This window comes from Chiloscyllium punctatum, chromosome 9 (assembly GCF_047496795.1).
Source record: "Chiloscyllium punctatum isolate Juve2018m chromosome 9, sChiPun1.3, whole genome shotgun sequence".
Lineage (NCBI taxonomy): Eukaryota > Metazoa > Chordata > Chondrichthyes > Orectolobiformes > Hemiscylliidae > Chiloscyllium > Chiloscyllium punctatum.
The window spans coordinates 3,464,241-3,534,923 of NC_092747.1; the positions used below are offsets into that span (position 1 = coordinate 3,464,241).

Genomic DNA, 70,683 nt, shown 5'->3' on the forward strand with positions numbered 1-70,683 from the left:
CTGTCGATGGTGTCCATTCCTGTCGATGGTCTCCGTTCCTGTCGATGGTCTCCATTCCTGTCGATGGTGTCCATTCCTGTCGATGGTGTCCATTCCTGTCGATGGTCTCCGTTCCTGTCGATAGTCTCCGTTCCTGTCGATGGTGTCCATTCCTGTCGATGGTCTCCATTCCTGTCGATGGTCTCCATTCCTGTCGATAGTCTCCATTCCTGTCGATAGTCTCCGTTCCTGTCGATAGTCTCCATTCCTGTCGATGTTCTCCGTTCCTGTCGATGGTGTCAGTTCCTGTCGATGGTGTCAGTTCCTGTCGATGGTCTCCGTTCCTGTCGATGGTGTCCATTCCTGTTGATGGTCTCCGTTCCTGTCGATGGTCTCCGTTCCTGTCGATAGTCTCCATTCCTGTCGATTGTGTCCGTTCCTGTCGATGGTCTCCGTTCCTGTCGATGGTCTCCGTTCCTGTCGATGGTCTCCGTTCGTGTCGATAGTCTCCATTCCTGTCGATGGTCTCCGTTCCTGTCGATGGTCTCCGTTCCTGTCGATAGTCTCCGTTCCTGTCGATAGTCTCCGTTCCTGTCGATGGTCTCCGTTCCTGTCGATGGTGTCCGTTCCTGTCGATGGTGTCCATTCCTGTCGATGGTGTCCATTCCTGTCGATGGTCTCCGTTCCTGTCGATGGTCTCCGTTCCTGTCGATAGTCTCCGTTCCTGTCGATGGTGTCCATTCCTGTCGATGGTGTCCGTTCCTGTCGATGGTCTCCGTTCCTGTCGATGGTCTCCATTCCTATCGATGGTCTCCGTTCCTGTCGATGGTCTCCGTTCCTGTCGATGGTCTCCGTTCCTGTCGATTGCGTCCGTTCCTGTCGATGGTCTCCGTTCCTGTCGATGGTGTCCGTTCCTGTCGATGGTGTCCATTCCTGTCGATGGTCTCCATTCCTGTCGATGGTCTCCGTTCCTGTCGATGGTGTCCATTCCTGTCGATGGTCTCCGTTCCTGTCGATGGTCTCCGTTCCTGTCGATGGTCTCCGTTCCTGGCGATGGTCTCCGTTCCTGTCGATGGTCTCCGTTCCTGTCGATGGTGTCCGTTCCTGTCGATGGTGTTCGTTCCTGTCGATGTTCTCCGTTCCTGTCGATGGTCTCCGTTCCTGTCGATGGTCTCCATTCCTGTCGATTGTCTCCATTCCTGTCGATGGTCTCCGTTCCTGTCGATGATGTCCATTCCTATCGATGGTGTCCGTTCCTGTCGATGGTGTCCATTCCTGTCGATGGGGTCCATTCCTGTCGATGGTCTCCGTTCCTGTCGATGGTCTCCATTCCTGTCGATGTTGTCCATTCCTGTCGATGGTGTCCATTCCTGTCGATAGTCTCCGTTCCTGTGGATGGTCTCCGTTCCTGTCGATGGTGTCCGTTCCTGTCGATGGTGTCCATTCCTGTCGATGGTCTCCGTTCCTGTCGATGGTCTCCGTTCCTGTCGATGGTGTCCATTCCTGTCGATGGTGTCCATTCCTCTCGATAGTCTCCGTTCCTGTGGATGGTCTCCGTTCCTGTCGATGGTGTCCATTCCTGTCGATGGTCTCCATTCCTGTCGATGGTCTCCATTCCTGTCGATAGTCTCCATTCCTGTCGATAGTCTCCGTTCCTGTCGATAGTCTCCATTCCTGTCGATGTTCTCCGTTCCTGTCGATGGTGTCAGTTCCTGTCGATGGTGTCAGTTCCTGTCGATGGTCTCCGTTCCTGTCGATGGTGTCCGTTCCTGTCGATGGTGTCCATTCCTGTCGATGGTGTCCATTCCTGTCGATGGTCTCCGTTCCTGTCGATGGTCTCCGTTCCTGTCGATGGTCTCCGTTCCTGTCGATGGTGTCCATTCCTGTCGATGGTGTCCGTTCCTGTCGATGGTCTCCGTTCCTGTCGATGGTCTCCATTCCTGTCGATGGTCTCCATTCCTATCGATGGTCTCCGTTCCTGTCGATGGTCTCCGTTCCTGTCGATGGTCTCCGTTCCTGTCGATGGTCTCCGTTCCTGTCGATTGCGTCCGTTCCTGTCGATGGTCTCCGTTCCTGTCGATGGTGTCCGTTCCTGTCGATGGTGTCCATTCCTGTCGATGGTCTCCATTCCTGTCGATGGTCTCCGTTCCTGTCGATGGTGTCCATTCCTGTCGATGGTCTCCGTTCCTGTCGATGGTCTCCGTTCCTGGCGATGGTCTCCGTTCCTGTCGATGGTCTCCGTTCCTGTCGATGGTGTCCGTTCCTGTCGATGGTGTTCATTCCTGTCGATGTTCTCCGTTCCTGTCGATGGTCTCCGTTCCTGTCGATGGTCTCCGTTCCTGTCGATGGTCTCCATTCCTGTCGATTGTCTCCATTCCTGTCGATGGTCTCCGTTCCTGTCGATGGTCTCCGTTCCTGTCGATGGTCTCCATTCCTGTCGATTGTGCCCATTCCTATCGATGGTCTCCGTTCCTGTCGATGGTGTCCATTCCTGTCGATGTTCTCCGTTCCTGTCGATGGTCTCCGTTCCTGTCGATGGTCTCCGTTCCTGTCGATGGTCTCCGTTCCTGTCGATGTTCTCCGTTCCTGTCGATGGTCTCCATTCCTGTCGATGTTCTCCGTTCCTGTCGATGGTCTCCATTCCTGTCGATGTTCTCCGTTCCTGTCGATGGTCTCCGTTCCTGGCGATGGTCTCCGTTCCTGTCGATTGTCTCCGTTCCTGTCGATGGTCTCCATTCCTGTCGATGGTCTCCGTTCCTGTCGATCGTCTCCATTCCTGTCGATGGTGTCCGTTCCTGTCGATGGTCTCCGTTCCTGTGGATGGTGTCCGTTCCTGTCGATGGTCTCCGTTCCTGTCGATGGTGTTCGTTCCTGGCGATGGTCTCCGTTCCTGTCGATGGTCTCCATTCCTGTCGATGATGTCCATTCCTGTCGATGTTCTCCGTTCCTGGCGATGGTCTCCGTTCCTGTCGATTGTCTCCGTTCCTGTCGATGTTCTCCGTTCCTGTCGATGGTCTCCATTCCTGTCGATGGTCTCCGTTCCTGTCGATGGTCTCCGTTCCTGTCGATGGTCTCCATTCCTGTCGATGGTGTCCATTCCTGTCGATGGTCTCCGTTCCTGTCGATGGTGTCCGTTCCTGTCGATGGTGTCTGTTCCTGTCGATGATGTCCATTCCTATCGATGGTCTCCGTTCCTGTCGATTGTGTCCGTTCCTGTCGATGGTGTCCATTCCTGTCGATGGTCTCCGTTCCTGTCGATTGTGTCCGTTCCTGTCGATGGTCTCCATTCCTGTCAATGGTGTCCGTTCCTGTCGATTGTCTCCGTTCCTGTCGATGGTCTCCGTTCCTGTCGATGGTCACCGTTCCTGTCGATGGTCTCCATTCCTGTCGATGGTCTCCATTCCTGTCGATTGTGTTCGTTCCTGTCGATGGTCTCCGTTCCTGTCGATGGTCTCCGTTCCTGTCGATGGTCTCCGTTCCTGTCGATGGTGTCCGTTCCTGTCGATGGTCTCCGTTACTGTCGATTGTCTCCGTTCCTGTCGATGGTCTCCATTCCTGTCGATGGTCTCCGTTACTGTCGATTGTCTCCGTTCCTGTCGATGGTCTCCGTTCCTATCGATGGTCTCCGTTACTGTCGATTGTCTCCATTCCTGTCGATGGTGTCCATTCCTGTCGATGGTCTCCGTTCCTGTCGATGGTCTCCGTTCCTGTCGATGCTCTCCATTCCTGTCGATGGTCTCCGTTCCTGTGGATGGTCTCCGTTCCTGTGGATGGTCTCCATTCCTGTCGATGTTCTCCGTTCCTGTCGATTGTCTCCGTTCCTGTCGATGGTCTCCGTTCCTGTCGATGGTCTCCGTTCCTGTCGATGGTCTCCGTTCCTGTCGATGGTGTCCAGTCCTGTCGATGGTCTCCGTTCATGTCGATGATGTCCGTTCCTGTCGATGGTGTCCATTCCTGTCGATGGTCTCCGTTCCTGTCGATGGTCTCCGTTCCTGTCGATGGTGTCCATTCCTGTCGATGGTCTCCGTTCCTGTCGATGGTCTCCGTTCCTGTCGATGGTCTCCATTCCTGTCGATGGTCTCCGTTCCTGTCGATGATGTCTGTTCCTGTCGATGATGTCCATTCCTATCGATGGTCTCCGTTCCTGTCGATTGTGTCCGTTCCTGTCGATGGTGTCCATTCCTGTCGATGGTCTCCGTTCCTGTCGATTGTGTCCGTTCCTGTCGATGGTCTCCATTCCTGTCAATGGTGTCCGTTCCTGTCGATTGTCTCCGTTCCTGTCGATGGTCTCCGTTCCTGTCGATGGTCACCGTTCCTGTCGATGGTCTCCATTCCTGTCGATGGTCTCCATTCCTGTCGATTGTGTTCGTTCCTGTCGATGGTCTCCGTTCCTGTCGATGGTCTCCGTTCCTGTCGATGGTCTCCGTTCCTGTCGATGGTGTCCGTTCCTGTCGATGGTCTCCGTTACTGTCGATTGTCTCCGTTCCTGTCGATGGTCTCCATTCCTGTCGATGGTCTCCGTTACTGTCGATTGTCTCCGTTCCTGTCGATGGTCTCCGTTCCTATCGATGGTCTCCGTTACTGTCGATTGTCTCCATTCCTGTCGATGGTGTCCATTCCTGTCGATGGTCTCCGTTCCTGTCGATGGTCTCCGTTCCTGTCGATGGTCTCCATTCCTGTCGATGGTCTCCGTTCCTGTGGATGGTCTCCGTTCCTGTCGATGGTCTCCATTCCTGTCGATGGTCTCCGTTCCTGTCGATTGTCTCCGTTCCTGTCGATGGTCTCCGTTCCTGTCGATGGTCTCCGTTCCTGTCGATGGTCTCCGTTCCTGTCGATGGTGTCCATTCCTGTCGATGGTCTCCGTTCATGTCGATGATGTCCGTACCTGTCGATGGTGTCCATTCCTGTCGATGGTCTCCGTTCCTGTCGATGGTCTCCGTTCCTGTCGATGGTGTCCATTCCTGTCGATGGTCTCCGTTCCTGTCGATGGTCTCCGTTCCTGTCGATGGTCTCCATTCCTGTCGATGGTCTCCGTTCCTGTCGATGATGTCCGTTCCTGTCGATGGTGTCCGTTCCTGTCGATGGTGTCCATTCCTGTCGATGGTCTCCGTTCCTGTCGATGGTCTCCGTTCCTGTCGATGGTCTCAGTTCCTGTCGATGGTCTCCGTTCCTGTCGATGGTCTCCGTTCCTGTCGATGGTGTCCATTCCTGTCGATGGTCTCCGTTCCTGTCGATGGTCTCCGTTCCTGTCGATAGTCTCCGTTCCTGTCGATGGTCTCCGTTCCTGTCGATGGTGTCCGTTCCTGTCGATGGTGTCCATTCCTGTCGATGGTGTCCATTCCTGTCGATGGTCTCCGTTCCTGTCGATGGTCTCCGTTCCTGTCGATAGTCTCCGTTCCTGTCGATGGTGTCCATTCCTGTCGATGGTGTCCGTTCCTGTCGATGGTCTCCGTTCCTGTCGATGGTCTCCATTCCTATCGATGGTCTCCGTTCCTGTCGATGGTCTCCGTTCCTGTCGATGGTCTCCGTTCCTGTCGATTGCGTCCGTTCCTGTCGATGGTCTCCGTTCCTGTCGATGGTGTCCGTTCCTGTCGATGGTGTCCATTCCTGTCGATGGTCTCCATTCCTGTCGATGGTCTCCGTTCCTGTCGATGGTGTCCATTCCTGTCGATGGTCTCCGTTCCTGTCGATGGTCTCCGTTCCTGGCGATGGTCTCCGTTCCTGTCGATGGTCTCCGTTCCTGTCGATGGTGTCCGTTCCTGTCGATGGTGTTCGTTCCTGTCGATGTTCTCCGTTCCTGTCGATGGTCTCCGTTCCTGTCGATGGTCTCCATTCCTGTCGATTGTCTCCATTCCTGTCGATGGTCTCCGTTCCTGTCGATGATGTCCATTCCTATCGATGGTGTCCGTTCCTGTCGATGGTGTCCATTCCTGTCGATGGGGTCCATTCCTGTTGATGGTCTCCGTTCCTGTCGATGGTCTCCATTCCTGTCGATGTTGTCCATTCCTGTCGATGGTGTCCATTCCTGTCGATAGTCTCCGTTCCTGTGGATGGTCTCCGTTCCTGTCGATGGTGTCCGTTCCTGTCGATGGTGTCCATTCCTGTCGATGGTCTCCGTTCCTGTCGATGGTCTCCGTTCCTGTCGATGGTCTCCGTTCCTGTCGATGGTCTCCGTTCCTGTCGATAGTCTCCATTCCTGTCGATGGTCTCCGTTCCTGTCGATGGTCTCCGTTCCTGTCGATAGTCTCCGTTCCTGTCGATAGTCTCCGTTCCTGTCGATGGTCTCCGTTCCTGTCGATGGTGTCCGTTCCTGTCGATGGTGTCCATTCCTGTCGATGGTGTCCATTCCTGTCGATGGTCTCCGTTCCTGTCGATGGTCTCCGTTCCTGTCGATAGTCTCCGTTCCTGTCGATGGTGTCCATTCCTGTCGATGGTGTCCGTTCCTGTCGATGGTCTCCGTTCCTGTCGATGGTGTCCATTCCTGTCGATGGTGTCCATTCCTCTCGATAGTCTCCGTTCCTGTGGATGGTCTCCGTTCCTGTCGATGGTGTCCATTCCTGTCGATGGTCTCCATTCCTGTCGATGGTCTCCATTCCTGTCGATAGTCTCCATTCCTGTCGATAGTCTCCGTTCCTGTCGATAGTCTCCATTCCTGTCGATTTTCTCCGTTCCTGTCGATGGTGTCAGTTCCTGTCGATGGTGTCAGTTCCTGTCGATGGTCTCCGTTCCTGTCGATGGTGTCCGTTCCTGTCGATGGTGTCCGTTCCTGTCGATGGTGTCCATTCCTGTCGATGTTCTCCGTTCCTGTCGATGGTCTCCGTTCCTGTCGATGGTCTCCGTTCCTGTCGATGGTCTCCATTCCTGTCGATGGTCTCCGTTCCTGTCGATGGTCTCCATTCCTGTCGATTGTGCCCATTCCTATCGATGGTCTCCGTTCCTGTCGATGGTGTCCATTCCTGTCGATGTTCTCCGTTCCTGTCGATGGTCTCCGTTCCTGTCGATGGTCTCCGTTCCTGTCGATGGTCTCCGTTCCTGTCGATGTTCTCCGTTCCTGTCGATGGTCTCCATTCCTGTCGATGTTCTCCGTTCCTGTCGATGGTCTCCATTCCTGTCGATGTTCTCCGTTCCTGTCGATGGTCTCCGTTCCTGGCGATGGTCTCCATTCCTGTCGATTGTCTCCGTTCCTGTCGATGGTCTCCATTCCTGTCGATGGTCTCCGTTCCTGTCGATCGTCTCCATTCCTGTCGATGGTGTCCGTTCCTGTCGATGGTCTCCGTTCCTGTGGATGGTGTCCGTTCCTGTCGATGGTCTCCGTTCCTGTCGATGGTGTTCGTTCCTGGCGATGGTCTCCGTTCCTGTCGATGGTCTCCATTCCTGTCGATGATGTCCATTCCTGTCGATGTTCTCCGTTCCTGGCGATGGTCTCCGTTCCTGTCGATTGTCTCCGTTCCTGTCGATGTTCTCCGTTCCTGTCGATGGTCTCCATTCCTGTCGATGGTCTCCGTTCCTGTCGATGGTCTCCGTTCCTGTCGATGGTCTCCATTCCTGTCGATGGTGTCCATTCCTGTCGATGGTCTCCGTTCCTGTCGATGGTGTCCGTTCCTGTCGATGGTGTCTGTTCCTGTCGATGATGTCCATTCCTATCGATGGTCTCCGTTCCTGTCGATTGTGTCCGTTCCTGTCGATGGTGTCCATTCCTGTCGATGGTCTCCGTTCCTGTCGATTGTGTCCGTTCCTGTCGATGGTCTCCATTCCTGTCAATGGTGTCCGTTCCTGTCGATTGTCTCCGTTCCTGTCGATGGTCTCCGTTCCTGTCGATGGTCACCGTTCCTGTCGATGGTCTCCATTCCTTTCGATGGTCTCCATTCCTGTCGATTGTGTTCGTTCCTGTCGATGGTCTCCGTTCCTGTCGATGGTCTCCGTTCCTGTCGATGGTCTCCGTTCCTGTCGATGGTGTCCGTTCCTGTCGATGGTCTCCGTTACTGTCGATTGTCTCCGTTCCTGTCGATGGTCTCCATTCCTGTCGATGGTCTCCGTTACTGTCGATTGTCTCCGTTCCTGTCGATGGTCTCCGTTCCTATCGATGGTCTCCGTTACTGTCGATTGTCTCCATTCCTGTCGATGGTGTCCATTCCTGTCGATGGTCTCCGTTCCTGTCGATGGTCTCCGTTCCTGTCGATGGTCTCCATTCCTGTCGATGGTCTCCGTTCCTGTGGATGGTCTCCGTTCCTGTCGATGGTCTCCATTCCTGTCGATGGTCTCCGTTCCTGTCGATTGTCTCCGTTCCTGTCGATGGTCTCCGTTCCTGTCGATGGTCTCCGTTCCTGTCGATGGTCTCCGTTCCTGTCGATGGTGTCCATTCCTGTCGATGGTCTCCGTTCATGTCGATGATGTCCGTTCCTGTCGATGGTGTCCATTCCTGTCGATGGTCTCCGTTCCTGTCGATGGTCTCCGTTCCTGTCGATGGTGTCCATTCCTGTCGATGGTCTCCGTTCCTGTCGATGGTCTCCGTTCCTGTCGATGGTCTCCATTCCTGTCGATGGTCTCCGTTCCTGTCGATGATGTCCGTTCCTGTCGATGGTGTCCGTTCCTGTCGATGGTGTCCATTCCTGTCGATGGTCTCCGTTCCTGTCGATGGTCTCCGTTCCTGTCGATGGTCTCCATTCCTGTCGATGGTCTCCGTTCCTGTCGATGGTGTCCATTCCTGTCGATGGTGTCCATTCCTGTCGATTGTGTCCATTCCTGTCGATGGTCTCCGTTTCTGTCGATGGTCTCCATTCCTGTCGATTGTGTCCGTTTCTGTCGATGGTCTCCATTCCTGTCGATGGTCTCCATTCCTGTTGATGGTGTCCATTCCTGTTGATGGTCTCCGTTCCTGTCGATGATGTCAGTTCCTGTCGATGGTCTCCGTTCCTGTCGATGGTGTCCATTTCTGTCAATGGTCTCCGTTCCTGTCGATGGTCTCCGTTCCTGTCGATGATGTCAGTTCCTGTCGATGGTGTCTGTTCCTGTCGATGGTCTCAGTTCCTGTCGATGGTCTCAGTTCCTGTCGATGGTCTCCGTTCCTGTCGATGGTCTCCGTTCCTGTCGATGGTCTCAGTTCCTGTCGATGGTCTCCGTTCCTGTCGATGGTCTCCGTTCCTGTCGATGGTCTCCGTTCCTGTCGATGGTGTCCATTCCTGTCGATAGTCTCCGTTCCTGTCGATGGTGTCCGTTCCTGTCGATGGTCTCCGTTCCTGTCGATGGTCTCAGTTCCTGTCGATGGTCTCCGTTCCTGTCGATGGTCTCCGTTCCTGTCGATGGTCTCCGTTCCTGTCGATGGTGTCCATTCCTGTCGATAGTCTCCATTCCTGTCGATGGTCACCGTTCCTGTCGATGGTCACCGTTCCTGTCGATGTTCTCCGTTCCTGTCGATGGTCTCCGTTCCTGTCGATGGTGTCCATTCCTGTCGATGGTGTCCATTCCTGTCGATAGTCTCCGTTCCTGTCGATGGTCTCCGTTCCTGTCGATGGTCTCCGTTCCTGTCGATGGTGTCCATTCCTGTCGATGGTCTCCGTTCCTGTCGATGGTCTCCGTTCCTGTCGATGGTCTCCATTCCTGTCGATGGTCTCCGTTCCTGTCGATGATGTCTGTTCCTGTCGATGATGTCCATTCCTATCGATGGTCTCCGTTCCTGTCGATTGTGTCCGTTCCTGTCGATGGTGTCCATTCCTGTCGATGGTCTCCGTTCCTGTCGATGGTGTCCATTCCTGTCGATGGTCTCCGTTCATGTCGATGATGTCCGTTCCTGTCGATGGTGTCCATTCCTGTCGATGGTCTCCGTTCCTGTCGATGGTCTCCGTTCCTGTCGATGGTGTCCATTCCTGTCGATGGTCTCCGTTCCTGTCGATGGTCTCCGTTCCTGTCGATGGTCTCCATTCCTGTCGATGGTCTCCGTTCCTGTCGATGATGTCCGTTCCTGTCGATGGTGTCCGTTCCTGTCGATGGTGTCCATTCCTGTCGATGGTCTCCGTTCCTGTCGATGGTCTCCGTTCCTGTCGATGGTCTCCATTCCTGTCGATGGTCTCCGTTCCTGTCGATGGTGTCCATTCCTGTCGATGGTGTCCATTCCTGTCGATTGTGTCCATTCCTGTCGATGGTCTCCGTTTCTGTCGATGGTCTCCATTCCTGTCGATTGTGTCCGTTTCTGTCGATGGTCTCCATTCCTGTCGATGGTCTCCATTCCTGTTGATGGTGTCCATTCCTGTTGATGGTCTCCGTTCCTGTCGATGATGTCAGTTCCTGTCGATGGTCTCCGTTCCTGTCGATGGTGTCCATTTCTGTCAATGGTCTCCGTTCCTGTCGATGGTCTCCGTTCCTGTCGATGATGTCAGTTCCTGTCGATGGTGTCTGTTCCTGTCGATGGTCTCAGTTCCTGTCGATGGTCTCAGTTCCTGTCGATGGTCTCCGTTCCTGTCGATGGTCTCCGTTCCTGTCGATGGTCTCAGTTCCTGTCGATGGTCTCCGTTCCTGTCGATGGTCTCCGTTCCTGTCGATGGTCTCCGTTCCTGTCGATGGTGTCCATTCCTGTCGATAGTCTCCGTTCCTGTCGATGGTGTCCGTTCCTGTCGATGGTCTCCGTTCCTGTCGATGGTCTCAGTTCCTGTCGATGGTCTCCGTTCCTGTCGATGGTCTCCGTTCCTGTCGATGGTCTCCGTTCCTGTCGATGGTCTCCGTTCCTGTCGATGGTGTCCATTCCTGTCGATAGTCTCCATTCCTGTCGATGGTCACCATTCCTGTCGATGGTCACCGTTCCTGTCGATGTTCTCCGTTCCTGTCGATGGTCTCCGTTCCTGTCGATGGTGTCCATTCCTGTCGATGGTGTCCATTCCTGTCGATAGTCTCCGTTCCTGTCGATGGTCTCCGTTCCTGTCGATGGTGTCCATTCCTGTCGATGGTGTCCATTCCTGTCGATGGTCACCGTTCCTGTCGATGGTCTCCGTTCCTGTCGATGGTGTCCATTCCTGTCGATAGTCTCCGTTCCTGTCGATGGTCTCAGTTCCTGTCGATGGTCTCCGTTCCTGTCGATTGTCTCCGTTCCTGTCGATTGTCTCCGTTCCTGTCGATGGTCTCCGTTCCTGTCGATGGTCTCCGTTCCTGTGGATGGTCTCCATTCCTGTCGATGGTCTCCATTCCTGTCGATGGTGTCCGTTCCTGTCGATGGTCTCCGTTCCTGTCGATGGTCTCCGTTCCTGTCGATGGTCTCCGTTCCTGTCGATGGTCTCCGTTCCTGTCAGGCCACACACTGAAGTGGGATAATAGAGGGTTGCTGAAGGATCAATGACAGGATTGGGAGGGGGGTGCTAATGGTAAAGTGAGAGGCACGAGGTTTAGGTGGGATTTCAGGAGAAACGTTCTCGCCCAGAGGCTGGTGCAGCTCTGGAATCAGCTGCATGGGTGGGGATATGAGGCGGGAAGCCTCACTGCCTTTAATAAGTTGCAGCAAATTACTGCAGATGGTGGAATGTATTCGGAAAACAGCAAACGCTGCAGGGCACAGTGGGTCAGGCAGCGTCCGTGGAGAGAGAGGAAGCTGACTGCCTGATGAAAAGTCACTTCGACTCGAATTGTTAGCTTGCTGTCTCTCCACGGTACGCTGCCTGACCCACTGTGACCTCCAGCGGTCGGTGTTTTCAATCTTTAAAAAGTACTTGGATGAACACTTGAAACATCTCAACAGTCAAGACGATCATCGGAGTGCAGGAAACTGGAGCTTGTGTCGGTCGTGGGGCATTTCCGAATGTACTGACTTGATCAACCAAAGCGCCTGTTGTATGAACCTATGATTCTGTGATAGTCATGTTTGTTTTTGTCTGTGTTATGGTGGGAAACGCCTTGTTATTGAAGAATGTCCAAGCTTCAAGTGAATAAATCCTAGCTGTTGGTGTCTCTCATGATCACACAGTCAGACATGGGACTGGTCACGGACATCATTATAAATCCAATGGGAAGAGAACTCCGGTCATTAAATCCCACCGCTCCTGATGCCAGACCAAAACTGCAACTCTTTTCTTTAATCATCAAACTAGTCAATTTGCTCCTCTTCATAAAGAAAAACAGAAATTGCTGGTAAAGCTCAGCAGGTCAGGCAGCATCAGTGGAGAGAATGCAGAGTTATGTTTCAGATCGAGTGACCCTCCCTCTCCACAGATTTGCTGAGCTTTCCCCACAACCTCTGCTTCTGTTTCTGATTTACAGCATCCACAGTTCTTTCAGATTTTGTTTCTCTTTATCCCAGTTATATCCAGAACCAAACAAACTTGCACCACAGTTCCTCGAAAAAATTCAAAAATAATTTGCTTCTTACAAACAAACCTATTCTTTAAACAAATTGGGAAAAATAGCAGAAATGAAGAGAACTATTTAATGGTGATATACTGGGAGGTGTAGATCTACAAAGGGATTTGGGTGCCTGTAGAGTCAGCCAGAGTAGACAGGCAGCTGGGAGCAAACAGACAGGAACGTAAATGGTCCATTGAATATCATTACAAGCCAAATGGAGGTGAGAAGTTGTGATGTCTTACTACAGTTATACAGGGCCTTGGTGAGAGCACGGCTGGAATATTGGGTATCGGTTTGGTCTCCCAACCTAGGAAAGGATATATTTACCATTGACCATTTTATAAGGTTCCACACAGTAGGCTATTGCAGAAAGTATGGAGGCAGGGGACTGAGGGGGATTTAACGGTTTGGATCAGACATTGGCTTGCTGAAAGAAGACAGAGGGTGGTGGTTGATGGGATGTGTTCATTCTGGAGTCTGATTACTAGTGGTATACCACAAGGATCTGTTTTGGGGCCACTGCTGTTTATCATTTTTATAAATGACTGAGATGAGGGTGTAGAAGGATGGGTTAGTAAATTTGCGGATGACACTAAGGTCGGTGGAGTTGTGGACAGTGCTGAAGGATGTTGCAGGTTACAGAGAGACATAGATAAGCTGCAGAGCTGGGCTGAGGGGTGGCAAATGGAGTTTAATGCGGAAAAGTGTGAGGTGATTCACTTTGGAAGGAATAACAGGAATGCAGAGTACTGGGCGAATGGTAGTGTAGATGAACCTCGGTGTCCATGTACATCGATCCCTGTAAGTTGCCACCCAGGTTGATAGGGTTGTTAAGAAGGCATATGGTGTGTTAGCAGTTATTGGTAGAGAGATTGAGTTTCGGAGCCATGAGATCGTGCTGCAGCTGTACAAGACACTGGTCCGGCCACACTTGGAGTATTGCGTAGAGTTCTGGTCACCGCATTATAGGAAGGATGTGGAAGCTTTGGAAGGGGTGCAGAGGGGATTTACTGGGATGTTGCCTGGTATGGAGGGACGGTCTTACGAGGAAAGACTGAGGGACTTGAGGCTGTTTTTGTGAGAGAGAAGAAGGTTGAGAGGTGACTTAATTGGGACATACAAGGTAATCAGAGGGTTAGATCGGGTGGACAGTGAGAGCCTTTTTCCTTGGATGGTGATGGCTAGCACAAGGTGACATAGCTTTAAATTGAGGGGTGATAGATATAGGACAGATGTCAGAGGTAGTTTCTTTACTCAGAGTAGTAGGGACGTGGAATGCACTGCCTGCAACATTAGTAGACTCACCAACTTTAAGGGCATTTAAATGGTCATTGGATAAATATATGGATGAAAATGGAATAGTGTAGGATAGATGGGCTTCAGATTGGCTCCACAGGTCAGTGCAACATCAAGGGCCGAAGGGCTTGTACTGTGCTGGTATGTTCTATGTTCACTTAGCTGTTACCAGCAACGACAAGAGGGACCTTTGAGGAGGGATTACAGAGTCACAGAGATGTCCAGCAGGGAAACAGACCCTTCGGTCCAACTTGTCCATATTGACCCGATATCCTAACCTAATCTAGTCCCATTCGCCAGCACTTGGCCCACGCACCACCCTCTGTGTGAAAAGGTTGCTGTGACCGTTTGCATTTATATAGCCCATATTTGTCAGAGGTGGTGTCCTAGTGCTCATACTAACCTGGGACCCCAGGCCAATTCTCCGAAACATTGAGATACTGACACTCTGAGAGCTGGCTCTGTCTGAGGTAGCATGTGTCTAGATAAAAAGTGACTTGGGGATGGGATAGCGGCCTCTGTGGAGTTATTTTAGTAACCAGCGTCAATATTGGAAAAAACCCTTCTGGGTCACTAATGTCCTTTAGGGAAGGAAATCTGCCGTCCTTACCTGGTCTGGCCTACATGTGACCCACAGCAATGTGGGTGACCCTTAACTGCTCTCTGGGCAATTGGCCAGGCCAGGGACACCCATGTCCCACAAGTCAATACATAAAAGATAAAAGGAGAGATGGGAAATAAATGTTGGTCTTGTCACATTCTATGAATAAATAAATAAAGTGAACCTTTTAACAACGTGGAAAGGTCTCAAAGACGGCAAGTGTATTATAAAACAAAGCAGGACACTGAACCCCATGGGGCGATGTTAGGACACGTGACCGAAGGCTTGATATGAAGCAGGTAGGAACTGTACCAAAGGAGGGAGGGGGAGGGAGGGGGAGGAGAGGGAGGGGGAGGGAGGGGGAAGGGTTCAGGGAGGGAGGGGTAGGGAGGGGTAGGGAGGGGAGGGGTTCAGGGAGGGAGGGGGAGGGGTTCGGGGAGAGTATGCTGGAGCTTGGGATCCAAGCAGCTGAATGGCAGACCCATGGGTGATGCACAAGAGGTCAGAATTGGAGTTGGGTAACATCCTGGATTCCCATGTAGATGCGATGGTCAGGAAAACAGAACAACACCTCACCTCTCCATCCTCAGGTGGCTCAGGAAACTCAGCATTGTCCATAAGGACCCTCACCAACTTCTACAGGTGCACCATTGCAGTCCGGGTGTGTAACAGCCTGGTTCGGCAACTGCTCTGCCCAGGACCATAAGAAACTACACAAGGCTGTGGGCACAGCCCAGACCATCACAGAAGCCAACCTTCTATCCAGGGACTCTACTTACATGGTTTGGTGCTGCGGAAGAAGCTGCCTACATCAGTAAAGACCCATCACAATCCAACAATGCTCTCTATAACCTCTTCCGACAGGTAGAAGCTTGAACATGTGCACCAGCAGGTTCAGGAACACCTTCATCACAGCTGTTATTAATTTGATGAATGGATTCTGTAGCCTCAAATAATGCTGATCTTGCTAATGTTGATCTCTCTTGTAAACCCTGTTCAATAAAACCTGTATGCCTCTGTCTAAGTCCTTTGATTTACATCCTTGCTTACTATGATCTGCCTGTATTGCTTGTAAACAAAGCTTTTCAATGTTCTTCGATACACGTGACAATAAATCGATCAATCAATCTTGGAGGGCTGGTGGAGAGTTCAGTAATAGAGAAAAGCACAATACAAGGATGTTGAATCTTAAAATGAAGTCCTTACTTGACCAGGGCCAACATAGGTTAATGAACACACAGGAGATAGATGGAGGAGAAAGTGAGAACTCCAGGTGCTGGAGCTCAGAGTCGAAGAGTGTGGTGCTGGGACAGCACAGCAGGTCAGGCAACATCCGAGGAACAGGAGAGTCAATGTTTCAAGCATTAGCTCTTCATCAGGAATGAGGGGGTAGCCCAAGGGGGCTGAGAGATAAATGGGAGGAGGGTGGGGCTGGGTGGAAGGTTGCTGAGAATGTGCTAGGTAGATGAAGTTGGGGGTGAAGGTCAGAGTGGAGGATGGAGCAGATAGGTGGGAAGGAAGATGGACAGGTAGGATAGGTCAAGAGGGTGGTGCCGAGTTGGAAGGTTGGATCTGGGATGAGGTGGGGGGACAGGAGATGAGGAGACTGGTGAAGTCCACAGTGATGCCCTGGGGTTGCAGGGTCCCATGGCGGATGATGAGGTGTTCTTCCTCGAGGTGTCCTGCGGTAAGGGCTTTGACTCTGCTTTTCTATCCACAGGTGCCGCCTGATCTGCTGAGGTTCTCCAACAAGGTCTGATTTGTTTGCATTGGGTGGTTATTTGGGTAGTAATGGTGTTCAGGCACACTGGGAAGGGGCAGGAAATTGAACACTAGCTTATGCCACTCGATGGACAGAATGGCCTGCTGCAATTCCACAGGATGGGAGGACTGTAAAATTGGATTTGGGTGGATACCTTTTCTTTCCAGCTGTGGGGCTCTTTGGGACACAGCCCTGAGGTAGTAATAGGCGCTATACAATTGGAAAACTTGTCTGCCTTGAGTTGGGGAGCACCTCTCTCCAGGTCTGAGCATTGGAACTATGATGGAGACAGTAGAAAATGTAAAAAGGGTCAGGTTCCGCCGAGATTTGAACTCGGATCGCTGGATTCAGAGTCCAGAGTGCTAACCATTACACCACGGAACCAGAGCTGCTCAGCCAGCCGCTGGGAGGCGTATTTCAGAAAGTGGGCCCGCCTTCCTCAGCCGCCCCCTAGCAACAATACTTTCATTGGCCAGTACCCACCGATCCATCAAAAGTCCTCAGCGACAGAAAAGTAATCAGACAAAAGGCATTTGACGAGAAATCCGTTTCTGATTGACGTGAAAATAATCCCAGGGACGGAATACATAATAATAATAATTTGGTGAGAAGTTAAAAAACAAACACGGAAGTGACGTAACCGTTGGGTGTTAGTTTTCACCCCAACCGTCGATTTATTTATTTCCCTGAACAGTTTATTTAAAAAATAATTAACATTTTGTTGGTTGACAGAAGAAGTGGTGATCCTTAAATAAATAATTAAGTAACACGGAGGCTGGCGTAGTTATATTCCCGTGACGTCATACCCCAGCGCCGTCCCCGCGTCACAGAAACTGTCGAAATTCGGATGGATTTTATTTCCTCGTTCGGGTATTTCAATTTATCGGGCGGTCGGTTCCTCCCACCGGAAAAAAATAATTAGATTGGTGTGTTCGTCTTGGAAAAGGCGGGAAGTGATTCGGAAGTGACGAAACGTCAGGCGCCGGAAGTGACCGTTGCTGTGGAGACGCGAAGATGGCGGCGGCGTCGGAGGATGAGAGCGATTGGGACGTTTGGATGTTGGAGTCTCTGAGACTGTGAGGGGCCGGGGGCCGGGGGCCGGGGGCCGGGGAGAGAGACTCCTCTTGGGCCGATTGCTTTGTCGTTTTTAAAGTTGTCTGGATCTTATTTACATTTTCAGTCTCTGACTGTCCCCCGCGTGCGGCCGTGTCTGAGGGACTCTCTCAGGGACCGTCCCTCATCAGTGTTTGAGACGCCGTCTCTTCACATCACCCCTCCCCTTCCCGCAGGGAGATTGTATACCTTCCAGTGTTGAGCTGTCAGTCCCTCCCTCGTTGTAATCCTGTCAATTCCCTCAGTGCACCTGCTTCACTTGAAGGACTCCTTGCATTAAAATAACATTCTGGATTCGTGGTGCTGGAAGACCACTTTCAGGCAGCATCCAACGAGCAGCGAAATCAACGTTTCGGGCAAAAGCTGAAGGGATGCTGCCTGAACTGCTGTGTTTTTCCAGCACCACTAATCCAGAATCTGGGTTCCAGCATCTGCAGTCATTGTTTTTTACCGCATTAAAATAACATGCCATCCTCCCTTGTGCTTTAACTAGACTGTACTTATACTGTCTTCTAGACTGACTTGGCTCCTCTTCTCCGTCTGATGAAAGGCTTTTTGCCCGAAACATCGATTCTCCTGCTCCTCGAATGCTGCCTGACCTGCTGTGCTTCTTCCAGTGCCCCACTCTCGATTTCTCTGTACACCCAGCTCTGCTGTACCTCCACTTGCGTCCTATTCTTCCCCCCCCCCCCCCCCCCTTGCAAATTCGTTTAAACTACCGCCACTACCTGCACTAGCAAACAGCACCCCTACTCTCACCTCAAACACAGGGATGTTGGTCTGTTCAAGGTGTAATCCTGGTATTGGCACCATCTTCCCCAGAAACCAACCTAGTTATCCTGGTTGTATCTGCAGTAGAACTGGGAGTAATCCAGAGATAGAACTTTTGATGTCCTGCTTTTTAACATGCTACCTAGCTCCCCAAATTCTTGCTTCAGGACCTCACTTTTCTTTCTAACATATATTGTTTGTCCCAACAAGAACCATAATTTCTGAATGATTGCCCTGCCTCTACATGCTCTACAGCTGTTCAGTGATGACCTTGACCATGGCTCCAGCAACATAACACACCATCTCTGAGTTGTGCCTGTGGCTGCAGAAACATTTGTCTGTATCTCTATTGAATTTCTCATCATTATTGTTCACTCTGTCTTTCTGCTCCCACCCTGTGCTGCTGGGTTTTGGCTGCACTCCTCAGAAGAACCATCGCTCTCACAATTTCTCCAACACAGAAAATCCATTGTTGAGTGAGATGCAGTCTGGGGCTTCACTTACTACGTGGTTGCCTCCCCTTTTCTGATTGACCATCACCCATTCCTTCTCTTATTGCATTTCCTTACAATGTTGGGTGGTCATGTCTGAAAATGTGCTCTCCATGTAGCTTCCAGACATGTTAACATATTGCTGTGCCTCCAAACCTCCAAACATTTGTGCTCAAGCTGCTCAAACTATTGGCACTTCCTGCAGATGTAATTATCCTGATTGCTAGGAACATCTAAGATTTCCCGCATACAGCAGTTTGTGTAACATGTGGGACTGAGCTGAGCTGCCCTGCCATCCCTCCTTTCGAAAACATTCAGTGTACTTTTGAAAAAAATTAATGTATTTAGTCTAAATTAAAATGTGTCTTTTCAAATGTTATTTTCCACAGCTCTCTTGGGGGTGAGGGGGTGGGGCGGGGGGGGTGCAGTGTGACATGAAGGTGAAGTGTTGTATGTGTCTCTCTGAAAGGGAAGGGGATAATTCATGGGGTGGGTCAGTGTGATCTATAGGCTGCTGGGGTGGAAAGTATTCTGGATGGGATGATAGATGGGGCATCGGGAAAATAGGGGTATTCTGGAGGGTCTTGTGTTTTCTAGGAGAAAACGAGGACTGCAGTATTGAAGAGTGTGGTGCTGGAAAAGCACAGCTGGTCAGGCATTGTCCTAGGAGCAGGAGAATCAATGTTTCTGATGAAGGGCTTATGCCCAAAACATCGACTCTCCTGCTCCTTGGTTGCTGCCTGACCAGCTGTGCTTTCCAGCACCACACCCTTCGGTCTTGTGTTGTCTCTTTGGTCCCTGGCATGAGGGCACACCTAAGCTCATCTTGTGTCACTCTGCCTCAGACACCAGCTGACTCCCAACTGGGACTGCGGTGTGGAAATAGTGAATTATGAAGTAGCATTGCCTCAAGTTAAACCAGGATAGTGGGATGAGGCTGTGAAATGAAATGATGGTTTTTAGATGCTTCTTTTCTGTTAGAGTGAGCTTTTTGATCATTTTTTGTTATATATTTTGGTGTCACATTTTATCTGTTATTTACTCTCCTGGAGCAGTTTGTTTTACGTTTTAAATGTAAGTTGAGATTGAAGTGCCTTACATTATGATAGTGTGAATCACCATATTCTGTGTGTCTGTATCAGGTACAATGACCTTCATGTGTATGAACTTCAACAACCAACACGAGTTATAGAGTGGATTCAGGATAGAAGTATGTCGGTTTGCATTTTTCTCAGAATGTGTTTATATAATAGATCATTTCCCAAAACAGTATCTGATCTTCATTGAGATTTGAAAGAGTTAAATTATGAAAATGGAAAATAGAAACTAAGTTTGTATTCTTCTGATTTAGAAGTGTTATGAAGATATGTGTGTACTGTACCTTTGGGAGAGTTGAAAGCAAGCAGAACTACCTGACAGCATCAAGAGTTCTGAATAAGATACAATGTAAAATGTGGTCTAGCCATTGGGGTAGCTGGTTGCCATGGAGACAGAAACAGATTCAAATTAAGCCGATCAGTTTAAAATATACCCCCCAAAAACAAAGTCCAATCAAGTTTGAATTTTGTATGTTGACAATCTTAAAAGCCAATGACACAATCCGATGCTTTGGCAGTATAAGACCAGGGAAAATTGAACATTTGGGAGGATTGCCAAGCAAATGAAATCTACAGACTGCCTGGAGAATAGCTGTCTTAAAAGTACCTTTTGTAACAGTTTAGGGGCTTGTTGTTGGGATTTGAACTGGTTTATTCAGATTTGAATAGATTTGGGGTATGAAAAATCCCAGCAGATTTAAACATTTGCAGATTAGTGTCCTAGATCTTTAAATAAAACGTAGGTGAGACAATTTGTTTAATTTTAGTGACTTGTGGTTGATTAAATTAAAAGTGAGAGATGGCTCTTAAAATTGCTAAAGAGTTCTGGGATTTGAGGATGATTCTCAAATTTGTCAAAGTGTACAATGAAGGAAAAATGTCCATACTTTTAGAATTAGCAAAGAAGTTCAATTTGGGTTTAACCGAGAACAGAAGGAAAGCTGAAATTGTGAAGGAATTACTCAAATATTTAGGGGTATCAGAGAGAAACAGACAAGTGAAAGAGAGGTAGAAAAACATTGAGGAAAATGGAGTTAGAAGATAAAGGGAGAGAGAAAGAGGAAGGGGGAGAGAGAAGAAAGAGAAAGGGGGAGAGAGAAAGAGAAAGAGAGAGAGAGAGAGACAGGAAAAAGAAAGTGAGGGAAGGTTCTTAGCTGAGCAAAAAGAGAGAATTTGAACTTGAAAAGCTGCAACTTAGTCAGCAAAGTCAAGTTAACAGGATGGAGATTAAAAAACAAATAAATCAAAACTTTGCCTTTTTGATCAAAACTTTTTGATGAGGAAGATATTGAAGCCTTTATTTCATTTGAAAAATTGACTAGGCAGATGGAGTGGTCTGAGGATTTATGGGTAATGCTAGTTCAGACTAAACCGGTCGGCAGAGCGAGTGAGGTATTGGCCGCGCTGTCAGATGAGGGGTCAAGAGATTATGAGGAGGCTATTTGAAGGGCTTATGAATTGGTACCAGAAGCACATAGATAGTGGTTCAGAAACACAAAGAAGGAACCAGGTCAGACTTGTGTTGAGTTTGAAAGAACTGCGCTACAAATCCTCTCAAAACTCACTAAGAGAAAAAGGTATCAGGTATGTCATGTGAACATGCTGAAACCATATTATACTAGAGAAAGAACTGGAGAAACAGACGTTAGTTACTGCCCTGCACTGCTTTTTGTCCTTTATATAAATGATTTGAATGTTAATGTAGGAAGTATAGTAGGTAAATTTGCAGATGACATCAAAATTGGAGGTGTAGTGGACAGCGAAGAAAGTTACCTCAGAGTAAAATGGGACCTCGATCAGATGAGCGACTGGGTTAAGGAGTGGCAGATAAGTTTAATTCAGATAAATGTGAGGTACTGCATTTTGGGAAAGCAAATCTTAGCAGGACTTATACACTTAATGGTAAGGTCCTAGGGAGTGTTGCTGAACAAAGAGACCTTGGAGTGCAGGTTCATAGCTCCTTGAAAGTGGAATCGCAGGTAAATAGGATAGTGAAGAAGGTGTTTGGTATGCTTTCCTTTATTGGTCAGAGTATTGAGTCCAGGGGTTGGGAGGTCATGTTGCAGCTGTATAGGTCATTGGTTAGGCCACTTTTAGAATATTGCGTGTAATTCTGGTCTCCTTCCTATCGGAAAGACGTTGTGAAACTTGAAAGGGTTCAGAAAAGATTTACAAGGATGTTACCAGGGTTGGAGGGTTTGAGCTACAGGGAGAGGCTGAACAGGCTGGGACTGTTTTCCCTGGAGCATCGGAGGCTGAGGGGTGACCTTATAGAGGTTTATAAAATCATGAGGGGCATTGATACGGTTATCAACCAAGGTCTTTTCCCTGGGGTAAGGAAGTCCAAAACTAGAGGGCATAAATCTGAGATAGGTTTTTGTTATAGGTGATAGAGGAAAGATTTAAAAGGGACCCAAGGGGCAACCTTTTCACACGGTGTAGGAATGTGCTGCCAGAGGAAGGAGTGGAAGCTGGTACAATTACACCATTTAAAGGCATCCAATAAGGAAGGGATCGGAGGGATATGGGCCAAGTGCTGGCAGATGGGACTAGATTAATTTAGCATATCTGGTTGGCAAGGACTAGTTGGAGGGAAGGGTGTGTTTCCATGCTGTAGAGCTCTATGGCTCTATCTGCTGCTTGCTTTAGTGTCCACATATCCTAGTCCTTTTAAGTAACCGAAGGCCTTGAGGTGTTAATATTACTATGGCAGTGTGCACGCATTGTCTGGTGTAATACCAGAGTTACTTAGTACTTTGAATCTCGTCCTTCCCTGTTTGGTAGGTATCTGTGTCGCTGGATACAATGTGGGCAAGAAGAATGAAATCCTGGAGCTTTCACTCCCTGAGAAACTCTGCGCTAAAGGAAACCAGGTGACTGTGTAATTGAAGAGTGAGTTATTGAGCTTCGTTCAGAATCAACAGGAAAGCTGACTGAAGTGAAGTATGTTACTATCACTCATCGGGACAAATACGAGCATGTCAATGTCCAAACCATTAAAGCAATTCCCATTACAGCAGGAAAGGGGATAATTGATCAGAAAGTTGACTGTGATTGCCATGGAGAAAGCAATGGGGAAAGACAGACTCACTGAGCTCCCGGGTTATTCAAATAAGGCACAAGTCTTCAGTGTATTCCTCTTGATTGTAGAGAATGGGTCTCTGTATATGAACTGTGCCACTTCCAGCAAGTATAGATTAGTCATGTTACAAGCTCAACTCATTATCTTCCTTAATTGTTAGTGTAGCCATTAACACACTCAGCAGTGTTCAGTAAGTGCTGCCCAATCACCTTTAGACTGTAGATTGAGAATTGTATTCGCTTAGATGCTGGGCTAGAAGAAATCAGGGAATGGTAGCCGTTGGGTTGATTCCAGGTTTGTCTTAAGAGGGATTGAGCAGTTTAGGTGTATTTATACTAGAGTGTATAAGGATGAGGGGAGATTTCATTGAAGTATGTATTGGATTAATAAATAGAAAAGTGTTTCCTTATGTGGGCCAATCTAGAATGTGAGGTCATAGTTTTATGATAAGGGTCAACAGATTTAAAACAGATAAGAACTTTCTCTCTCAAAGGGTCATGAGTCTGTGGAACTCCTGACCCCAGGATGTGGGGGACGCTGAATAAATTTGCGAAGGAGATAGATTTTTAATTACCAATGGGTTAAAAGGCTATGGAGCACAGCCAGGAGGGTGAAGTTGAGATTAGCCAAATGGTGGCGCAGGCTGAATGGGCTGAGTGGCCTTCACCTACTCCTCATTCATTTATTGTTATGGATGGACCCATGTTTCATTGCTGCCCTACGCGAGTAATTGATTCAATCCCGAATATCTGTTCTCAGGGTCAGCAAGGGTCATGAGTGCACCACGTGAGACCTACCATCCCAGGAGGGTGAAGGTCTGACAGTGGATCCTTGTTCATCTTTATCTGGCAAGAACTGACACCTTCATCTCCATTGCTGCTTCAGTTCCCTCACTGTGGGGATTCTCTTGGAGGGAAGGGGTGGGACTGCAATCAGCAAAGGGGATTTCCCTCTGAGTTTTACCCTCTATCTTTTCACCTGCAGGGACTTTGCCCAGAAAGAGACTTCACAGTGAAACATGGTGGCTTCTCACAGAGGCCCATTTCCGAACTGAAACATGTGGTGGGGACCAGGTAGGTCTTGAACGTGAATGATCGGAATACTGTTATAGAGTCATAGAGATGTACAGCACGGAAAGAGACCCTTCAGTCCAACCCGTCCATGCTGACCAGGTATCCCAACCCAATCTAGTCCCATCTGCCAGCACCTGGTCCATATCCCTCCAAACCCTTCCTATTCATATACCCATCCAAATGCCTCTTAAATGTTGCAATTGTACCCAGCCTTCACCACTTCCTCTGGCAGCTCATTCCATACACCTACCACCCTCTGTGTGAAAAAGTTGCCCCTTAGGTCTCTTTTATATCTTTCCCCTCTCACCCTAAACCTATGCCCTCTAGTTCTGGACTCCCTGACCCCAGGAAAAAGACTTTGTCTATTTACCCTATCCATGCCCCTCATAATTTTGTAAACCTCTATAAGGTCACCCCTCAGCCTCCGACACACCATGGAAAAGAGCCCCAGCCTGTTCAGCCTCTCCCTATAGCTCAAAGCCTCCAACCCTGGCAACATCCTTGTCAATCTTCTCTGAACCCTTTCAAGTTTCACAACATCTTTTCGATAGGAAGGAGACCAGAATTGCAATATTCCAACAGTGGCCTAACCAATGTCCTGTACAGCCGCAACATGACCTCCCAACTCCTGTACTCAATACTCTGACCAATAAAGGAAAGCATACCAAACACCTTCACTATCCTATCTACCTGCGACTCCACTTTCAAGGAGCTATGAACCAGCACTCCAAGGTCTCTTTGTTCAGCAACACTCCCTAGGACCTTACCATTAAGTGTATAAGTCCTGCTAAGATTTGCTTTCCCAAAATGCAGCACCTCGCATTTATCTGAATTAAACTCCATCTGCCACTTCTCAGCCCATTGGCCCATCTGGTCCAGATCCTGTTGTAATCTGAGGTAACCCTCTTCGCTGTCCACTACACCTCCAATTTTGGTGTCATCTGCAAACTTACTAACTGTACCTCTTATGCTTGCATCCAAATCATTTATATAAATGACGAAAACTAGAGGACCCAGCACCGATCCTTATGGCACTCCGCTAGTCACAGGCCTCCAGTCTGAAAAACAACCCTCCACCACCACCCTCTGTCTTCTACCTTTGAGCCAGTTCTGTATCCAAATGGCTAGTTCTCCCTGTATTCCATGAGATCTAACCTTGCTAACCAGTCTCCCATGGGAAACCTTGTCGAACACCTTACTGAAGTCCATATGGATCACATCTACTGCTCTGCCATCATCAATCCTCTTTGTTACTTCTTCAAAAACACTCAATCAAGTTTGTGAGACATGATTTCCCACGCACAAAGCCATGTTGACTATCCCTAATCAGTCCTTGCCTTTCCAAATACATGTACATCCTGTCCCTCAGGATTTCCTGCAACAACTTACCCACCACCGCATCAGACTCACCGGTCTATAGTTCCCTGGCTTGTCCTTACCACCCTTCTTAAATAGTGGCACCACGTTTGCCAACCTCCAGTCTTCTGGCACCTCACCTGTGACTATCGATGATTCAAATATCTTAGCAAGAGGCCCAGCAATCACTACTCTAGCTTCCCACAGAGTTCTCGGGTACACCTGATCAGGTCCTGGGGATTTATCCACCTTTACCCGTTTCAAGACATCCAGCACTTCCTCCTCTGTAATCTGGACATTTTGCAAGATGTCACCATCTATTTCCCTACAGTCTATATCTTCCATATCCTTTTCCACTGTAAATACTGATGCAAAATATTCATTTAGTATCTCCCCCATTTTCTGTGGCTCCGCACAAAGGCCGCCTTGCTGATCTTTAAGGGGCCCTATTCTCTCCCTAGTTACCCTTTTGTCCTTAATGTATTTGTAAAAACCCTTTAGATTCTCCCTAACTCTATTTGCCAAAGCTATCTTATGTCCCCCTTTTGCCCTCCTGATTTCCCTCTTAAGTATACTCCTACTGCCTTTATACTCTTCTAAGGATTCACTCGATCCATCCTGTCTATACCTGACATATGCTTCCTTCTTTTTCTTAACCAAACCCTCAATTTCTTTAGTCATCCAGCATTCCCTATACCTACCAGCCTTCCCTTTCACCCTGACAGGAATATACTTTCTCTGGATTCTTGTTATCTCATTTCTGAAGGCTTCCCATTTTCCAGCCGTCCCTTTACCTGCGAACATCTGACCCCAATCAGCTTCCAAAAGTTCTTGCCTAATACTGTCAGAATGGGTCTTTCTCCAATTTCGAACTTCAACTTTTAGATCTGGTCTATCCTTTTCCATCATTATTTTAAATCTAATAGAATGATGGTCGTTGACCCCAAAGTCCCCCCCCCCCCCCCACTGACACCTCAGTCACCTGCCCTGCCTTTTGTGGAGACGGCTGGGGAAGGGAATGAGCAAGACTTGGGGTCCACTCCCACATAGACTGCTGGTTTAGTAATTGTTTCTACGTGTTCCCTCTTTTCTTTGTGCTTAATAAATTAATATTTACATAGAAAATGACAAAATCTGGAATTAAGAGTCTAATGATTTAATTTGATGTATTGGTGTAATGTACCAAGATACAGTGAAAAGTGTTCTGCTTGCTACACAGGCAGGTTGTACCATGTACATTGGAGGGCAGCAGAGCTGAGTGCAGAATACAGAGTTACAGCTGCAGAAAAGGTACACAGAGAGAGATCAGAATTACCATTTCAGCAGTCCATTCACAAGTCTGATAACAGCAGAGAAGAAGCTGTTCTTGAATCTGTTCCTGTGTATATTGAAACGTTTGTATCTACTACCCAATGGAAGAGGGTTGAAGAGAGTATAACCAGGATGGGAGGGGTCTTGAATACGTTGGTTGCTTTTCTGAGGTAGTGGGAAGTGTCGATGGGTGGAAGGCTGGTTCACATGATGGACTGGGTTGTTCTCACAACTCTCTGGAAGTTATTACAGTCTTGGGCGGAACAGTTGCCGTACCACTCTGTAATGCATTTGGATTGGATGCTTTCTACGGTGCAGCTATAAAAATTGGTGAGTGTCTTTGTGGACATGCTGAACTTTCTTTGCCTCCTGAGGGAGTAGAGGCATCGTTCTGTACATCTGATCATTGCATTGACATGGGTGAACCCAGCCAGATTATTGGTGATCGTCACTCCCAGGACCTTGATGCTGTCGACCATCTCCATCGCAGCATCGTTGATTCAGGCAGGGGCGATGGCTATGAATCCATTGTTTAAAAACTCCATCTGGTCCACTAATGTGAACTTTAGGGAAGGAAACTGCCCAGTTTGACCTACATGGGATTGTCGACCCACAGCAATGTGGCTGAGTCTGAACTACCCTCTGGGCAATTAGAGATGGCAATAAAGGCTGGTCTAGCCAGCGACATCCTCAACCTCATGACAAATTTTTTAAAGATCTATTCTTTTCACCTGTGAACGGAAAATCAAAATTCAGTATTGTTGTGATCACTGATACCGAGGATGCCTTCACTATGAGACCATTAAATAATCGTGTTGTTTTCCAATGCCAGCTCTGTACTGCCTGTCTCTCTCTACTTGCTTCTATTTCTATCCACAGTATAAATGTGATTCAGGGGAAGCTGTGTAAACTTATAGGGCAGAAAGGAATAGAAGGACATGGTAAGATGGAGAGGGGTTTGGAGGAAGCTAGTATTGAGCATAAATGCTGGTTTTGCCAAATTGGCCTTTAGCTATGTTGTAAATGTTGTATTTAGGGGCTTAATTCTTTCCCTACAGCCTTTTGGTGAGCAGTGGACCTCCTGATACCTTGCTACAGGTCTGGTGCTTGGCAACAGATGAGAGCGGTTAGTGAATCATTACATCATGTTCTTAATCCTGTTGTGCAGGGGTTTACACTAAGGCAAGGGCTGATACCGTGGGTCTGAGTACGGTTTAGAGCCTCTCCTGTACTCTCAGCTCTTCACTTGCATGGACGGAGCAAGCAGAGTGTTAAATTCTGGGGCCAGCTGCATCCTTCACTGACACCTCTTCCAGAAAATGTGCTGTCCCTTCATTATAGTCATGTTTGACCAGTGTATTAACTCTGTTCACCCACATTCGTTCCACATGCTGATCACTCTCACCCAACAAAACCCTATCCATCTCGGCCAGCATTTTTTTAATGTCACTAATTACCCTGTGAGAAGGGGGTGGTTGGCTGCCTCCTGCAGTCCAACCTGCTATCAGAAAGATGTCGTTAAATTAGAAAGGGTTCAGAGAAGATTTATAAAGATGCTGCCAGGGTTGGAGGATCTGAGCTACAGGGAGAGGCTGAACAGGCTGGGGCTGTTTTCCCTGGAGCGTCGGAGGCTGAGGGGTGACCTTATAGAGGTTTATAAAATTATGAGGGGCATGGATAGGATAAATAGGCAAAGTCTTTTCCCTGGGGTTGGAGAGTCCAGAACTAGAGGGCATAGGTTTAGGGTGAGAGGGGAAAGATATAAAAGAGACCTAAGGGGCAACCTTTTCACAGAGGGTGGTACGTATATGGAATGTGCCAGAGGAAGTGGTGGAGGCTGGTACAATTACAACATTTAAGAGGCATCTGGATAGGTACATGAATAGGAAGGATTTGGAGGGATAAGGGCCGGGTGCTGGTAAATTGGACTAGATTAATTTAGGATATTTGGTCGGCGTGGATGGGTTGGACTGGATGGTCTGTTTCCATGCTGTACAGGTCCTATAACTCTGTATGTGGTAGACAGACCCACAATCTCCTTGGGGAGGAAATTCCAGCATTATGTGATGCTGAAGGAACGGCGATATATTTCCAAGTCAGGGTGGGGAGGGGCTTGGAGGGGAACGTGCAGGGGGTGGTGTTCCCATGTTCCTGCTGCCCTTGTCCTTCAGAATGTAAGTGATTGTGAGTTTGGGGAGGGGGGTGCTGGTTACGAATGCTGTTGAAAGAATTAGACTCAATGGTTTGGGATCTGAGCAACTTAGTTCAATGTTAAGCCTTTCTTAACTGTGCATGGCTCAGGAGATCATTCTGTCCATTGTATCTTTGCTAGCCCTTTGAAAGAACTGTCTAATTAACTTCATTCCCTATAGTCATGCATCCTTCCCCTGGTATTGGTGAGATCACATTTCAGATACTAAGTACAGTTTATTGACCTCTATATTTAAGGACGGATATAAATGCATTTTAGGAAGTTTACTTGCTTGATGCCTGGAGTGATTGGCTTGTCTTCTGAGGGAAGGTTGGACAGGCTGAGCTTGTTTCCCCTGGAGTTTAGAGAGTGAGGGCTGAAGTGTATCTGACCCAGAATGGTTATGACGAGGTGGATGTCGAAAGGGTCAGCCCAGGGGGATGGCTTTAAAATTAGGGGCACCATTTAGAACAAAGATCAAGAGAAGCTCTTTCCAACTCTGACACACAAAGGCAGTGGAGCCACTGAATGTTTTTAAGGTGGAGGTGGAGAGATTCTGGTGTTGCAGGGAATTAAGGATTATTGAAGGTAGACAGCGTTATGGGATTCGAAACAATCAGGCCAGCTGTGACCTTATTGAATGGTGGAACAGGCTTGAGCAGCTGAATAGCCACCTTCTGCACTTATTCCTCATGTTGGTATGTAATCCTGTGCCGAGCTTGTTGCAGTGTGGGAGAGAATGACAGAAGGTCGGCTGATCTGGCTCCCTGGGCATCACTCGCTGTTAATTCTATCACCAGCAGAGGGCTTCTGTGGCCTGAGGATCTTTTGCCTGTGACATTTCCTAGAATAGAACACAGGGTGCCGGCCGATTTTCCCCATGAAGCCAGGCCTGGATCTTTCAGAGAGCTACCTAACTCCTCTCATTCCACTTGCTCTTTCCCAGCACCTTGGGTTTTTTTCCATCTCTAGTATTTCTCCAGCTCCCGTTTGAAAACTCTCATTGAATCCGCTCCGTCTGCCCTTTCGGAACACATTCCACAACTCACTGAGTCGAAGAACCAGCGGGAAGGTGAGGGTTTTTAGCAGACACATCATAAGTCTATCCTCTGACAACTGAAACTGGTTGGGCCTCATTTTACACCAATAAAACCTTTTATTAACTCTGAATATCTCAGTACGTCTTTATCTTTACCTTCTCTGCTCTCTGTTTTTAAACGATAAGTCTCACCACTTCTCTACCTCAGAGTCTTGACCCCAGTCTGACTGCAGGGGCTGGAGGGAGAGACCTTCCCTGGTCTTATTGCAAATAAAGTGAAGCTCCCTTGACACTGTCCCCATTGGAGAGCACTCTCAGCTTCACCAGGTGGTTCGTGTTCACAGAAGTCCCTCGTCTCTTGTAAACCTCCTCTACAGCCTCCCTAAGGCCTTAACATCCTCCCTAAAGTGTGGTGCCTGGAGTGGAGTGCAGAGGCCTGCTGCTGTTTGATAAAGATTAAGGACAAAGTCTTGTCTTTTATAATCTCTGCCTCCCTTTATAATTGATGAGGAGGAGCTAGTGTTGGACTGGGAATGGACAAAGTCAAAGTCAGGCCACACCAGGGTATAGTCGAACCGGTTCATTTGAAGTCACAAGCTTTTGGAGCGCTGCTCCTTTGTCAGGTGACTCTTGACTTTGTTCATTTTTAAAGCCAAGGACCTGAATGATTTATTTTTTAACAGCCAATTTGACTTGTTTCGATAGCTTCAAGAATGTGACTCCACTCACCTGGCTCTATTTGGTCCTTCAACAATTGCACCCATTAGTTTACAATGGCTCTTGCCACTGTCCTGTACTGGAAATTCTGGGGGGAGGGGTGGGGGCAGATAGAAAATGATTTGACAGGAGAACTGGAAGGGAGAGGAGAATTTTATTTTTAACACATGGAGTTACGAGCTGGAGTGCAGTGTCAGAAAGGTGGAAGCAGGGTCCCCATTTCGAAAGAGAATTGGATAAATACATGAATGGGAAACCATCCCAAGGTTTTGGTATTCCAGGTGCCACCTGTACAGTGATGAGTAATGCCCTTCTGTTTCAGTAACTGTCTGTCCTCCCTGTGACAGATGCCATCACCTTGGTGGACTCTATCCAGTACCAGACACCAGGCAGCCAGTGGTCAAAAATCTCTGCCATCTGCTCTCCGACCCCACGGGTGCTCCATGGTTCAAAGGTTAGCGACCTCTCAATCCAGGAAATTGCATCGCACAAAGTTCTTTTTACCACAGGTGGGTCTGTCTTTCTATCTCTCAAAAATTCTGCCTCTCATGCAAAATGCCTGCAGATAGCATCTGTTTGATAGTTACTTCTGTCACACAGCTCCTTGGGAGATGTATAGGACTCCCTGATCCCAAGCCACCATATCCCAGGGAAAACTGGTGTGGCCCTGCTGACTACAGAATCAAATGGGAGCAGTGCCCCAGGAGATTGAAGGATTATTGTGATGATCCTGCTTACCATGATGGAGGATTTGCAATAAGACCAGGGAAGGTCTCTCCCTCCAGCCCCTGCAGTCAGACTTAGTAGCACTGAAATTGAGAGGTGATTCTTACACTGGGGACAAGATTCTGAGGTAGGGAAATGGTGAGACAAAATGAGGCACAATTCTCTTAACTTGAAAGGAGTACTTATTAATCCCTGTAACTGAATATATCAGGGATGTGGAGACCGTAAGGACTATGTCAGGGATGTGACAGTGGAAGTGAATGGGAACGCATTTGGGTCACCTCGGATACAGGAGTGAAATGGAAGGGGATCGAATCTATTGGGAATGTGTCCAGTGGGAATGAATGGGAAGGGGTTGAGGTCCATTGGGAATGAATAAGAGTGAGGGAGTTGAGGAGTGACCTGATTGAACACTTGAAGCTAGATCCCAAATAACAGGAACATGTGTTGATTCTCTCCTCAGGGCTAGCTGACTGTGAGCCAATCAGTGAGCTGGAGTTTCTTGATCATTCCATCTTTTCTTTCTGCTCCCTGAACGGCCGTCTATGGTTGGTTGATAGCCGCCAGCCCTCAAGTCTGATTGGACACTCTGATGTGCCTGTGAGTGACGAAGGTGGCTGCCATTGGACAATGGGATGGGCACCTGGGCACTGGAAGGTGGCTAGACTCTGCTCAGACGGCCGAGTGGTGCTGACTGATTATCGGGATTTGAGCAGGACCCTGAGCCTGACCAAACTGGCAATACCCACCACGATCCCAAACAGTGACTGCCTGAGCTTGACATGGGCACCCTGTCTACAGGACCACCTCGCAGTGTCAGGTATGTTGGCATTTGGGGGGGGGTGTGTGTGTGTGTGGGAAGAGAGAGGCCTATCTGTCATATAGGAGCAGCAGGATCTTCCTGCTTCATTCCAGCATGTTCCACGACTTAATGAACTCTTTTATTCAGCTTGGTTTAGTAACTCTTAATGTGCCACTTTAATGCAAATGACTGATCTCAGTTTTTAGATCAAGTTGAGTTCCAGGCTTGAATCTTTCAGGGAGGAGTATTCCAAATGTCCCCCTCCCCTTCCGCCCCCCCCCCCCCCCTCCTCCTGTGAGAGAGGAAGCCTTTTCTCTCGTCAATCCTGGCTGCAGACTGGCTTGAACGTGAAGGATCTGTTCCCTTGTTCAGTATTCCAGTGGACCAGAGGGAATAGTATCTCTGTGTTTAAATCTTTCACTTGCTGGGTTTTGGGTGTACAGTAGGTCAGAGGTGATTAAAAGAAGCCAAGTAACCAGGTGGGGCATCAGTTGTGCTGAGGCTGGGGAGAAAGGTGCACTGTGACTCACTCAAAATGCCACTTTTGGGGGTTGCTGGGATGGGGTTAAGTATCTGCGCTGTCACTATTTCTATATCTGCCTGCTCCACACTCCAATCCCCTTTCACCCATCAAGCACCTTGGCTCTAGTAATAATTCCTCACTTGTTTTCAGGTCCTTCCTTGGTGTTGTCCCTCCCTGTCTCTGCAGTCTCCCACAACCCTCCAAGATCTCTGAACACCTCCATGAGAGATCTTTGGGCAGGTCACCAAACATGAGATTGAGGGGCATGTTATGGAGGACACAGCTTGTCAATGGCAGGGAGAATTCCAGAACTTGGGATCCAGGTAGCTGAAGACACAGCTGCCAATCGCAGAGTGACTAAAATTGGAAATACTCAAGGGGCTAGAATTAGAATACAAAGATCTCAAAGGGTTATTGGGCTAAAGATGAGGAGGGAATTGAAAATAAGAGCAGTTTGTTGTCTCTAACTAATTGGATGCTTGATGCTAATAAGGCTGAATGATGGAGAAGGGACAGGAGCAATAAGGGTGATATCCTTTGACATGGGCATTTGGTGTATTTGTGCAGCTACTGAGATGGTTCTTGTCATTTCTGAAGGTTTTAATGGGACAGTTCACATTTACGACACCAGCTCGTGGTTGGGAGAAGCCGGGGGAGTGGAGCCGACCTTTATTCACCGAGGTCACAGTGTTGTCCCGGAGCCTGATCGAGAAAAGCCCATTGTCACCAGACATGCCTGGCACCCCTGGAAGCAACAGGTCCTGCTCTCAGCTGCAGACGATGGCTCTTTCCATGTCTGGAATTGGACCAATCAGAAGACCCTCTGATAGTTATGCTGCTGGATTTAGCTTTGTCCCATCGGACGCTGCTTCCCAAGAGAAACTCCACACCGTTGTATGTCTTCTCCAGCAATCCCACACTGCATCAATAGTTGGTGACTGATGCCAGCTTAAGTTCAACCAGGGGGTGATATTTACATGGGACTGGTGAGTAATAAATAGGCCAGTCTCCTTGCAACACATCACAACCCAATATAAATAAGACTGTCACCGTGTGATCGACTGACCCCTCGATAGTGCGGCTTTGTCACCGTGTGATCGACTGACCCCTCGATAGTGCGGCTTTGTCACCGTGTGATCGACTGACCCCTCGATAGTGCGGCTTTGTCACCGTGTGATTGACTGACCCCTCGATAGTGCGGCTTTGTCACCGTGTGATCGACTGACCCCTCGATAGTGCGGCTTTGTCTCTGTGTGGTCGACTGACCCCTCGATAGTGCGGCTTTGTCTCTGTGTGATCGACTGACCCCTCGATAGTGCGGCTTTGTCTCTGTGTGATCGACTGACCCCTCGATAGTGCGGCCTTGTCACCGTGTGGTCGACTGACCCCTCGATAGTGCGGCCTTGTCACCGTGTGGTCGACTGACCCCTCGATAGTGCGGCTTTGTCACCGTGTGATCGACTGACCCCTCGATAGTGCGGCTTTGTCACCGTGTGATCGACTGACCCCTCGATAGTGCGGCTTTGTCACCGTGTGATCGACTGACCCCTCGATAGTGCGGCTTTGTCACCGTGTGATCGACTGACCCCTCGATAGTGCGGCTTTGTCACCGTGTGATCGACTGACCCCTCGATAGTGCGGCTTTGTCACCGTGTGATCGACTGACCCCTCGATAGTGCGGCTTTGTCACCGTGTGATCGACTGACCCCTCGATAGTGCGGCTTTGTCACCGTGTGATCGACTGACCCCTCGATAGTGCGGCTTTGTCACCGTGTGATCGACTGACCCCTCGATAGTGCGGCCTTGTCACCGTGTGATCGACTGACCCCTCGATAGTGCGGCCTTGTCACCGTGTGATCGACTGACCCCTCGATAGTGCGGCTTTATCTCTGTGTGATCGACTGACCCCTCGATAGTGCGGCCTTGTCTCTGTGATTGATCGACCTGTTGTTCGAGGCGCAGGGGCTTGTCATACTGTTTTGAGAGACTGTAGGTCTTTATTCAAGTCTCCTTTGTGGATGTAGGCAGTATTGTATGGTATTTATAACTGGAAAGCTGCTGTCACTATTAAAGCATGAGGAATGATTGCATTGGGAGAGATATGAAGGATTAGGTATGAAGACAGCAGCAGGCACCTTCATAAATCTTCACAACGAGCGCCCGAGCTACAAATCTTCTCCCAAACTTTGAACCTTCATAAATGTTTTTAAATGATTTAATAACTGAAACTGGTGTACACCATTGCACGTGAAAAAGTAATTCTCTTTATTCTTTGTTTTTTAGTGTATTTTAAAACAGGCACAAATTTGTTGGTTACTTGGCACAAATTATAAATACTTATTTTTGTGCTTCATTGATTTTCGTCTGTTAATTTTGCATCAGATTTTCAGCCTTGCGTAAAGCAGATGTGTTCCAAAATACCAGGCGAAAGTGAGGAATGCAGATGCTGGAGATTAGAGTTGAGTGTGGTGCTGGAAAAGCACAGCAGGTCAGGCAACATCCGAGGAGCAGGAGAGTCGACATTTCGTGCAAAAACCCTTCATCTGGAATGAGGCTGTGAGTCGAGGGGATGGTGAGATTAATGGTAGGGAAGGGGGAGGGGCTGGGGGGAAGGTAGCTCAGAGTGCAACAGGCAAGTGGCTTGGCAGCAGCACCACTGATCGAGCTGGTCGGGTCCTAAAGGACGTTGCTGCAAGACTGGGTCTGCGGCTGGTGGTGAGGGGACCAACAAATGGGTAAAACATACTTTGACCTCAGCCTCACCAACCTCCCTCTTGCAGATATATCTGTCCATGAGAGGAGCGGTAGGAGGGACTACCACACAGAGCTTGTAGATACTTTCCATCATGTTGGACGGTGCCCTTGCTGTGCTAAAAGGGACAGATTCTTAAAAATCTTGCAGCTTAAAATTGGCATTTGTGAGGTACTGAGGGCCATCAGCAGCAGGATTGTAGTCCTCTGCTTAACCCTTCCCATCAGGCAGGGTGACCAACCCGGTTTAATGGGGAGTGCAGCTTGGCGTGCAGGAGCAGCACCGGACATAGAGCTCATTCCACAAAAACACAACGGGTTTGTTCCTTTGCAACCTCACTCTGTCGAAGGTCATTATAGAAACTCATTATACCTGTTCAGTAGAAAGTTTGCATTATCGCATTGACAAAGCCCGTGTTAAACCAGAATGACCTGTACCCAAAACAAAGCTGGAGAAGCTACCACAGACCATACCAAACAGCATAAGCTGCAGGTGATAGATAGGGCAAAGTGATTCCACAACCAATGAATCGATCTATAACTCTGCAGTCCTGCTACATCCAGTTATGAACAGTGGTGGACAACGAAACAATTCACTGGAGGCGGCGGCTCCACAAATATCCCCATCCTCAATGATGGGGGAGGCCAGCACATCAGGGCAAAAAGCAACAACGAAGCATTTGTAACAGTCTTCAGCTAGGTTCTGAGTCAGTGATCCAGCTTGGCCTGGGAATCTGGGTAAACTCTCCACTGGCTGGAGTCGTACAGGTACAAAGGATGATGTTTGTGGTTGTTGGCAGGTGAGTCATCTTAGCTCCAGGACATCTCTGCAGGAATTCCTCATGGCCTAACCATCTTCAGCTGCTTCATTAATGACCTTGCCTCCGTCATAAGGTCAGAAGTGGCGATATACATTGACTACTATTTTCTAACAGCACCACAGGGCTATGTAAAGCAAATGGACTGCAATGTTCCAAGAAGACAGCTCACCATCTTCTCATGGATATAATAATTGCCAGTAACACCTACATCCCATGAAAACAATTTAAAATAGCTCTTTTGTCTATCAAAAATCTAGGTTTATGCCTAAAACTAAGTTTATATATGTGCTGTGTGCCATACAAGACAGCCAGTACTCTCATAAGTTGGAATAATATTAAAACAAAATACTGGAATACTTTTAAAACTGAATGGCTTGCTTGGCTATTTCAGAAGGCTTTAAGATTAAAGCACACTGCTGTGGGTGTTTTATTTAGTTGTTCATGGATATAGGCGTGGTCATCTGGGCGAGTATTTGCTGTGAATCCCCAATTACCCAGAGGGTAGTTAAGTTAGCCACATTGCTGTGGTTCAGGAGTTACGTGGCGGCCAGATCAAGTAAGGGTGGCAGATTTCCTTCCCTAAAGGACAGTAGTGAACTGGATAGGTTTTATAATAATCGATGAGTAGATTCAGTGCTGTTGACCACAAAACAGCTTTCAATTCCAGATTAAAGACATTTTTGGCTATGAGACAGGAATGCATATCCAGCCATTTTCTCACCAACTTCTGCACACATGACCTCATACAGACATGACAGTCTCAGCCTCCTGAACTTTTTCTTACACGTGCATAGTACTCGCATACTCTCATTTGTGTGCGTGCACATTTCTCACACAATCACACACACGTGCATGTACACAATCCCAGTTGCACATAGATGGGCAGTCATGCTCAAACTCCTATTCAGGTTCCCACATTTACACACCTACATGGTACACACGCTGAGTCAGGAACACAGAAGCATACATGGGAATTTCTGCATTCATGTACATTGTCTTTCACACCCTTCCATGCTCACATACACTCATGTTCAAATATTAATAATTAACATACTTCAACCACACTTTTGTTCACTAACTTTCTCACACCTTCAAACAATCACACACTGCACTTACACACATACAAATTTTCACATGGACATTCTACTCTCATGCAATTCTGTGATTGGCTGTTCCTCGATTTGAGGGTGAACTTTACCAGGGTTGCTGGTTTCTGCCATTACTTTTAAGTGACTGAGAAAGCTAATTTTTGATCCATATGTCATTTGACAGATAAGGACTGATGACCTAGGAGGTTAAGAGCAGAATTTACTTTCTTTCCTTTGCTTGTCTGTCACCTCTCGGCCTCATTAAGACATTGAGACTGATCCAGTTGGATAAATGAGTTGTTGCCCCCCAGTCATTACTGTCAGTGCTGCTGTGATGAGATATCACGTGTCTTTGTGGTGATCTCTTTGTCCTCCGAGGTGGGCATTTAGGAGTTTAGAAAACGAGACTGCCAGGAATGGTGGCTGTCTGATTTGCAGAGTGCCAGGTTGATGATCATCGATCCTATAGCAATTTTGATTGAAATACTGTGGAGCAGGTTTTGAGAAGCACTGACTCGGTGATCCTCCCACAATCCAGAAGATGCAGTGAAGGCACTGCTGGGGGAATCTTTGTTACATAAACCATAGAAACTGTACAGCACAGGAACAGGTCTTTTTGCCCACAATGTTGTGCTGAACATGATCCAAATGATCATTCTGCCTGCCCTTGGCCCATATCCTCCCACTGTGTGATAGATACACTGTCCAGTTCTCACGGCAGCACGGCAATGTGCTCTGTACATTAGACCTTCTGTTGACTGACAGTTAAAACACTTGCTGCTGTAGTTTGTTGAATGTGAGATAGTGCCCTTAACCCAGTGTTGGATCTCCTCCTCCTGAGCAAAGGCTGCTGCCAAGATCTGGGAAATGTTCAATATATTCCCAAATCCCTCTTTCAACATGTGTGAGAAGTGCAATATTTGTCTGACCAGTGCTGGGCTGATATTCATACCTAAACATCTCCATCTAATACACACCCACATGAAGACACACCTACATATGCACAAACACCCCTCCAACTCTCTCAGGGGCCCTCACCCACCCCTCCAACACTCTCTCACACACACCTCCGTCTGTCTGTCTGTCTGTCTCACACACCTCTTTTTCCCCCCCCCCCCCCCAACTCTCTCACACACATGATGCAGAGGTGCCAGTGTGGGACTAGGTGAACAAAGTTTAAAAACAGGTTTATTTGGAAGTACAAGCTTTTCGAGCTGCCTGATGAAGGACTAATAACCCGGTCAAAACATGTCGTGCTGGGAAAGGACAACATCCAAGGAGCAAGAGAGTCAACGTTTCAAGCATAAACTTTTCATCAGGAATGTATCCCTCACTCTCTCCTGGACTATAATCTGGTGCTGTGATTTTTTCCATCTCTCACACACACTCACCATCTTTCACACATCCCTCTAACTGTCCCTCTCTCTCTCTCTCTTGCACACCCCTCCAATTCAAAAACACACATCCCCAACCCTCTCACACCCAAATCATATATTTCCCCACAACTCTCAAACACCCAAACAACTTACACATACACGTGCAAACCTCTGACACACCAACCTAAAACTCACCCTAACCCTCACATATGTCCAACTGTGTGCACACATTCCTCCAGTTCAAACACATACACACAAACACATAGCCCCTGACTCTGTCACAGGCACTCACTCTCACGTGGCCCACGTATTCATACTTGGAACATGGAGGGCTATTTCCAAATAGAGGTTACTTCTAGAAGGCAGTGCAACAATTGGCCTTCTGTCAATCTTACAACGGCCATGCGATTAAAAGATATTTTCCATTACCTCATCGATGGTAAACAGACAGAAAGCAATTTGTTCCCAGGATTTGGAGATACCACATTCGTACAAACAAGCAAAGATTCCCATCCCATCAAGGTACACCAGGTCAGAGTAACCACTAGGTCCAGCCTGGATGATCCATGGACCATACCATTGTTTAGGTTTCAGGGGCTTCAGGTTGATGTAGACCCCCAGGTTAGTCCGATTGCGTTTGTGATAAAAACAGCAAGGTTCGCCTGTTGGGTGGGTGTACAGGAGCCAGGACATCTTAACCACTGTGCCAGTCTGCCCAGGTTTGGACTTGCTGGATGAAAGGGTGACTGGGTTTGAGTGATGGAAACTCACCACGCTGCCCTGACAGCCATCCCTCGATTCTGGCAGTCCCTGCGCGAAGCGGACAATTTCAAAGTGGTCGGGGTCCACGCTCAATGCTTCCATTCTGTGCCGCCTTTGTGTTCGGGCATTACAGTACAGTAGATGGTAGCTGTCAGTGATGGTAATCTCTGCCAACTCACACTCCACTGCTGGGCACTCCGTTATTGGTTCTGCCAGTTTCCAGTTGTCTCCACTGTCGTCACTGTAGAAGTAGAAAGAGTGCGGGCGTGTGAAGAATTTAGGTGGGATCAGGCAGCATCTCCGGCTGATGATGTAGGCATAGGCAGGGACGATGAGCCTCCCTTGTTGTGTCTGCACACCGTGACCAGGTCCCACCGCAAAGGTGGCCCATTTGTAGAGCTGGCTGTCGAGGACTGTGTCAGTCAGATCTGTCGGCTGTGTCCAGCTGGCTCCAGCATCTCGACTCAGCACATAGCACAGCCTGGCCACGTTCTTACCCCACCAGATCTGTTGCTGCTCTGTGACACCGGCCTTGACGCAGGTGAAGAACAAGTAAATCACTCCAAACTTCCGCTCGTACACTGGGCACGGGTTCATTGTCCGATACCCAGGCAGCATGGCCATCTTCAGTGGTATCATGTCCTCCCACTAGGAACCAAAAACACAACAAGATCAGACGCAGCTCTTTCCACAGACGGTGCAGAGGTAAAGTGGGCTGAAGCAGTCAGGATTGAGCTCAAAGGAGTTTGGCTGGGGATGGGATACAGTTGGTTAATCTGCCACAGCCAGCACTGTTATCACAGGCTGTTGTGGGCACATTGCAACAATCAGTGTCAATCTTTTCCACAATAAACTCCAGCAGCTGCCATTCACCCACATTTCTGTCAAATTCACAATTCCCCGAATACACCCAACACCAGACATATCTCTCCACCCTCCCCGTCTCATTCTTAACCCCCAGCCTCCAATCTCTCTCTTCCCAGGCCAATCAATCTCAGTTTCAATTCTGATCTCACAAATTCCATCTCCTAATTTCTATTTTCTCCGATGTCTTTGTCTCCCCTCACTCATTTCTGATCTCTCTCCTCTCCAATCTTTCTTATTTTGTCACTCTCTCTCACCTCTCTCTTCACTCTGATCTCCTTCTCTCTGATTACTACAATATTCTCCTTCTCCAATCCCTCTCCTCACCCTTCCCGTGATCAGTGTTCCTAATTCCCAGTTCCCTCATCTGCTCGTTATTGTTGAGGGAGGACAGGGAAGGTATTTATGTGAGGTTTTGTGGGGGATGCTGTCTATGGGGTAAACAGGGATTGAAACCCAATTATATCAAAGACAGATTGTTAAATTAGTACTTGTGTGTATTAACTGACCTCCTACGCCATTGCTTAAGGAATCTGGAACCACAATGGGATTTTTAATGTGAGGCCATTGCTCAGGTTTAACCCAAGGGGCACTGGCCTAAAACATGATCCTAACAAGATTGGCATTCATTGCCCTTCTCAGTTACTCTGAAAAACTGGGGATGAACCTCCTTTCACATGAACTGCAAAAAAAAGTGTCACTTCATGGTGTTAAAACTTGAGTTACGGAATGCCAGGCAGGGTAAGGGTAGGAACCTGCCTCACCCCGGTGGGGGGAATAAACTGAGCCAGGTTGATTTAATTTTTTTCAGGACAAAGCCAGCCCATATTTTGTAACTGCTCCAGTCGTCAGTCTGAGGATGATCGCTGCGTTTTTGGATATTTAGTGAGCTAAGAAATTTCAGGGTATACTTTGGAAATTTTAATTTTTTAAAAAAGGGATGTAGAACCAGTTGATAAGGTAAACATTTTCTGCCAGTCTCAAGTCAGCCTTAAGCAGGTGACGGTGAGTCCCACAAAGTCACTTCCGAACTGTTCAACTGTTCAATGCTTTAGACACACACATAGACCCATGAGGTAAAAACAATAACTGCAGATGCTGGAAAGCAAATACTGGATTAGTGGTGCTGGAAGAGCACAGCAGTTCAGGCAGCATCCGCTGCTCGTTGGATGCTGCCTGAACTGCTGTGCTCTTCCAGCACCACTAATCCAGTACACACACAGACCCAGGCTGGGAGAGGGACAGCAGCTATCCTTCCCTGAAAACTATCAGTGAACCAGCTTCTGAGATCAGATTTTTATTTACAGTTTTTTAAAACCGAATTCAATTCTTAAACTGTCCACAGGGGGTTGTGCCCAGGCTGACTAAACTAAAAACAAATCCATCCAAGCCACCATGTTTGACTTGGTGGCAGGAAACTTCATGGAGTCAATATTGAGGACTCCCAGAGCGACTCCCTCACTAACTGACTACCCCTGTGCCACCATCTCTAATGGTTCTATCCTGCCAGTGGGACAGGACATATGCAGGGATGGGGTGTCTGGGCATTGGCTAGAAGGTATGATTCTATTCAATCCATTTTTTCTCTTTGTTTCAAAACATTCCTGTGCCATTTTGAACTAATTAAGACACCATCTTTTCTTTTTTCCTTTATTTACACCTGGAGAGTCCTTGACACTGATTCAGCTCCCTCAGAGCCAGCTCTCTGAGTCAACAGCACGTGTAACACTCCTGTTTAGTCATTTTTTCCCAATTTCCACCCCCAGGAAGAAAGGAAACACCCAAATGGTCAGTGACAAGCAGTGCCCTTCACATTAAAGGACAATGCTGTGTGATCAAACAGTGAAGGGGAGGACAGGGGTTAAATCAAAATAGAGTTGGAGGGGGAAATAATGCACTCCACTCCCTGTGGCGCCCACCTCTCCCTGAACGACTCCAGGGTGTTGGTGGACACCGCGTGCTCCTTCTCCAAGGACACCCGGACTCTAACGTAATCGCGGAAGAGGGGCAGGCAGTCGGCCCTAACAACCCCCTCCACGGCCCGCTGCCTGGACCTGTTGATGGCCAGTTTGGCCAGGCCCAGGACCAGACCCACGAGGAGGTCCTCGGACCTGCCCTCCCTCCTCTGTACCGGGTGCCCGAAGATCAGGAGTGCAGGACTGAAGTGCAACCAAAAAACAGAGGGAGGTTTTTTTACAAAATCAAAAAGGGAGTGCAAACGCCCACACCCAATATATACATGGTCCACGGACTCCACAGCTCCACAGAACAAGCAGTTGGGCTGGGAGTCCGTGAACCACCGCAATCTGCGGTTGCAGGGGACTGCTGTGTGCAGCACCTTCCACCCCAGATCCCCGAGAGAAAGGGGGAGGACTCCCGCGTAGAGAGCCCTCCACTGGGGATCCCCACCGCCCGGTGGCAAATGGGCACGCCAAGGCGTGTCCGGGCGGTGGATGAGGGAGATGATTAAGACACCATCTTGATTGTGGATGATGCGTACCTTCACTGTTCCTCTGATAAACAAGCCTCTCCTCATCACCAGATGCTTTGCATCCACATCGTGGAATGATGCTCGTTCCTCTGCAAAGGCTAAAAACGTGTTGTGTTCCTTGAGGTAGAGGAGTGAGGGGATGCGGTACACAGTACCCTTCTTCCTCTTAAATAAGGTAATTCTACTTGGGTGTTGGTCAGCTGGCATAATTACGGCCCTACAACAAACAAAACAGAAAAAGAATACTTTTTGCATGTTTAAAATGTGTCAGTCAGCAATTAAAACGATACAGGCTACTGCCTCAGAAAAAGTCTCCATTTGGCTCTTTCAATCTGCTTATCAATTCTCTTGCTCTTTAACTGTTATCAGCCACTATCACCAGGAAGGAGCTCTGGAACAGATATCATGCGCACGGCGACCTGCTCCATGACCAGTTTGTTAGAAACAAAATTCAATCTAATTTAGACGAGGCCACCCAAACTGGAAACAAGACAATTTATTCTATGATCTCGCAAGAAAGGACCCCAATTGCAGAAAGCAATTGAAGTGATGATTATTCAAACTACTACACAGTTATACTTTTGAGCTGCGTGAGGTCACCTCTCCCGATCCTGCATTACCCAATCTCTCTTAGTATTTTGCCTCTGCCCATCTATGCTCCACATCCATTGCTCCCTTCCCCAGGTTGGCAACCTTCCTCTCTCTAAGTGCTGACACACACATTATTTTGTCGACAGTACATGTAGATCTGGTTTAACATTTTGTATCAATTCTGCTGGTACATTCCATCCTTGGCCATTTCATTAACTTGTATCATTTTGTATAGCCCAAGCATTTTGGTTATTTCAGCTTTTTGCTGAAAACATAATTTTTAAAAAGAACTTATTTGCTATAATAATTACACACCAAAGTTAGTATTTAATTAACCACAATTATACACTGAAAAGTAGAGATACTCTTCCCTAAATACTTGCAGAGTTAATAGTTCTCTTGCTGTATGCTTTTTCTATATCTGCAAAAACAACACTTTTCCTCATTACTAATAAGTTTAACACAGCAACAAAGACACCTTCACATCACAATATAATGTAAAGGTTCAGCGCTGAGCGAGCACCACACATGCACACAAATGATCTGGAAGAGGGCATTGTTGGTCTGATCAGTAAGTTTGCAGATGACATGAAGATTGGTGGAGTAGCAGAAAGCATAGGGGACTGTCAAAGAATACAGGAGAGTATAGATAGACTGGAGAGTTGGGTGGAGAAGTGGCAGATGGAGTTCAATCCAGACCAATGTGAGGTGATGCATTTTGTGAAGTCTAATTCTAGAAAGAACTATACCGTAAATGGAAAGTTGATGATCAGAGAGATCTGGGAGTGTAGGTCCATTGTACCCTGAAGGTGGCTGCACAGGTGGATAGAGTGGTCAAGAAGGCATATGGTATACTTGCCTTCATTGGACGGGGTATTGAGTATAACAAGGTAAAAACAATGACTGCAGATGCTGGAAACCAGATTCTGGATTAGTGGTGCTGGAAGAGCACAGCAGTTCAGGCAGCATCCAAGTAGCTTCGAAATCGACGTTTCGGGCAAAAGCCCTTCATCAGGAATAAAGGCAGTGAGCCTGAAGCATGGAGAGATAAGATAGAGGAGGGTGGGGGTGGGGAGAAAGTAGCAGAGAGTACAATGGGTGAGTGGGGGAGGAGATGAAGGTGATAGGTCAGGGAGGAGAGGGTGGAGTGGATAGGTGGAAAAGGAGATAGGCAGGTCGGACAAGTCCAGGCAAGTATACTGAGTATAACAGCTGGCAGGTCATGTTAAAATTATACAAGAGCTTGGTTCGGCCACATTTAGAATACTGTGTACAGTTCTGGTCGCCTTTGGAGAGGGGGCAGAGAAGGTTCACCAGGATGTTTAGATTAGATTAGATTAGATTACTTACAGTGTGGAAACAGGCCCTTCGGCCCAACAAGTCCACACCGCCCCGCCGAAGCATAACCCACCCATACCCCTACATCTACATCTACCCCTTACCTAACACTACGGGCAATTTAGCATGGCCAATTCACCTGACCTGCACATCTTTGGACTGTGGGAGGAAACCGGAGCACCCAGAGGAAACCCACGCAGACACGGGGAGAACTTGCAAACTCCACACAGACAGTCACCTGAGGCGGGAATTGAACCCGGGTCTCTGGCGCTGTGAGGCAGCAGTGCTAACCACTGTGCCACCGTGCCGCCCAGCTTAGAATGTGCTAGCTACGAAGAGAGGGTGAGTAGGTTAGGATTGCTATCATTAGAAATAAGATTGAGGGGGGACCTGATTGAAGTTTACAAAATCATGAAGTGTGTAGACAGGGTGGATAGAGACAAGCTTTTTCCCAGGGTGAGGATTCAATAACGAGAGGTCACCCTTTCAAGGGGGGATACACGCGGTAAGTCCTTCACACAGAGGGTGGTGGGCAATTGGAACGCGTTGCCAGCAGAGGTGGTAGAGACAGGCACGATAGATTCATTTAAGATGCGTCTAGACAGATGCATGAGTCAGTGGGGAGCAGGAGGATACAGATGCTTAGGAATTGATCGTCAGGTTCAGACAGTACATTTGGATCGGCTCAGGCTTGGAGGGTCGAAGGGTCTGTTCCTGGGCTGTAAATTTTCTTTGTTCACTATCGGAGGGTCAGTGCTGAGGGAGCTCCGCACTGTCGGAGGGTCAGTGCTGAGGGAGTGGGCACTGTCGGAGGGTCAGTGCTGAGGGAGCTCCGCACTGTCGCAGGGTCAGTGCTGAGGGAGCGCCGCACTGTCGCAGGGTCAGTGCTGAGGGAATGCTCCTCTGTCGGAGGGTCAGTGCTGAGGGAGTGCCGCACTGTCAGAGGGTCAGTGCTGAGGGAGTGCCGCACTGTCAGAGGGTCAGTGCTGAGGGAGTGCTGCACTGTCAGAGGGTCAGTGCTGAGGGAGTGCCGCACTGTCAGAGGGTCAGTGCTGAGGGAGTGCTGCACTGTCAGAGGGTCAGTGCTGAGGGAATGCTCCTCTGTCGGAGGGTCAGTGCTGAGGGAGTGCCGCACTGTCGGAGGGTCAGTGCTGAGGGAGTGCCGCACTGTCGGAGGGTCAGTGCTGAGGGAGCACCGCACTGTCGGAGGGTCAGTGCTGAGGGAGTGCCGCACTGTCGGAGGGTCAATGCTGAGGGAGTGCCGCACTGTCGGAGGGTCAGTGCTGAGGGAGCGCCGCACTGTCGGAGGGTCAATGCTGAGGGAGTGCCGCACTGTCGGAGGGTCAGTGCTGAGGGAATGCTCCTCTGTCGGAGGGTCAATGCTGAGGGAGTGCCGCACTGTCGGAGGGTCAGTGCTGAGGGACTGCCGCACTGTCAGAGGGTCAGTGCTGAGGGAATGCTCCTCTGTCAGAGGGTCAGTGCTGAGGGAGTGCCGCACTGTCGGAGGGTCAGTGCTGAGGGAGTGCCGCACTGTCAGAGGGTCAGTGCTGAGGGAGTGCCACACTGTCAGAGGGTCAGTGCTGAGGGAGTGCCACACTGTCAGAGGGTCAGTACTGAGGGAGTGCCACACTGTCAGAGGGTCAGTACTGAGGGAGTGCCACACTGTCAGAGGGTCAGTACTGAGGGAGTGCCACACTGTCAGAGGGTCAGTGCTGAGGGAGTGCCGCACTGTCGGAGGGTCAGTGCTGAGGGAGTGCCACACTGTCGGAGGGTCAGTGCTGAGGGAGTGCCGCACTGTCGGAGGGTCAGTGCTGAGGGAGTGCCGCACTGTCGGAGGGTCAGTGCTGAGGGAGTGCCACACTGTCGGAGGGTCAGTGCTGAGGGAGTGCCGCACTGTCGGAGGGTCTGTACTGAGGGAGTGCCGCACTGTCGGAGGGTCAGTGCTGAGGGAGTGCCACACTGTCAGAGGGTCAGTGCTGAGGGAGTGCCACACTGTCAGAGGGTCAGTGCTGAGGGAGTGCCACACTGTCAGAGGGTGGGGGCGGGTGTGGGGGGGGGGGGGGGGTGGGGTGAGGGGGTTGTTTCTCTCACGTCCGCCTTTACCTGCAGCTCCGCGGTTCCCGAGCGACGCCGCAGCACACCTGAGCGAACGGAGCATTCGCGAGCCGCGGGGCACTCTGGGAGTTGTAGTCCTCACTGTTTCCAATGAGTAACCTTTCATTGTAACATTGTCCCGCCTGCTCCTGGACTCTCCCAGTAACCTCTCAGGTCACCTCTCATTCCTCTAAATCCTACTGTGATATGGAGGAGCCCAAGTTGGACAAGGCCCAAAATCTCACAACAGCAGGTTATAGTCCAAAGGCTTTATTTGATAACACTCTGACTAATACCCTCATCAGCTGTTAATCAGAGGAAGACCATATAAATTGTGTGTCTAAAGAACACTTCACTGCATGAGTTGTATGGCACTTTGATTTTTATCTGACAAATTCTGTGTTTAAGATCTTCCTCTCTCACAAACACCTCATAAAGGTCATGATTTGGAGGTGCCGGTGTTGGATTGGGGTGTACAAAGTTAAAAATCACACAACACCAGGTTATAGTCCAACAGGTTTATTTGGAAGCAGTAGCTTTCAGAGCGTCGCTCCTCTACGATCACCTGATGAAAGATAGTGCTCCAAAAGCTAATGTGTTTCCAATTAAACCTGTTGGACTATAACCTGGTGTTGTGTGATTTTCCTGAAGAAGGGCTTATGCCCGAAACGGCGAGTCACCTGTTCCTTGGATGCTGCCTGACCTGCTGCGCTTTTCCAGCAACACATTTTCAGTTGTGTGATTTTTAACCTAATAAAGGAGTAGTGCTCTGAAAGCTTGTGTTTCCAAATAAATTGGACTACAACCATGCGACGTGTGATTTTTATCAGCTCCTGATGAAGGGTCATTGGTCCCAAAACTTTTGGCTGCTTTTTCTCCACAGATACGGCCAGATATGCTGACATTTTACTTTTCTCCAGCAACTTCTGTTTTTGTTCCAACTGGTACAAACTCAAACACCTTAATCTTTCCTCGTAAGACAGTTCCTCCATCCCTGGTCTCAGCCTAACAAACCTTCTCGGGAGTATCTTCAATGCCAGTATATCTTTGAGATTAGAGTAATATTGGAAAAGCACAGCAGGTCAGGCAGCATCCGAGGAGCAGGAGAATCGACATTTTGGGCAAAAGCCCTTCATTAGGAATGAGGCTGGGAGCGTCGGAGGTGGAGAGATAACTGGGAAGTGGGTGGGGCTGGGGAGAAGGTAGCTGAGAGTGCGCGATAGGGAGATGGATGTGAGGTTGAAGGTGATAGGTCAGAGGGGAGGGTGGAGCAGATAGGTGGGATGGGAGAAGGACAGGTAGGACAGGTCATGGAGATGGTGCTGAGCTGCAAGGTTGGAACTGGAGTAAGGTGGGGGAAGGGGAAATGAGGAAACTGGTCAAGTCCACACTGATGCCCTGGGGTTGAAGGGTCCTGAGGTGGAAGATGAGGCGTTCTTCCTCCAGGCATCAGGTGGTAAGGGAGTGGCGGTAGAGACGGCCCAGGACCTGCATGTCCTCGGCAGAGTGGGAAGGGTAGTTGAAATGTTCAGTCAGTGTATGAATTCTTCTGAGGCTATCAGAGAACATCTCCGGGACACCTATATGCCTGCAGATTGGAAGAAGTAAAAATGGCCCTGAGTAGAGTGATATGCTCTTCTTGTTGAATGCGTGTTTAGGGAGAGTTTAAGTGTTATGAGGATTATATCTGCAATAAATGGCATTGGTTGTGAATCCTATCAGATCGAATGGAACGGTTGGAGTAACATTTATGGGCAATGAAGAATTTACAAGAGCAAGGGGGTGTGATGGATGGCAGTTATAAGAAGGGAGAAAAGTCAGATACAGTCACATCGATGGGTTGACGCCAGGAAAGGTGAGAGAGGTAGGCAGGTAGTGCAGGAGTCTTCTGTGGCTATCTCCATTTCAAACAAGTATGCTGTTTCGGAAAATGTAGGGGATGATGGATTTTCAGGGGAATGTAGCACAAACAGCCATGTTTATGGTAACGAGACTAATGCAATCAGGGGTACGTCAGGTCCCAAGAAATTGACTGAGTTAGGGGACTCTCTGGTCTGAGGCACAGACAGACATTTGTGGCCAGCAGCGAAAAATCAGAATGGTGTGTTGCCTCCCGGGTGCCAGGATCAAGGATGTCTCAGAGAGGGTGCAGAAGGTTCTCAAAGGGGAGAGGGATCAGGAGATCATTATCCACATTGGATAAAATGACATAGGAAGGGAAAGGGATGAGATTCTGAAGGGAGAGTACAGAAAGTTAGGCAGGAATCTAAAAAGGAGATCCTCGAGAGGAGTAATATCTGGATTACTCCTGGTGCTACGAGCTAGTGAGGGTAGGAATAGGAGGATAGAGATGAATGCATGGCTGAGGAGCTGGTGCAGGGGAGAAGGGTTCACACTTTTGGATCATTGGAATCTCTTCTGGGGTAGAGGTGACCTGTACAAGAAGGATGGATTGCACCTGAATTGGAAGGAGACTAATATACTGTCAGGGAGATAAGGATAGCATTATAGCTGTACTTAGGAAGGATATTCCCAGAAATACATCCAGAGAGGTTATTTGGGTGGAACTGAGAAATAAGAAAGGGATGATCACCTGTTTGGGATTGTATTATAGACCCCTGAATAGTCAGCGGGAAATTGAGAAACAAATTTGTAAGGAGATTTTGGTTATCTGTAAGAATAATAGAGTGGCTATTGTAGTGGATTGTAACCTTCTAAACATAGACTGGGACTGCCACATATTAAGGGTTCAGATAGAGAGGAATTTGTTAAACATGTACAAGAAAAGTTTCCGATTCAGTATGTGTATGTACTTACTAGAGAAGGTGCAAAACTTGATCTATTCTTGGGAAATAAGGCAGGGCAGGTGACTGAGGTGTCAGTGGGGGAGCACTTTGGGGCCAGCGACCATAATTCTATTAGTTTAAAATAGTGATGGAAAAGGATAGACCAGATCTAAAAGTTGAAGTTCTAAATTAGAGAAAGGCCAATTTTGACGGTATTAGGCAAGAACTTTCAAAAACTGATTGGGGGCAGATGTTTGCAGGTAATGGGACAGCTGGAAAATGAGAAGCCTTCAGAAATGAGATGAGAGTCCAGAGACAGTATATTCCTGTTAGGGTGAAAGGCTGATAGGTGTAGGAAATGCTGAATGTCTAAAGAAACTGAGGGTTTAATTAAGAAAAAGAAGGAAGCATATGTCAGGTATAGACAGGAGGGATTGAGTGAATCCTTAGAGTATAAAGTCAGTAGGCGCATACTTAAGAGGGAAATCAGTAGGGCAAAAAGGAGACATGAGATATTTTAGCAAATAGAGTTAGGGAGAATTCAAAGGGTTTTAACAAATACATTAAGCACAAAAGGATAATTAGGGATAGAATAGGACCTCCCAAAGATAAGCAAGGCAGCCTTTGTGTGGAGCTGCAGGAGATGGGGGAAGATACTAAACGAGTACTTTGCATCAGTGTTTACTTTGGAAAAGGAGAGAGTCATAGAGATGTACAGCATGGAAACAGACCCTTCGGTCCAACCCGTCCAGGCTGACCAGATATCCCAACCCAATCTAGTCCACCTGCCAGCGCCCGGCCCATATCCCTCCAAACCCTTCCTATTCATATACCCATCCAAATGCCTCTTAAATGTTGCAATTGTACCAGCCTCCACCACTTCCTCTGGCAGCTCATTCCATACACGTACCACCCTCTGTGTGAAAAAGTTGCCCTGTTGGACCAAAGTGTCTGTTTCCATGCTGTACACCTCTATGACTTTAATTCTTTATATCTAAGGAGGGATATATGGCGTTGGAGGGGGGTCCTGAGGATGAAGGGCTTATCATATGAGGAACAGTTGAGGACTCTGGGCCCATACTCAGTTTAGAAGGAGTGTGTGTGTTTTTTTTTGGGGGGGGGGGAAATCTGGTTGCAAATTACAGAGGCCTGAATAGAGTGCAGGTGGAGAAGATGAATCCTACGAGAGACTACGACCCGAGGGTTGAGCCTCAGAGTGAAAAAAACAACCATTTATGGATGACCTGAGATAAGAAGGAATTTCTTCAGCCAGAGAGTGGTGAATCTCTGGAACTCACTGCTACAGAGGACTATGGAATCTACCTCATTAAGTATATTTTAAGGCATAATTAGATAGGTTCTTGATTAGTAATGGAAACAAAGTCACATGGAGAAAGCATGTAAATGGGATTGGACAATATATCAGCCATGATCTGATCGAATGGTGGAGCGGATTCAATGGGCCAAATGGCCTAATTCTGCTACTATAACCGTTAACAGATGTTAGGCTAAGTTGTGGTATTACCTTTTCTTTAAAGTAAACATGTTACATTGTCAATTTTATTCTCTTGTTTTGTCACCTTATTTTCCCCTTACACCCACCCCCCGTTCTGAAGAAGGGTTACACCCTGAAGCATTGACTTCTCCAGTTCCTGATGCTGCTTGGCTTGCTGTGTTCTTCCAGCCTCCTGCTTTTCAACCTTTAGGACATTACAAAGCACTTTATAACTGATAATGTGCTGTTTGAACTGTTGCAATGCAAGAAATGGCAGCTATTTTTCACACAGCAAGATTGCAAAAATAGCAAATAATTCCTGTGAGAAATTCTATCAGAATAGCAGAGGTCTCAGTGCTAGGCAGCTGGCTGCTGTGTTGAAGTGAGGTACCCCCATCATAGTTCCAGAACAGTGGGAGCTTACATGGAAGCCGATGGGATAAAGGCTTGGTAACAGATTAAGGAATTAAGTGCGATTTCCACTGAAAAATCTTTTATCCTTTAATTCCCTAAAGGACAAGGTCAAAAATCACATGACACCAGGTTTAGTCCAACTTAAAAATACTAGCTTTCGGAGCACTGCTCCTTCATCAAGTGTTGAAGGAGCAGCACTCCGAAAGCTAGTGTTTTCAAATACCCCCATTGGACTTTAACCTGGTATCATGTGATTTTTGACCTTGCCCAACCCAGTCCAACACCAGCACCTCCACATCATCCCTAAAGGACATCCGTGAATTAAATAAGTTTTTCCAACAATCGTTTCATGGTCATCATTAGGCTCCTAATTCCAGATTTTTATTTAATGCAAATTCCATCATCTGCCAAGGCAGGATTCAAATTCAGATCCCCAGAACATTAGTTGGGTATCTGGAGAGAGTCAGACAGCATGGAAACAGACCCTCTATTCCTGGTGAAAGGCTTTTGCCTGAAACGTCGATTTTCCTGCTCCTCGGATGCTGCCTGACCTGTTCTGCTTTTCTAGCACCACTCTGATCTAAACTCTGGTTTCTAGCATCTGCAGTCCTCACACTTGCCTAACAGACACTTCAGTCCAACCAGTCCATGCTGAACATAATTCCAAACTAGACTAGTTGCACCTGCCTGCTCCTGGCCCATTATCGCTCCAAACCTTTCCTATTCATGTACTTATCCAAGTGTCTTTTAAGCATTGTAATTGTACCTACATTCACCACTTCATCTGGACATTCATTCACATGCAAAGTACCCCTCTGTGTAAAACATTTGTCCCTCACGTCTTTTTTAAATCTCTCGCATCTCACCTTAAAAATGTGCAGCCCATCCAAGGAAAAAGACAACTACCTTATCTATACCCCTCATTATTTTATAAACTTCTATAAAGTCGCCTCTCCACCTCCTATACCAGACTGAAAACAATCCCAGGTTTTCTAGTCTAACAATGACACCATTGGGCATTACCTCCCCACCCTGAAGTATCATCAACAACACCATTGAGAGTGTTACTGAGGGCACAAGGAGTTCCTCTCCTCTGAGGGATCCTTAGAAAGAGGTGTTGTAAATTTTCATACGAGAGAAGAGGCATTGGCCAGAGTGGAGGGGAACCCTTTCTAATTGTATTGTTGGAGTAACCAGGATATCAATTTGATGCTGGCAGCTCACAAAATACACCAACTTCTGACAACCTGAGAGGTTCCTTCCTTGTGGAAGGGAATGATACCTCCACTGAAAATACCAGTGGCTGCTGATTTCAGTTTGATAACCAGCAAAGTCACTGCTGTTCTGCTGCTGGGAACGTTTCCAGTATCAGGACTGTCATAGGGACCAGGTCTGCTGCAATAACTCCCCAGCATTGACCTGGCTTCCACCAATCCAGTGGGTGGCCAGTTTTGATGACAGTTGTTCCTACAACTGTTAGTCTGCATACTGAGGAGAATGTCCTGTTCTACTTTCAGAAGTGCTGTGAGATCATTTACCTTCACCTGATGGTAGTTAGATCCTCAGTTCAGCATCTTGAACAAATCACCATTTTTGATTGTGCAAGACTCCCACAGCATTGTGTGTGTTGTATTAACCTTGATCTTGTGCTCAACTTCACGGAATAGGTATACACCCACAGAGAACAAGATCAACTGCATTACAGCTAATAAGCTGTGGGAGTAGCTTCAATGGGAGGCTTGCTGCTAAATTTAAGTGCTAGTGGTGTTAGTGGAAGTGTAACATGAATTGATAGAAAGTTGGTTAAAAGCTAACATTTGGAAGCTGTGTTGTGTTGGGACTGCCTGACCCCTCTATGTAGTTTTGATTGTTGAACCGGATGTGTGGAACATAACTTCAGAATTGGTAGCTGACACAAAGTGGAAATGTCAGGAGGATTTTAGCACCTTCGGAAGAACAGACCAGTGAAGCAATTGATCAGATAGATGAAATGTGATGCAAAGTATAAAAGTTCTGAAGACCCGAAATGTTAATTTTGCTTTCTCTCTCAGACCTGCTCAGTTTTCCCAGCAATTTGTTCTGGTACAAAAAGTCAGATTTGTTTTTCAGCTTTGTTCTTTGTAGATTTTAATTCATAAATGACATCCATAAATAAATATACAACCAATACAGAACATGAGAAGTGCAAGTTCTTATTAAATGACTGCTCCTGTCCATGGGGTGAGAATGGCCATTTCAGCAGGTAGACAACTGATTGGGATCAGTTTGAATATCCACATTCAGAGCTTGGATTTGAATCTGAACCCCAATGAAGTGCTGGGATAAGCAGTGTAAGGTTGAATGAAAACAGAGGACTACGTAAATCTAATGTTTTGGCTGGTGGAGATTATAGATTACAGAAAGAGCAGCAGCTGAACTGTACATCTGTAGAACAAACTGCTACACATATTAATGTTCTGTAGCTATCATTTACCCTAGTCCAGCCATAATGTGAACGTTTCCTCAATTTCAGAGTGTACTCAACATTCAGCCACAAGGATAAATGTGAACAATTGAAAACACCTTGGAAGTTAAGAGACAGGACCACTGAAATCTACCATTTACCCCAAAAACCTGAGCAGCCCTTCTTTAAACTTTAATACTTTGGAAAGCAGGGATAATACCATACCATTGGACTGTATGTATTTAAATCAAAACATAGAATGTGTGTAGAATTCCCCAGACAGTACACACAGTGAGGTAATATCACTATTATAGTCAGTAACAAACACAATTAGGCAAATGTTTCAGCTTTTGCAAACAGAATTGAGGGCACAGGTTAAGCATTTTAAACTTGTCATCAACCCAAGCAACAGTGTAGACAGCTAGAATTGTACTCTTGGGATCCAAATCTGTTTAAAGATAGTGTGGACTTTCTGTTCACTAAACAGGGGCTTCCTTAGTAGGCTATGGATAGGTCTTCCTCAACTCTTCACATGGAAATCAGAACCCGAGCTAGTGGTTAGCATCAGCCTGCTTTGGCTAGCTGATCTGAGCAGCACTAGGGCAGACTCCTCCTTTAACAGACTATCAGGAGTTAGCACATCTAATAGCAGCTCTGAATGCCCACACAACCTGCATTAACGTCAGGACACTAAGAGTTTGAACCACATGGACAGAAGATGTTTGAGGTGGGTCCAGAGTTGAGTAAAAGCACCCCAGCAATTCCAGTCCCCAGTCAGCATCCTCTGATCCTTGGTGCTCTGAAAGAGACTGGCTAATTAATTCCAAACAAGGTTTCCCCTGCACTTCTACATTTATTGGACAGACTCAAACGTAGGGACCAAAGAGATGTTCACATTCCAAACAATGGTACAAAAAGCTCTCAACCACAAGGGTACAAGGTAAACAGGAAATGGATACTTCAGAGAAAGACTGAAAGCATTTGTCTTTTCTAATATTTGTATATACAAGTTCATAACCAGGTCCTTCCCAACAACCTTCCACTCCAGTGAATTAATGTCCAACAGTTTTTATGAATAAAGAAGATAGAAACATGGAACACCATCCTCACTAGAGAATGAAAAGTTAGCAAACATTGTCACAAAGTGCAAAATCATCCCTATAATTCAAAACTATTCAAATACTGAAAGCAAATCTACTTCTCTCCCTCCCTTAAAAATCCTGAAAAAACAACTTTTGAAAATTCATTTTTAAAGTCACTTACAAAATGCTATATGGTTTGGGTGGCAGCTTACCCCATTTGTCCTCACACAAAACTTTACTACAGCATTTGGGAAACAGTCACTTGTTCATATTTTCTCTGGAAACAGTGCAAAAGAAGAGATTGTAGGTTTAACAACAAGCAAATAATATTCCAGATTTCTTTTAGAGAATAAAGTTTGCAGTTGGAATTAAAGAGAAAAAAAAAAGTACTTCTACTTTACAGCTAATTGCAAATTTCCACTTCCAGGCGGGGCACAATTTGAATTCAAGGGTTGGGCAAGACTCTGGTTAGGTTTCTTTTACCACTATCCTTTTTCACAGAATAATACAGCATAGGAGGAGACCATTTGGTTCATTATGCCCATGTCAGCCCTTCCTTTCCCCAATTTGCTTCTCTCCTCAAAATTGCTGGTTCATGCTCACTGGTACCATGCACATACTGATACTTCACCCTCTTCTGACATTCTCACCTTGGAGTGGCCACAGCAGAGCAGAGGGATCTGGGATTCTACTTGAGATTTGCAAACAAGGTTTGTTAGGAGTCACAGGATCGCCTGAATACTCTGACCCTCCCTAACACAGGGAGGGAGATCACCTTTCTGGATAACCTGCTTGGGTTCAGCTCTTATTGCAGAGGAGGAACCAAGCTTGGATCTTCAGGGCTGTATGTTTCAGTCATATGTCGGTTTTGGCCTACAACAGAGCAGTACTATGACTATGAATACAATTAACATTATAATTAAAAAGTGACTACAGTCAACACTTGGAAGAATGAAATATCCTTTTTGCAGAGTGTAAAATAAACATTCAAAATGCAAAATAAGACTTGTAGTTCATTCAATGCATATCTCTGCAAATAATTAAATTAAAAAAATATTCTAAGTATGTTCTTTTAAGCCTTTGGTTAAGACTTCGGCCTAAAATGCACAAGTAGACACGGGTAAGAACAGAACGAGTGACAAGAATCTCACCCACTCTCCACCCGAACACTCTCAGCAGCAGTTAGTTAGGGCTCAAAAAACTGCAGATTCACACACACTAAGGTCTTATGACACACACACACACAAAGACACCAGCTTGCACCCAATTTGCAAGCACATGCACTTGCATAAAATTTCACAGCAGCAAATAGGTACAAAAACGAGCAGTCTATAAACAACAGTTCCCAAAATCACCAGTGCTGTTCACATTATCATATACTGCAACCATCCAACTGGTGTCAGGGTGACCAGGCAGTAATTGTGATATTGATGACTGATTGGATGAAGTCCAATGCACAATCCTGGACCATACAAAAGACTACGTCCACAAGATGGAGAGTGCCAATCTGAGTCTTAACCAGACAAAGGGCTGGCAGGTGTCTGTCCTCACTGGGGGCTGCCAGTTTGCTGTGAAATTTGTAAATAATGGAAGCACAGCTCACAAGGTGAAGAGACAGCAAAGCTCTGCACCAGGGGAACAATTAGTACAGGCTACCCAGTTCCTCACGAGAGGCAGTGGGGGTCACTGAGTTACATCACAAGTCAGTGCTTGTGGCTATTCACTTTCGCTGTGTCTGGCATGTGTAGCAGTGACAGAAAAAAAATCTTACTAAGAAAGGCAAACAAAAGGACAGTAAATTTTTCAAACACAAATATACCAATAGTTTCCAGTTCACAAGGTAAAAGTTTTGTGCAAATTAACAAAAAAAATCAAATTAATAATAAGCAAACAGGAAGGGGATCAATGGAAGGTTCCAAACTATAATGGATTTCTGTCCCTCTTTACAGAGTGTCACATCATGTTCTGACTTTCATCACTTCATAATGATAGCCAGTTTGTCTGCACATTTACAGACCTCCCAAGTTGTGCTGTACTGGGGCTGTGTCTTGAATTTGCAAATAGAGCATCTATAATGCAAAATACTGACTGCATGAACCTAATCTCAGGGTATTTAGTGAGACTGAATGACTTTGTGACCAAGTTTCTATTAAACAGGAGAAGCTGCAGCCAATGAATGAACACACAGCACCAAGAAGCAGAAAGCAGAGATGTAAAATGACAAAAAAGCTTCCTGGTCAATGAAATAGGCAGCTTCTCCAAGTCGAAGAGAGCTGCCTTCCAGGAACACTGAAGGGCTTTAGAGTCTCCAAAATATAGATTTGTCACACACTTATCACCCATAATATCCTCACTTCCAGCTCTTTAGTGTAAACAGGTGACATTTGCTCTGTGCTTTTTTACTCCAACTCCAGACACACACGCACATTCACTTGCTAGTGCCGAATGAGTTTATAGACGAGCTATCAGACCGTTCTTCTCTGGCTCGAGGAAGTTCTTGACCATTGCATCGATCAGTTTGTTGAGCTCTTCAGCCAGGTAAGCTGTGCCACTGCAAATGTAAAGCAAACAGCAGTTATCTTTAAACCCAGGGACAAGCTGTAAAAATGGGCCATACCCTGAACAAACTAGAATGGAGGAAAAAATACAAACAAATAAATTGGAAATACATGCTCAATAGAAGTGTGCTGATATTGTGGAGCACAGTCTGCTAGACCCCAAAAACATAATGAGGTAAAAACAATAACTGCAGATGCTGGAAACCAAATACTGGATTAGTGGTGCTGGAAGAGCACAGCAGTTCAGGCAGCATCCAAGGAGCAGCGAAATCGACGTTTCGGGCAAGAGCCCTTCATCAGGAATAAAGGCAGTGAGCCTGAAGCGTGGAGAGATAAGCTAGAGGAGGGTGGGGGTGGGGAGTGAGTAGCATAGAGTTGCAGTGGGAGAGGGACTCCCTGAGATTCTTGTAGAGAGAGGAGGAAAACTTCTTCAAGGCAGGCATCCTTGCAAGAGGATTCGCAGTAGGATTAAAATCAACGAGGTAAAAACAATAACTGCAAGAGCCCGCAACGTCGATTTCGCTGCTCGTTGGATGCTGCCTGAACTGCTGTGCTCTTCCAGCACCACTAATCCAGAATTTGGTTTCCAACATCTGCAGTTATTGTTTTTACCTCGATTTTAACCCTACTGCGAATCCTCTTGCAAGGATGCCTGCCTTGAAGAAGTTTTCCTCCTCTCTCTACAAGAATCTCAGGGAGTCCCTCTCCCACTGCAACTCTATGCTACTCACTCCCCACCCCCACCCTCCTCTAGCTTATCTCTCCACGCTTCAGGCTCACTGCCTTTATTCCTGATGAAGGGCTCTTGCCCGAAACGTCGATTTCGCTGCTCCTTGGATGCTGCCTGAACTGCTGTGCTCTTCCAAAAACATAATCCTTTGTATGTGGAATAGCTACATAAAACTGTAAGAATAAGTGAACAGTGTCTTGTGTTTTAATAAATGGGGGACAAAGACCACAAAAGTAAAGGATAAATTTAACTAAGGCAATAATTAGGTTACAATTACATTACAATATGCAGCTTTGGGTGGCACAGCGGTTGGCATTGCTGCCTCACAGTGCCAGAGACATCAGTTCGATTCCACCCTCGGGCCACTGTCTGTGTGGAGTTTGCACATTCTCCCAGTGTCTGCACAGGTTTCCTCTGGGTGCTCCAGTTTCTTCCCACTGTCCAAAGATGTGTAGGTTAGGATGGATTGGCCATACAAAGTTATCCCATAGTGTCCAGGGATGTGAAGGTTAGGTGGATTAGCTATGGGAAATGCAGGGTTACAGGTGTAAGGTGAGGGGGTGGGATGAACTTCAGAGGATTGGTGTGGACTCAATGGGGTGAATGGCCTGCTTTCACACTATAGGGATTCTCTGATTTAGCAGTATAATTTTGAAGAATATTAAAATCACCATACAATGTCAGTTAAAAATTACAGTAATGAGCAGAGACTTTAGCAACTGCAATCATTTTTATAGGAGGAAGAAAGAATGAGAGACATAGATTAGTATTTTGATGTAATGAATTTAATTTTCCTTGATGGACAGCAGAAGGGGTAAACCACTTGAAATGAGTGACAAGAGATTTAGGAGAATTTTTCTTTAAAAACGGACGGGGTTGAAGTAGAGATAATTGCATCATCTTGGAGAAACACAGATAAAAGTTTGAAGCACTGAACAATACAGGAGACGTGCACAAGGAAGTGGAATTTAGTTTTATTGTCCCAGCAGGAGATGCAATAGGGACAACCAGTTCTCAAACTACAAGATAAACTTGTATGAAGTTTGTCTTTTGTGATCATGTAAAGCCCAGTGATATTTGAACAAATATCAGTGGGACAAATATCTGTAATCTAAATCTACACAGTGTTCTTTCACTTTACCGCTACATCAGTTTATTTTCGCAGAAATTGCATTAAAAAACAAAGGGACAAGAATTATGATACTTTTTATTTATCATGGGACACAGGTGGCACTGGCTGGCCAGGATTTATTTCCCGTCCCTAGTTGCCCTTACAAAGGTGGGGGTGAGCTGCCTTCTTGAATCGCCGCAGTCCGTGCTATGGGTGGATCCGCAATGCCATTAGTGAGGGAATTCCAGGATTTTGATCCAGCAACAGGGAAGGAATGGTGATATATTTCCAAGGCAGGATGGTGAGTGGCTTGGAAGGGACTTTGCAGGTGGTGGTGTTCCCAAGTATCTGCCATCCTTGTCCTTCTAGATGGTAGTGGCCATGTGTTTGGAAGGAGCTGACTAAGCAGCCAGGCTTTGGTAAGTTAGGAGTTGAGGTATGCACTCCAGGATTCCTACTTTCTTGTTTGCTCTTGTTGGCACAGTACTAGTATGAAAAGTTCAGTTTCTGTTCAATGGCAACACCCAGGATGTTGATGGTAGGGGTTCAGTGATGGTGACACTATTAAACGTCAAGGGCAATGGTTAGATTCTTTCTTGTTGGAGATGGTCATTGCTTAACACTTACATGGCATAAGTTTTACTTAGCACTGTCCAAGCCTGCATATTGTGGAGATCTTACTGTTTCAGTATCTGAGGAATTGTGAATGGTACTGAACACTGTCTTCAGCGAATATCCTCATTTCTGACCATGTGTCGGGAATGATATCATTGATGAAGCAGCTGAAGATGGTCTAGCCTCAGGTAATATCCTGAGAAAGATGTCCTAGAGTGGAGATGACTACCAACCACCACAACTATCCTACCAAGTACAGAGGAACCTCGATTATCTCGCATTCAATTATCCAAATTTCAGATTATCTGGCAAGATTGCAAGGTCCCGATGCTTGGCTAACTACATTATCTGGCATTCAATTAACCAAACAAAATTCTTCCCACCCATGCCCTTCAGATAATTGAGGCTCCTCTGTACCAGGTATGACTTGAACCAGAGAGATTTTCCCAATTCTCACTGACTCCAGTTTTGCCAGGGCTTGTCGATGCCACACTCAATCAAATTCAGCCTTGATGTCAAGAGCTGTCACTCTCACCTCCCCTCTGGAATTCAGCTCTTTTGTCCAGGTTTGAACCAAGGCTGGACTGAGGTCAGGAACGGAGTGGCCCTGGGGGAACCCAAACTGGGCATCAGTGATAATGTCCAACAAATCACAAACAAAACCAGTTCTAAAGAAGGGTCACCAGACTCAAAACGTTAATTGTTGTTTCCTCCGCACAGACGCTGTCAGAACTACTGAGTTTCTCTAGCAATTTCTGCTTTGGTTAGTTTTAGAACTCTAGCATCCACAGTTCTTTGATTTACGTTCGTGAGCAGGTTAAGCAAGTGCTGCCCGATAGCACTGCTGATGACACTTTCCATCACTTTAATGATGATCTGGTGCAGACTAATGGGGTAGTAATTGTTGGGTTGGATTTGTTCCTAGTTTTGTGTACAGGACATACCTTGACAATTGGTCGGGTAGATGCCAGTGTCCCCTTGCCAACATTTGGACTTCAGATGGGCCTTCACTACCTATTTTCATCAGTGGAGTTGAGTCACTGACTGACCATGAATTAGGTGAATGGCATAATGAACTCTTCTAGTTTTAATAAGAAGCCAGATTTATTGTAAGTAAATACTCATGATGGCACTCCCCATAGCTTTTATGCAGCATTCTAACCTTTCCATGATAAATATGTCGTGGTCAGAAAATAAAGGTGAACACCATTGTTCCATCAGGTTTGAAGTCACAGAGCAACACTAACCTCTGGCCTGGTGGTGCACAGAACTCAGCGTAGTATTTGATCTTTGGCTCAGTGCCACTGGCCCGCAAAGTGGCTACACAGCCATTCACAAAGCTGAAGGTGATCATTTGGCTGCTTCTACTTATGGGCAGCACCTGTCATGGGGAACAGACTATTTGTTAGTTTGGAACATTTGAAGAATAGAATGGAAAACCAAGTCAACAATATATAGCACCATTACAGAATTAGATAGAATATACAGCACAGACACAGATCATTCCACCCAACTAGTCTATACTGATATTGGTACTGCACTTGAACCTCTGCCAACTCGTAGTCATCTAACTATCAGCACAACCCTTCTTCATATGCTTATCTATCCTTCCTTAAATGAATATGCTCTACTTGCCACCTTGTCTAAACTCTGATTTACTGGAATGTCCTGTCTGCAATCCCCAGCCCTGTAGAATTGCAGCTGAGGGTGAGCCCTTATCTGAAGCGTAGAATCCCTGCAGTGTGGATGCTGGCCATTCAGTCCATCAAGTCCATACGGACCTTCAGAAGAGCATCCCACCCAGACCCAATCCCCTACCTTATCTCTGTAACTCTGCATTCCCAGTGGTTAACCCACCTAGCCTGCACGTTCCTGGACACTATGGGCAATTTAGCATGGCCAATCCACTTCACCTGCACATCTTTGGACTGTGGGAGGAAACCGGAGCACCCAGAGGAAACCCAAACAGGCACGGGGAGAACGTGTAACCACCACACAGACAGTCACCCGAGGCTGGAATCAAACCCAGGTCCTTGGTGCTGTGAGGCAGCAGTGCTTACCATTGAGCCACGGTGTCACCCATCTGGAGCAAATCTGCATCTGGGCAGGACACTCCCAGCGGGTCCGGACCGTTTAGCCACAAATGACCCTGGGGTCATCTGCTCAATTCTTCCAGACCAACAGGATCTAATATGGAGCAGGATCTAATATGGAGCAGGCTCTCTTTATCCTAGCTGCAGATCCTAGGACTGCACTTTGAACTAGTAGGAGCGCAAGGGAAAACGAAACTCGGAACACACAGGAGGTACAGCATTGCAAAGATCTCGTCACAACTATAAATATAAAAATGCAATCTCAATCAACAAACGTCTTGTTAACTATTGTTTTAGCTGTAGGACATGGCTAAATGGCCATTGTGTCAAAGTTAAGCAGTCTCTTCATGCATCCCAAGCAGGGTAAAAGTTATTTTGGTGAAGCATTTCCCATCTCTCATGAGCATTCTGCCCAGCATCTGATTTTAGGGATCCTTCAACGCTTACATTAATGAGTGTGACTAAGATTTTTTAAAATAATTAATGAAAAAGAAAAGTAATTAAATCCACAAAAATGATGACAGTTGTTAATTCCTACATTTTGAAAACGTCAGTCATCTGAATAGAATTGAAAGCTGCAAGATTTCACTACGGTCAACTTATTTATTATTGTTGTCAATAACCCTCCTTCCAGATTTATTTGTTAACCAGAAGTAAGCCAGAGAGACCCAGGGGTTGAGTTGCATCGTTCCTACAACATGACATCACAGGTAGACAGGATGGTGAGGCCAGCGTTTGACATGGTCCAAACTCAGAGTATAGGAGTTGGTACATCATGTTACAGTTGTACAGGGTGTTGGTGAGGCCACTTTTGGAGTACTGTGTACAAGTCTGGTCACTCTGATATAGGAAGGATATTACTAAATTGTAAAGGCTGCAGGAAAGGTTTATAAGGATGTTACTGGGACTGGAGGGTTTGAGTTAGGAGGAGGAGCTGGATAAGCTGGTATTTTTTTTCCCTGGAGTGTAGGAGGTTTAGAGTGACTTTATAGAGTTTTATAAAATTGTGAAGGGGCCAGTTAAGGGAAATAATAAAGGTCTTTTTACTAGGGAAGGGGAGTTCAAAACTAGTCGGCATAATTTTAAGGTGGTTGGGGGGGGAGATTTAAAAGGGACCTAAGGGGCAATGTTTCACACAGAGAATGGCTAGTCTATTGAATGAACTGCCAGAGCATATGGTAGATGCAGATGCAGTTATGACATTGAAAAAACATTCGGAAAAGTACGAGAAAAGGAAGGCTTTAAAGGGATATGGGCTAAATGCAGGTAAATGGGACTTGTTTAGTTTGGGAAACTTGGCTGATATGGATGAATTGGACCAAAGGGTCAGTTTCTGTGCTGTATGATTAACTGGCACTTTGATGAAAAGATCACTGATTCAAAAGTAATACAACTGCCTAGTACAGTAATAAGTTCTTGCCTTCTCTTATGTTCCACACTTACAGCCACCTTGAGCATATGACGATGTGATCATGTGTGAGTGCACCTTTCTCTGGAGACAAAGGTTCTTTTGCCTTAGTGCTTAAGAAGGAAGTGTAAACTCATTCAAGCATAATGCTGACCAACATTTAAGCAGACCCTACTCTCAAAGACCCCAAAACAAAAGAAACTTGTTCGCAGTTATTTTTCTGCTCTGGCTGGCAGTGAGAATGTGATCACAGGAGGCAGAGTATCCAGATCACACTGCTGTATGTGTGTGCTCCAACTCTGCCTGACATCAAGATCACATCACCCCACACTTTTGTGTATCTCTCAGACAAACCCATCAACTTTCAGGCTCTCTACATGCTCATCTAAACCTTTTATCTACTAGTCCCCAATTTCCCCCCTCTTGCATTTGGCACACCACATTGTTATGCCCTCTATCATGGTCCAATGCCCGTTGATTGAAGCAGGCTGATAACGAGTTGGAGAATTCCCCCTAAAACAAATATACTCCTAAGCAATACAGATCGCATCCTTAAGTTTGGAGTTGCCATCTTTGGTGTCATTATCCCTCCAAGCACAACATATACTGCAACCCAACCCGACTTGTGATCTGCACATTTTCCAACACACATGGATGGATGGACCCTGATAATGTTAACAGCTCAATGCCCAGGACTGAATTGTGAGAATAGCCCTGACTGCACATGACTCAGACTCTGCACTGAGGCTTTCCACAGATTCCCAACTGATATCCCTGCAATCCCTGGACTGTTTGGACTTGATATACAAGATTGATTTTGGTTCAGTTCCAGGACTGCAAGAATATCAACCTCTGAATGATCATAGTTAACCTCAGGACAATGTCCTTGATGGAGTGTTGCACAAACACCTGACTGACTCTTTGTTCCATTAAGGACTGGTCTGGTTTGACTTTCAGGTATGGCTATTTAGTTGAGACATAAGTAGTGTGTTTGCCACATAAATTGCAAGAACATACTGTAGCACGGTGCCATAAAGCAACTTGATTGTTCAGCGCTGGCAACTGTGACAAGCTGCCTGCCTTTTGGTCTGTGCTACTCAGACAAGTCAAACCACAGCATTCAAATAAGTGACTGAGCACCAGCAAAGTAAGAGTCAAATTGCATTTTGTACAAATGCACCAAAACAACCTGGAAGGACCCAATGTGAGAGGGTAGTAAGCTCCAGTGAGCAATAATGATGTCCTGAAGTACCAGATACTGAAGGGTCAGTGTGGCAGAGTCTCTAGAGGGCAGGGGTGAACTTTAAAAAAAATTAGGAAAGGTACAAGAGTGCGTAGCATGAGAGAGCATCAGGAATTTTAAATCGATGAATAGCAAGAGAATAACTAGTGAACCCTTAGAGAGCCTACAGACTACTACTACTAGTATCATCTTGTTTTTTTTTAAAATTACTTCCACCCAGAAGAAATCTACATCTTCCAGCCCCAAACCATTTTAGTGGGTTTTGAGAAGATTTGTAGCTCAGGTTGAGGTTCTGGATGTAAGTTTGCTTGCTGAGCTGGAAGGTTTGTTTTCAGATGTTTCGTCACCATACTAGGTAACATCACGAGTGAGCATCTGGTGAGGCACTAGTGGTATGGCCCGCTTTTTATTTAGGTTTCCTTGGGTTGGTGATGTCAGTTCCAGTCCTTTTTACACAGGGTGGTAAATGGGGATCCAAGTCTATGTGTTTGTTGATCGTGCCATGCTTCTAGGAATTCTTGTGCATGTCTCTGTTTGGCTTGTCCTAGGATGAATGTGTTGTCCCAGTCAAAGCGGTGTCCTTCCTCATCTGTATGTAAAGATACTAGTGAGAGTGGGTCATGTCGTTTTGTGGCAAAATACATGATCAACTAGCCACAAAACGACATGACCCACGCTCACTAGTATCCTTACATACAGATGAGGACGACATCACTTTGATTGGGGCAACACATCCATCCTAGGACAAGCGAAACAGAGACACGCGTGAGAATTCCTAGATGCATGGCACTCCAACCTGAACTCTATCAACAAACACACCGACTTGGATCCCATTTAGCACCCCCTGAGAAAAAAAAACTGGAAATGACATCACCAATCCAAGGAAACCTAAACAAAAAGTGGGTCATACCACCAGTGCTTCATCGGAGGCTCACTGATGATGTTACCTAGTATGGTGACATAAAGTCTGAAAACGAACCTTCCAGCTCAGCGAGCAAACTTATATCCAAAACATTTCTTGCTATCGTATTTATTCCATCCTGTTCCAACGCTCTTTTCTTTCTGCCTGTCCTTTTGAAGCCACATATCCCTGAATATTTAGTTCCCAGATCTGAGCTCTTTGTAACCATGTCTCTTTAATGGGTACGATCTACAGCATTCACTTGTATTGTTCAGAATACATACATTTAAGTAAAAAACCATTAATTTTGTCTCTTGACAATTGTTTTCACCCTTTGACCCTAAGTACTCATGATTTTCTACTTTTCTACGCCCTAAATCTTCCTTGTTCACTCTTGTACAGGTAAGGTGATAAACAGTGCAGATGCTAGCGTAAATTGCAGCCAGATATCAACATTCTGATCAGCTGGGCATAGCAGCTGCAAATGGAATTGAATCTGGAAAAGTGTGAAAGATAGACTTGGACAAAGCTAACAAGACCAGGGTTATACAATGAAAATAGGAGCCTGGAAAGTACTGACAATCAAAGGGATCTTGCCATGCACATTCATAGGCAGATAAAGAAGGCATATGGGATATTTAACAAGGCATAGAATAGAAGAGCAAGAAGGTTATGTTGGAACTGTTAGAAATGCTGGTTGGATCACAACTGGAGCACCATTCCAGACATATTACAGATGAAAGAATGAAATTACACTAGAGGGTGTTGAAGAGAGTTATTAGGATACTGCCTGGGCTGCAGTGTGTGAACCAAGAGGAAAGGTTGGATAAACTGGGATTATTTTTCATGGAGCAGCGAAGGTTGAGAAGAGACCTGACAGAAGTGTGTAAGATTATGAGGGGCATAGATAGGGTACATAGAATGCACTTCTTCAATCTGTAGAACGTTGAATAACCAGGGGCAGAGAAAGTGCATGAAAGCAGTTGGAATAGTGATGTGAAAGCTAAGAGAACAGTTGGGAAGAATTATATTTTGCCCAGAGGGTGTGGTGAGTGTCTGGAACTCTGCCCAAAAAAGGTGGCTGAGTCAGAAACTCTTATGACATTTAAGTAGCATTTAGAAAATGGGATCAGTGTAGCCAGATACTTGCTGATTGGTGCAGGCACAGTGGACTAAATGGCCTCCTTTTGTACTGTGAATGTCCACAACTCTTTAAGCTCTCAAGACAGAGGCCCAAAGAAGCAGCCAGTAAGTCACTGAACCACTAATGCAGCATGTGGCTCAGTGGTTAGCACTGCTGCCTCACAGGGACTTGGGTTTGATTCCAGCCTAGGGTGACTGTGGAATGTGCACTTTCTCCTTGTGCCTGCATGGGTTTCTTCCAGGTGCTCTGGTTTGCTCCCACTCCAAAAGGTGGGCAGGTTAGGTTAGATTGGAAATGCTAAACTGTCCAGTGTTCAGGAATGTGGATTGGAAATGCTAAACTGTCCAGTGTCCAGGGATGTGCAGGTTAGGTGGGTTAGCCATGGGTTACAGGGTTAGGGTGGGGACTGTCTGGGTGCGATGCTCTTCAGAGGGTCAGGCCTCTTTCCACACTATAGGAATTCTGTGATTCTAAGTTGCCTCCACCAGGTTACTACTTTAACTTTCAAGTCAGGAATTGCTGATGTCTTGTTTCTCACCTCTGCATGGGAAAATGATGAACTGGCAATAACGAAGGGAGATTAGCATGGAAATAAGGTGCAATCGGACACTTTTCTTCTCAATGTAGAGGATCAGATTTTTCCATTCTTGTCTTATTTCCCCAAATTTGTCACTATTCCCTATGCCATTCAAGGGCTGAAAAAAAATTCCATCTGTTGTGTTTCCAAAGTCTAAATCATTAACATGAGTTCTGAATATGGTGCCGACACTGATCCTGAAAAACACCATTTCCTTCCTCCTGCCAGTCTAAATAGCTGTCTGCATTTGGTCCTGTGTCCAAGCCAGCGAGCAATCCATGCCAATTGCAAGATGCTGTTGCTGCTGCGACCATTCAATAGAATTAATTCATCATACAGCTAGATCCTAATCTAAAAACAATGTGAAATATACACAACTTGCAGCAACATCTAGTCTATTTTGATGATAAAATAACATTGTCATATTAGTGGTCAAGGCTCACACCATTGCAAGGCATCAGAGAGCTGCCAATACCCATAGAACTGTATCTCAATGTGACCCAGGGCCTATGGGATTATCTGTCATTCAGTTTGCAGCTTCCAGATGGCTCATGGGCAAAGTATAACTTAATGTTTATACTTACTGACTTGTTGTTCGGTTGACTATTGTCATATCCAGTAGTTACATCTCTCACATACAAAATTTCAAATGGCCCACAGTGATCTGGATATCGATTGTCTTTTTCATAGTTTCGAAGTCGATCAAACATTCTCTTCATTGTAGCAGGTTCATAGCATTTAAAGTAGGAAGTCTTGGAGAGATGATAACCATATCTAAACAGAGGCAGTGAATGCCAACATCCGGTTAACATGTAAACACCTTCAGAATATAAGCACATCATTTAATACGGAGAGAGAAGAAGAGTCATAGATTGTTACAGCATGGAAAGAGGCCCTTCAACTAATAGTGTCCAGGCTGCTCATCAAAAATCCAACTGTTCAAAATCCCACCTTCCAGCACGTGGCTCACAGACTTCTATGCTGTGGTGTTTCAAGAGTTCATCCAAGTACATCCTGAGGGGTCCTGCCTCTACCCCCCTTTCAGGCAGCGACTTTCTAATATCCTGGGTGAATTTTCTTTCCCTCAAACCCCTTCTAAACCTCCCACTCCTTACTTTCAAACAGTGCTCTCTGGTTATTGATGTCCCTCCAAGTGGAAATGTTTGTCCCAATCTACTGTGTCTCTGCCCCTCAGAGCATTGCATACCTCAGTCACATCGTCCTGCGCCTTCTCTGCTCCAAGGGAAGTACCCCAGTCTATCTAGTGTCTTTTCATTACTGAATCACTTCATCCCAGGCAACATCCTGGTGAATCTACTCTGCACCCTCTCTAGTGCAACCACCTTCCTATCATGTGATGACTAGAACAGCAAACAGTACTCCAGCTGTGGCCTCATTAATGTCACATACAGCTCCATTGTAACCTCCTTGCTCTTGCATTCAGCGCCTTGACTGATAAAGGCAAGTGTTCAAACTGCCCACTTAACCACTTGCCCACCTGTCCTGCTGCCTTCAGAGATTTATGAACATGTACACTAATACTTTTTAGGATTAAATTACATTTGCCACTGTTCAGCACTTTTCATAGATGGGCTAGACTGGAGATCACAGCAGGTCAGGCAGTACCCATGGAGAGAAAGCAAGCTAATGTTTTGAGTCCAGGTGACTCTTCCTTAGGGCTGATGTCAGAGACTTCACTCCCAGCCTTGCAGACATATTTCTGTGCCTCCTAAAAGCTCCAAAACCCAGCACTCAAGCTGATCACACGGGTAGCATTTCCTGCAGATGTGATCATCTTGATTGCTAGGAGCATCCAAGATTTCATACATTCTGCAGGTCATGTAATATACAGGACCAAGCTGTTTTGCCATACCCTGTTTAGTCTTAATTCCTGATTTCCTACTATATTGGGAATGGAACGCTCTCCAGGATGATCTTCCAGTAGCCCCTGTAAGCAACCTCAGGATATGCCCTGCTCCCTCTGCATTGTACCAACAACATAATATGCTTGATTTATCCTTACAGAAGTAACTTTTACTTCACCACTGTTACATCTCTCTATTCTATCTTTCTCACAATCTGGATGTATTCTGAAAGAAAGGACAGTACATCATTACAAGTCAGTATTAAAGCCAAGGAACATTCGATGTTGAGAGTGCAGTTTCAAGTAGGATCTTGCTAGCCAGCAGATGTTCATACCATACTGGGAGGGTGCAGAAATGAAAGAACAGAGTTTGAGAGCCATGTATTGTGAAGACAATAGACAAAACAGAACAGGATCAGAGGCATGAACATTTAAGGGACAGGTTTACTAAACTACAACAAATCCTGTTCTAACCCTCCTTTAATACCAATCATATTCTACTCACGTTCTGTAAATGTTATTCAGTTGATCAGTTATGGTGAGTTTTCTGGTTTCCAGGTATGTTGCTAGTTCTGCCACGATGACAGCAGCACTCACTCCATCCTTATCAAGCACCAGTGTACCACACAGAAACCCTAAGACAGTGAGAGCAAAAATAACTGAATCCAAAGTGTAAATAAAAGACAGACAAGTCTGGTCGGCAAAAATAAAAAGCAGAAAGACGACATTAATCAATGCTACAGATAAAATTTAATGCACAGAAGTGAGAGGTGATTCATTTTGGTAGGAAGAACACAGAATGAAAGCAAGGTAGCAGGAGCCCTGAAGGTACATATGCATAAAACAGTACAGGTTTCGGGTGAAGTTAATAAATCACAGAGATCCCAGGCCTTATTGTTCAGGCAAGAGAGTATAAAAGTAAGCAAGTTACATTAAACCTATATAAAAAAAAACTGGTACAATCTCAACTGGACGACTCCATCCAATTCTGGGTGCCAGATGTTAGGATGTGATGGCATTACAGACTGCTCAAAAAAGTTTCAGGAGAATGGTTCCAGGATAAGAAAAATCAGTTACAAGAGTATGCATTGGATAAGTTGGGACTTTTTATCTTGGAGGAGAGAAAGTTGGGAAATTAAATAAAACTGTTCAAATCATTAGGGATCTGGACAGAGTCCATAGGGAGGCACTGTTCCCATCAGTGGAACGGGTCTTCTGTCATGTAACCATTCTATGATTCTAGGTGGAGAAAAAGCAAATGCAAAGAGCAAATACTGAACAATGTCAAGCTATACAAAAAAGCCCAAATGTTAATAATACAGATTACAAGTTCAATTCTCCCAATGTTTGAAAATTTGAACTTTAATTTAGTTTTTAAAACTAGGAATAAAATCATGAAATGATAATCAAGTTGTTGGATTTCCATTAATAATTCAATTAAATCACAGAGTCACAGAATGGTTATAGAACTGGGCCATTCAGTATCTGCACTGACTCCTTGAATTAGTATTGCATTTAATACTCTCCCTCCATCTTCTCCACATAATCGCTGCACTTCTTCCTTTTTAGATAACTTTGACTGAGCCGGCCTCCATTACAGTCTCACGCAGTGCATTCCAAACCCTAAACACTTGTTTTTCCTTGTGTCCCATTGCTTCTTTGTCCTCTCATCCTTCTACCCATTCTGTCAAGTCCTCTCATGATTTGAATAGCACTATTAAATCACACCTGAATCTTCACTTTGCCAGTGTTTGTAACTGGAACCACATCCCTGGAACTACTCGCGTGAACC

At 46.7% G+C, this 70,683-nt stretch overlaps 3 protein-coding genes and 1 non-coding gene across 8 annotated transcripts in view; 1 reads left to right on the plus strand and 3 right to left on the minus strand.

Annotated features, from left to right (window-relative positions):
- Positions 1 to 16,271: 16,271 nt before the first annotated feature.
- Positions 16,272 to 16,343, minus strand: trnaq-cug (transfer RNA glutamine (anticodon CUG)). The gene has a single exon. It is a non-coding gene; the product is annotated as a tRNA-Gln (tRNA).
- Positions 16,344 to 16,958: 615 nt separating this feature from the next.
- On the plus strand, positions 16,959 to 34,604 carry wdr73 (WD repeat domain 73). Its single transcript, XM_072576715.1, has 8 exons — positions 16,959 to 17,035; positions 19,477 to 19,544; positions 22,216 to 22,304; positions 23,498 to 23,586; positions 27,312 to 27,379; positions 30,548 to 30,709; positions 31,390 to 31,746; positions 32,849 to 34,604. Exons 1-8 carry the CDS (start codon positions 16,974 to 16,976, stop codon positions 33,076 to 33,078), a joined length of 1,125 nt encoding a protein of 374 aa, XP_072432816.1. The 5' UTR covers positions 16,959 to 16,973; the 3' UTR covers positions 33,079 to 34,604.
- Positions 34,605 to 38,062: 3,458 nt separating this feature from the next.
- On the minus strand, positions 38,063 to 46,463 carry LOC140480976 (sialidase-3-like). Of its 2 annotated transcripts, XM_072576582.1 has the most exons (3): positions 46,437 to 46,463; positions 42,414 to 42,621; positions 38,063 to 39,697 (listed from the first exon to the last, which is right to left on the minus strand). In XM_072576582.1, exons 2-3 carry the CDS (start codon positions 42,609 to 42,611, stop codon positions 38,696 to 38,698), a joined length of 1,200 nt encoding a protein of 399 aa, XP_072432683.1. In that variant the 5' UTR covers positions 42,612 to 42,621; positions 46,437 to 46,463; the 3' UTR covers positions 38,063 to 38,695. The 2 variants fall into 2 exon arrangements, with proteins under 2 accessions (XP_072432683.1, XP_072432682.1); XM_072576581.1 differs by lacking the exon at positions 46,437 to 46,463 and having other exon boundaries at positions 42,414 to 42,690.
- Positions 46,464 to 53,232: 6,769 nt separating this feature from the next.
- Positions 53,233 to 70,683, minus strand: part of pgm2l1 (phosphoglucomutase 2-like 1) — a 162,548-nt gene continuing 145,097 nt past the window's right edge. For all 4 annotated transcript variants that reach the window (XM_072576719.1, XM_072576718.1, XM_072576716.1 and 1 more), the window contains 4 exons: positions 69,397 to 69,526; positions 67,612 to 67,801; positions 60,909 to 61,042; positions 53,233 to 57,198 (listed from right to left, as the gene is read on the minus strand). In XM_072576719.1, coding sequence (XP_072432820.1) covers positions 57,099 to 57,198; positions 60,909 to 61,042; positions 67,612 to 67,801; positions 69,397 to 69,526 — 554 coding nt within the window. In that variant the 3' untranslated portion in view covers positions 53,233 to 57,098. The remainder of the gene's footprint in view (positions 57,199 to 60,908; positions 61,043 to 67,611; positions 67,802 to 69,396; positions 69,527 to 70,683) is intronic.

What these genes read in the sequence shown, in the direction of transcription:
- wdr73 (XM_072576715.1), top strand. Translation starts at nt 16,974, where the DNA reads ATGGCGGCGGCGTCGGAGGATGAGAGCGATTGGGACGTTTGGATGTTG. An exon ending in AAACATGTGGTGGGGACCAG is followed by an intron (nt 23,587 to 27,311) that starts GTAGGTCTTGAA and finishes CTTTCCCTACAG; the next exon opens with CCTTTTGGTGAGCAGTGGAC. An exon ending in CTTGGCAACAGATGAGAGCG is followed by an intron (nt 27,380 to 30,547) that starts GTTAGTGAATCA and finishes TCCCTGTGACAG; the next exon opens with ATGCCATCACCTTGGTGGAC.
- LOC140480976 (XM_072576581.1), bottom strand. Translation starts at nt 42,659, where the DNA reads ATGCAAAAAGTATTCTTTTTCTGTTTTGTTTGTTGTAGGGCCGTAATT. An exon ending in TTATCAGAGGAACAGTGAAG is followed by an intron (nt 39,698 to 42,413) that starts GTACGCATCATC and finishes TTTGGTTCCTAG; the next exon opens with TGGGAGGACATGATACCACT.